Below are 72089 nucleotides of genomic sequence, written 5' to 3' on the forward strand. Positions count from 1 at the left end.
TGATAGATCAGTATGTATAGGATGACAGAAGATTCAGTGCAATTCTATATCGTACGACACAGGATTTATCTTTATATGATAAAGTATTAGGATTCGTACGATAGAGGATTGAGCTCAGATGACAAATAATCAGACTCATACAACATAGGATATGAAGTAGGACGATAAATGATCAGATTCATATGACTATTCATAGCGCAGAGACAAAATTTTGAGTTTTCAATGACTGGGTACGATGACTAATTCTGAGATGGACTGAGTTTTGATCGCTTGACTGATGATAAGTATTTTAGAGGTAGACTGATTTCTTGACAACTAAGGTATACTAGTTTATGACACGGACAGAGTTTTGACTATGATAGACTAGTTTTGGACAGAGTTTCAACTAGGATAGACTAGTTTTAGACAGAGTTTCAACTAGGATAGACCAGTTTTGGACAGAGTTCTGACTAGGATAGACTAGTTTTGGAGAGAGTTTCGACTAGGATAGACTAGTTTTGGATAGAGTTTTTGGTGCAGGAGCACCCTTCCAAGCTCTTCCTCCTTCTTTGTTTTGTTTGTGTTATGCTTCTTTTGAAGCCATTGTATATGTAATAAGAGCCATGAGCTCATTTGTTCTTGACTAGGTCCTAGTTTTACGTCCTTAGTGTTTTTTGTTGTGATTTCTTGTACAGGAGAGGTTGAGTGTGCCTTGGATGTGTGTTAGGCCTTATTGGCATGTTTTTTTCCTTAGGATAGCCCAAAATAGGCCTAGGAGTCATGAAAAGCAAAAATGGCAAAGTTGCTCAAAAGATGCAAAAGTTGCATGACAACTTTTAAAAAGTTGTCAAGCAACTTTTCCACCCAAAAGGTAAAAGACCCTTATTGAGAATGGAGAGCCCTAATTTTGGCACATCAACTGAGGTCTGGGTAGTATAAGATGTTTCAAACCCTAAAATATGAAGGGGTTAATCATTGTGGTACGGCCCAAGAAAGGAAAGCTTGACTGTGACTGTTTTGTTAGTTACCAGTCAGTTTTGAATGAAGCAACCAAGCAAGTTAATGGATTTATTGGCATACAAAACTATGTGGAGTGTCTTCTATGGTGTAAATACTTTCATTTTGAGAAATTATATTAGGTTTTGGTTTGTAAGTGTGGTGTGCTTGTAAATATTTTGTAATTTGCAATCTCTCTGTCCAGTTTTGGACTGGTTTGAATAAATGGGTTCATAACTCCATTTCCCATTGTGGAATCACCATGAAACCATGGGGAATGAGAGTATAGACCCTATACTATAGTTCCATGCAATAAGGGCCCTTGAAAATGCAAGGAGGCCATATAAGGACCCATTCCTAGGCGAGACTGGACAGTGCCCAGCTAGGAAGGGTCATGTTGCAGAGATCTTGGAGAGCAAGGTTGGTCAGAGGAGAGTGCACCCTTTGGAGGAGGTGTAGAGGAGTGGGTGAAGCACCACTAGTGTGAAGGAGGAGCCTCCATCAATCTAGACAAGGTGGCTAAAACACAAAACATTCACTATGACCCAGGCAGACCATAAAACCCTCATAAAACCCTTAAAAACTCCAAAATTCGCCCAAGGCACTGTACGGCCACTTGGAGGCCCAAAACTAGAGAAATCCTTGAGCCCTTGACAAATTAATGGTAGTCCATTTTGGGAGTTTGGGTTTTTTGTGTATCGTTTGTGAGAGGGAGCCCTAAAGGACCGGGTAGGAGGCCTAATTGGTCAAAATCCTTGTAGCCCTATTTTGTAGGCAAAAACACAAAATAGTGAAACTAGTAAGGGCTTGGAATCTTGAAACCTCTTGGGGGCACATGAATGGGTGGAAAAACCATGAAAAAGACCTATCCTAACCTTGCTAGGACCTAGGAAGTAGTAGGACAAGCCAAGCCCTTATTAGCCATAGTAAGGGGTTTTGGAGTCTCATGAGTAGGTGAGACCTTAGGAGCAGCATTGCAACTCATTGGTGGGTGGATTGGGCAAGGTCAGGGGATTCCTCAAGCAAGGGAAGTCCTAGAGACCCTAGGGTGAGAAGAGAACACCAGGTGATCCAAGGGAAGGATCCAAGAGCATAGACTAGGCTAGTTTATCCCAAACCCCATCCCATCCATTTTTGATCACTGAGTTTGGTTCTTGTTTACTTCCAGTTTCAGTATTTCAATTTTAGTTTGGGGGATGAAAACACAGAAAACACATAGTATTAATAGTAACTCCAATCACAACATGCAAACCCTAAGGAATTTGATGAGAGAAGAAAATCTTTGCTTGTAGACTCGGGTACACACCCAATAGCTAATCAGAATACGGTCATTGAGTCTCATGCAATGGATTCTCAACGTCGTATTATCCAACTCCAAATGCTAATGGGGGCATGAAATGAGAAGTATCTTGGGAGAGTTACTATCTCTCTTGCACAAAGATTATCCCCCTTTCGGAGGTGAACCGGGTAGCTTCTAATTTTCAATTGGATATAGTAAGGGGTTCGTTCGGTGCATCGAGGTATAAACTCATTTAAGAGGTCTCCCAGCCTTGAAAACCAAGGTTTAATACACCCGAAGGTATAGAGGAGAGCTATTCCTGAGCACTGTCGTTGACTTAATTTCCATCAAATCACGTTTATTTTATAGTGGGTTGGAGTACATGGCATTTAGTCATTCCCACTTGGGTCATTCCCCTCTCGCTGACCGTAATGCCTAAAGATTTATTAGCTCCTCAGGAGGGCATGCCTGCTAAAGATGTACAAATCTGAAACTTAAAGAAAATGCTTCAAGGGTCTGGATTTCTGATTGTCTATAAAGACAAGAGCATACTCTCCTACCTCTCAAAATTTACTTAAAACATAAAATACAGATTTGTTCTTTAACCAAATAGCAATTTAGGTGCCTAAAAAAAATAAATTGAAAGAATACACAATGTTTGGTTGATTCTTCTTAGGCAACCTGAAAAGACAACGAATCAGTAGTCATATTATTTTTGTGCGACAAGCATATTCTTCGACAAGCGTTCTACAAAAATTGATTAGGGTGTGAAAAATTCTAAGATAGAGAGATAAACAACCAGGATCAGTCATTAGTAATAATCAATTTGAATAGAAAATCAGAATAATGAAATTTGCTTTTTTGTCTTTTTTAACCAGGAAAAATACAGAATCGTACGACAATATTTAAGCTCATACGATATAGGATTCCAGTTCGTACGATACAAGATTCCAGTTCGTACAACACCTGTAATTTGTCATTTTGGCATGTGGGAAATGTCGCACGATTTGATGTAGAGGCTGTACGGCCGAAAATCCAAAAAGTCAAAAATCTGAAAAAATAACAAAAATAAGAAGTTAGTATTAGAGGCTGAAAAATGTAGTCTTCTGCCCCACAGTGGGTGCCAGAAATGTGTGTGTGAAAAGTGGAATAAGAATCTATATCTGCAAGACACAACACTTCAATTAAGTCATTACATGTATGGTTAGATAGATATAAGTATGAATAATAAAACCACAACAAATCGACCAATTGCCTTCTAAAAGATGCGAGTATAAGATTGCTCTCAGATTTTTTATAAGCAATACCAGTGACTAGACTACACCAAGATGAACGATTTAATCTATATGAGCATGATATTAAGCTAAATGGATGTAAGATGGATGAAAGATGGATGAATAATTCAAGCAATATGGATTCAAGCAATAATGAGTAAATTAAATATGGATGCAAATAATCTAAAAAAGCAAGCACAATATATTCAATGACTCCAGAGCAAAATCAGCATAATAATCTCCAAGCGTGTTCTCAAAAATCTCTAGGGTGTTTTGAATGAGAGCTGAAGGTTGAATTTATAGAGAATTACAAAAAAAGCTCAATTTAGGATTAATTGAAAATAATTGAGAAATCAGGTTTAGTTAACCTTGAGATAGATTCCAATTATAGTTTAATTGAAATGCATTCAAATTATAAGTTCAAGTTGCATTAGAAATAAAATTTAATTAATTCCATGCACTTGTGATAAAAATAGATAATTCTTTGATTTATTCAAGAAAAGAGTCTTTTCAATACAACTGAACTTATTTTTCTGAAAAGCTTTGAGTTCCAATTTTAGAGAATGATTAATAATTCAATTAATTGCTTTTCTGATTTCAAGTTCTCAATTTAGAAAAAGAAATAATATCTCAAGTTTGATTTCTCTCTCAATTAAATTCTTTTATTTTCAATTTAACTCTTGCTTTATAATTAATTCCTCTTTTGTAATAAATTAATTCCTTTTTTGCATGATTAATGGCAAATTTATCAATTAATTAAATATGCAAGGATATTTAATAAATTAAATAAGATAATTGATCAAAATGATATTCTTGGAATGATTCAATTAATTAAATAAATATTTAATTAATATAGAGTAATTGACTTGATTTGCCATGTAATATTTGATGATTGAAGAATTAATAATGTGCTCAAGATTGATTTAATTGCCTTCGGTTAGGACCTTGGTGATGTTGTCGAGATTAGGGGTCCATGGTTTAGATGACCAATCTTAAGGTATTACAGAAGGTTCTGCATGTCGTAGAGTAGTAACTATATGCTTGTTGAAGGTGTGCTATTCAAGTGGGATTTCAATGGATTCCTCCTGAGGTGTGTAAGTCGGGAGTAAGTTGAGAAGATCCTCCATGAGTTTCATAATCGTCGAGTAGGTAGACACTTCTCCATAAAAACTACAGCTATCAAAATCATGTGCGTTGATTACTTTTGGCTTGGTTTGTTCAACCAAGCCCACTCACTAGTCAGAGCTTGTAAAGAGTGTCAATTCTTAATGGATAAGAGAAAGAATTCAGCTATGCCCCTTAATCCCATTGTAGTTGAAAACCCCTTTGCATAATGGGGACTAGATTTTATTAGCATGACTAATCCACCCTCTAGTGCCAAGCATAAGTGGATATTAATAGTAACAAATTATTTCACCAGATGGACAGAGGTGGTTCCTTGAAAGAATGCCACCGAAGCGGAAATATTGAATTTCTTGAGAGAGCTAGTTGTAAGGTTCGGGCCCTCAAAAAATATTATCTCTAATAATGCCAATGCTTTCTTAGGCTCTAAAATCAGTCAATTTGCAATGGATAATGGGATATTTCTCAAGACATCTTCTAATTATTACCCGCAGAGTAATGACCTTGCAAAATTAGCAAACAAGAACCTAATTAGGTTAATCAAGAGGATAGGGTCTGAGCATAAGAGAGAATGGCATAAACATCTAAAAAATGCACTATGGGCTTACTAGATTACTCCTAAATAGATTTTGAAAACTTTGTCATATGAGTTAGTCTATGGGAAGGAAGTAGTGCTTCCAATTTCAATAGAGATTCCCACATTATAGTTGCTTAAATATTTGGAGATTGAATTGGTGGAGTTGCTTGAACTTAAGGAACATAGAGAAAGGCCCCAAGAAGAGGTTGATGCTCGGTAACAAGTGGTTAAAAGATGGTTTGACAAAAAGTCTTCTAACTTGGGTTTCAAATGCGGTGGCCTTGTGCTAAAATATAATGAATGTGCAGCTAAATTAGGACAACATCAGAAATTTAATTGTCTGTGGGAGGTCCATTCCTCATTATTCAATGTAAGTAAGAAAATGCATTTGAATTAGAAACATTAGAAGGAGAACCGTTGGGGATCCCAATGAATAGGATCCATCTTAATCCATTTCGTTAAGTTAGTGAATTAATTAACTTAAATAGTGTATAAAATATAAATGTATATGCATTTGTGGCATGTTAATTTTGAACTAGAAGCAAAATGAATACTCCCCATAAAGTTGACACAACACAGTATGATGCAAGCCAAAAGGGTCATATTTTCATTTATAAAGAGTGTAATATTTACATCTTACAATCCAAAATTGTCTCTTAGGCCTATGAGCGGAAGTAGTATAGTGTATACAAAAAGGAAAGAGAAAGCCCTAGTCTACTTCTTCATCTTCACTGGAGGAGGACATGACAGTAGTAGGAGGTATTGGGATGAGAGCCTGGAAGTCAACAAGAGTAGTAGTAGGAGCATGTGGAGCAATGAGATTCTGAAAGCTTGTGTACCAGTCTAAGTCAGCTCCATGCTCATGAGCCACATTAGAAAGTAGCAAGTGTTGGCAAACCTCTCCCGATGTTGCTCTACATTGGTAGTGTGAAAGCCCCCAAGGAAAGGGATCCATGAAACCACTTCACTGAGGTCATTGTAGAGCCTTACATCCATTGACGTGGGGATACCAAGGCCTATCACTACAGAATATACAAAATTCATCCAGGTTGTTGAGCGAGTGTTTTGGAAACACATCTCTGGTAAGAAGAATTATATTACCCTTGTTCTCTCCTAGATCCAGTAGAGAGACCACAAACTCGGAAGAAATATCAGTATTCACCTTATATTTATCCTCTCTGATAATGAAGTCATCAACCAGAATCCATTTAATAGTTGCAATTCCTAAGGCATGCTTCAGCTTGGTCGTGCATATAAGCCTATTGTCGATTATCTCCCCTAGGAAGGCTAGTTGTGGCTTGGAACTCACAAGACTAATTGACATGTCGAGTAGAATCTTTCCTAAGGAAATAAAAGATAATAGAACTCTTAACTAACTTGGCGTCTATGCTCATAAGATAGCCCAAGTTGGTTTCCTTGCCATAACACACAATTGATTTATAGGACAAGCCTAGGAATATAGATGGCAGCAGTACAAGGATTTTATTAAAATAAAATCCTCAAAAATCTGACTCAAATTGTAAACCCACACATGAAAGCCAAGGTGGTGAAAAGATAGTGAGTTGGTGGTGGCGTCCTTGGAAAATGCAAGTTGTCCGGACACATGCCACTTGTTCTACCATAAAGGTTAAAATATGCAAAAAATAAGGCAATTAATGACTCAATCTAGGCTCACTTGTCCAAATAAAAATGAAATTTATGTGACAAGGCCCATACTCTCCACTTGTGGGTCTTATTTTAAAAAATTGGCTTTCTGAAAAGGAAAAATAATCAAGTACTGTGATGAGGTGGTGTTCTTGCATTAGTTGCGAATTAATTTTGCACAAAAATCCAAAATATCAGCATGCTTAGGGCATGGTGCCTTACCACATAGTTAATCTGGGGTTACCCATGGGTAGAAGGAGTTTTGTTTAAAAAAAATACTAATTGTTTAGTTGTGTGTAATATTGCAAGCAAAGCCGAATAGTTGTAGGTCGCAACATGAAGTAAAATTCATCAAAAAAACCTACATGAAAGGATACCATGGCATCAGAAGGGGCTTTAGCGAGAGGAGAAGGACCTTCCACTCCTTCAACCATCGCAGATGCATTTGGGTATGTTTCTTATTCCTTAGCAGGGATGCTAGAGAAACCAAAGTACCGCATAGCAGAATGTCCTTGAAGGTAAATCACATAAACACAACCCTCGTACAAGATGATTTTGATAACATTCATGAACCAAACTTGCTTGAAAATCCAAAGACTCTATGTGATGGTGCCTTTGCAAGAATGTAGGAGAAGATAAATAAGAAAGATATAGATTCTCTGGGATATCAGTTATGGCCTTGTGTTCTTCCACAATACATGGTCCTATTTGTTCACTATTATCCTGAGTTGTTGCATGCAAGCATTCTAAATTTTCATGCGGACACAAGAGTGATTCAAGGAAAAAATCTATGGGTAGTTATCACTAATGATAACATAAATGAAATGTTATGTATCTCATCTTGGGGAGAAGGGATAGAATGGTACAGGAAGAAGAAGATGGAGGAATATTACGACTCAAGGAATGACCGTCTCAAGTTTTGCAATGGTGAATTGAAGACGGATTCAAGGTATTTGCCAAAATTCCACTTGAACACCAAAGCTTTTAATCAGGATGCACATGATGTATTTTTTATGTTGGCTTTTATGTTTGGCTTCGACATAGATCTAAATATTAAATAATTCCAAATGGCCCTGGCATTCAAGCTAAGGAAGAAAAAGACTCCTTTCTACTTTGACTTTACAAAAATTATACAAAAGAGAATTGCTCAAAGAATTCAAGAGTTATGAGTCTCAAGTCAAATTTAGGTACCTTTCTATTTTATCTCATATGTTTTTATATCATAACCTAGATTTCTTTAGTTGGTGTATGCATTTGTCTGCGATGGATGAGCAAAAGCGAAGAAAACCAATATCGGCCTGGACTCGTGTTATCTTCCACTTATGATTATTATACCTTCTATGATTTTTTTTAACCCCCATTTTGGATGACTTGAGCCATGAAAATACATATAACTGGTTCTCCCCTAAACAAGTTGAGTGGATGCCCAAGTCAAAAACCTCGTGGGATTGGTTTTTGGGGCCAAATTTTTCAATAATAAAAATGCATGGCTTCGATGATCAACCCTTTCGGCTTTCAACTTGCCCAACTGAGAGAGTCCTTGCATGATAAAATTATTCAGACAACTCTCAATTTCTAATAAGGAATATGGGTCAAGAAATCATCAAACCATTATGTATGATGTCCCTAAGGCCTTAAGCATTATTGCTCTCCTCAAGCGACATGTTAATGCCAAGCATATATTAACTAATAAGCCGGTGCATCTGGGATTGGTTTTTATTCAAGATGAATGAAATTATGATCCTGATAGCTATCTATTAGACTACAAGACTAGGGCCACCCACATTTCCCATCCTTATTGGGAAGAACATTGTAACCCACTAACGAACTCCGTGAATATTCACATAGACCCTGCTCATGTGATTCAGGAGCATCCCTGGTTCATAGCAATCTTGCATCAACCAAAAACATTTTCTTTTTGTTTGCAATTTCAGTTTTCCTTTCTGTGTGTCCCAGTTTTGGCTCACCAAATCCTATAGAGTTGGATTCTACTTGAAGACTTGATCATCTTTCTTGTTTCTAGACTGCATCGCATTTGGATCATTTTCTAGCAAGATATCACTATCGGTTTCCTTGACAGTTTCGTATTACCGGTTTCTTGGACCTATTTTGGTGATCTATCAAAACCCCTTTCCAAGCTTGTGGAGCCTTGGGAATTGATTCCAATGTTCCTTGGCATGTGGCCAACCTTTTCCCATGATCTACATTTCATCCTTTGGATTTCCAGAGGAATCTCTTGGTGGAGGCCGACCTTATTATTTTACATGTTAGGTCTTGTTCTTCGGGTTTTGATCCCTTTTGGGGCCAACTGGATTCTTTGGATCGATATATAATTATAATTGAACATTAGAATGTAATAAATCAGAGAATCAGGTAGCTAGACTGTGCGTAGAAGATAGATCTCAAGATTCAAGGTCCCGGTTGTGACCTATTTTGTATGTTCTACCAAGCCTATGAGTCGGTTATGCTGTAACCCGGTTGTTATCGGTTGGATATAATCAAATTTCATAGAATAAAACAATTTGTTCTACATTGCCTCTATCATATCTTTGTGTTTCTATTGTGTTTACTCTTGTTGACTAGTCTAGATTGATCACTTTGAGGTCCCTCCTCACCGGTGACTGCTTCAAGTGGTATCAAAGTGAAGTTTTGTTCCAGAGGTTGCAAGTCCTAAAATTTTTGTTGTAGGGTGGCAGACTGCGGATCTAATCTACAACTACAGAGGATCGATGTGAACAATGGTGCGTAGAAGAGCTAGCAATAGTGGAGCACATGGGAATGTAGACCCTGCTATGATAGAGATGTTGCAAGGTATAGAAGCCTTGTTGGAAGCCGTGGAGACAGCCCAGAGAAGAGGCCGACATATCGAAGATGTTAGTGAAGATGAAGGAGAAGAAGCCCCAGTAGAACAAGAAAATCTATCGTCGGTTGATCTGGATGAGGAAAGGTTTTTGATAGTTTTTAGTAGGGAGAATACTAAACCTCATTTTACCCCACTGAAATATGATGGGAAGTTGGATTTGGATGAATTGATGGATTGGATCTCAGAGATGAAGAAGTATTTTGATTTTGAAAACATTGCAGAAGAGAGGAAGGTGAAATATGCGTGTACTTGATTGAAAGGTCATACATCTCTTTGGTGGGAGCATTTGCAAGTTGATAGACAAAGAAGAGGTAAAGAGAAGATTAATACATGGGATCAAATGATTTCTAGGTTAAAATCAAAGTTTATGCTAGCTGATTATCAAGTGAATCTATTTCGGAAGTTGCAGAATTTGAGACACAAGGAATCTAGTGTGAAGGAGTACACCAAAGCATTTTACAAGTTGAATATAAGATCTAGACATGTTGATGATGAATTTTAACAAGTTGCAAGATATTTGAATGGATTGTGGATGTCTATACAAGATGAACTCATTTTGATCAAATTGGAGTGTTGAAGAGGCTTACCAGTATACCCTAAAGGAAGAAGAGAAGTTAAACAAAAGACATGAGTAGAGGCAGAGAGAAAGAGGTGGAAGGTTGTTACAAGCTGGATGTAATCAATTTTCATGCTGTAAAACAATCTGCTCTACATTTCCTCCATCATATCTTTGTGTTTATGTTGTGTTTACTCTTGTTGACCAGTCTGGATTGAGGTCCCTCCTCACCGATGACTACTTCATCATGTTACCATATCCCATCTTGAAAGGCCTAAGTGGTTGTCTTTTATGAGATAAAGGGACAAATTGACCCTACTAATAAAATCAATGCAGCCCTCAGAAGGAATCTGGAACAAAGGGACTGGCGAGAAAAGAAAATTGCAGATTTTCAAACTTTTCGGCAGGAGATAAAGGATCTTACTCTTGAATTTAAAGCTAACCCACTAGATGATACGTGTGATGACATTTTGAATCACAAGCATAGTGATACCAAAGGAGATGAAGACAAGAGTAGGTTCTTGAGCTACAAGAGGTTAAGGGGAAAACAATCATGGTGGAACTCGGTGTTACTCCCGGCTTTGAGGGAGAGTTCCCTAGAGTTTGTTGGTCACGCACTCTAACCCTGAAAAGGAAGTCTCAAGATACAAAAACTTCACAATAGACATCTAAAACTAGCAACCCACCACCGGAGAAGAGGCAAAAGGCAAACGATCCACAAGGAGCACCCTCAAAACAAACAAAAGAATCAAATCCGGCTCTAACCATGATTGAGACTCAAGTATGTTTTACTCCCCCTCTTCTGTCCTCTCAATCTTTAGTTAGCCCACCAGTTTTAGTCCCTCCCATCTCTCAAGTACACAATGTCCTTTTAATGCAAACCCTTGCCCCTACTCACATTCTTGGTTCTGCAGCAACCTATTCTCAAATGCCTATAGTGCCCCTTGCAACGGGCATAGCTTTTACACTCCTGAAGACTGCCCCATCTTTTGTCCTTCTAATTTCCTCTACCACCTCTGGAGATGTCAATTTTCCTATGACATCCTCCCTTGCCCCGCAATCTAGTCCAATGCTTTATGTATCCCAACAAAGCCCTGTGCCACCCTCCATATTTTTAGGACAAATGTAAAGCATCCCTCCTTTCTCTCCATTAGTACTAAATTTTCTAAGGCAAGATCAGTCTGGGTCCGTTGTTGTTCCCATTCCTTTCACTTTTCCTCCTAGATATCCCATTGCCACTTAGTATATCCCATCTCTAGTTGATTTCAGAGATCAGGCAGATGCTACTAGAATGGCCTGAGAAAAGTGCCCACAGAAGAGTAGGGATAAAGATGTTGTCAAACCAACAAAGTCGTGTATTAAGACTGTCGATGATGAAGCATGCCACTCCATCGTGTTTGTTGCTAAGATGCCCAACATAATCAAGCCATAGGGTCAAATGTGACCTAGGGATCGTATAATTCATTCCATGGGCATTATTCTGAGCCAAGATCACATCTAAGACAAAGTGGAGTTGATGGAGAAGATGCAAAAGGTAGTGATGATGGACTTTATGAAAGCTTCCCATCATCAAGAAAAGAGAGAGGTGGAGTTAAAGAATATGAAAAGCACCGTTGAGCTCTTGAGGATGAAGGAGAAACAAAAAGACGAAGATTTCCCACCTGACTAAAGAGTTGCAGGAAAAGACTCTTGATTTATCCCAGCAGAGCCAAGAAGAGAAAACCAAGTTGCAGGAGTAGCTCAATAACCTGACAAATCAGCTTTGGAACACTCGGCAAGAGAGAGAGGACTTGTCCAAAGAGCTACAAAGTAAGAATAAATAAATTGTCCATCTGAAGACAATTCTCACTAACATAAACCATGTCCAAAATGAACTCCAGTGTGTCATCGTTGAGAGAGATTTGTTCAAGCAAAATTGAGTAAACATCAGATGTTGTTGGCAGAAGACAAGGATGCCAAGAAATAATTGGACAATCAGCTACGCAACAAACTAGTTAAGCTCTCTCAAGCCCATAAAGAACATTTTGCTTCCTTCATTGTGCAGGTTCAGTTACAACAAGATTTGATGTATAAGCAGTCATAATTTGAAAAGAAGCTTCGTGACACTCAAGTTGTGTGTGAAAAAGAGTGAGAAGCCAAACTGGTGATTGAAAAGATCCTTCAGAAGAAAAATTCAGAGTTGCAACAACATAAGTTGGATTTGGAGGGATGGAATGAAAGTTTAATTATCGAAGCAAGATCGAAAGATGTTCAAATTAGCCTACTTCAAGAATCAAGTGCGACATCTTCCACTTGGGTTTATTTGATTATAATTGTCCAAAAATTGCACTTCTCATATTAGGAAAGGATTAAACTATTGTCGCATCTCTCTAGCTGGCATTTCAGTTCATTATGGATGCCCAAAAATTGAGTTCAGAGGTGGAGGCCATGGTTGAACAAATCTTGCAGGACATTGTGTCTAGTGTGTCAGAATCTGAGATATTGAAATAGAAGTTGTATAAAACATCAAATGATACTCTTACTATAGCAGGCATGGAGGATCACAGGAATGAAACTCGGAAAGCTAATGAGTTCATCAATTGCCATAGGGTGGCTAATCACACCAAAGATTGATTAGGCATATTGACAACCGCCACTTCCCAGCTTAAGAGATAATTTGAATATTTTGTGTAGATTGGTCTCCCATCCCCTTTTCTTTCAGATGATTCAACGACGACAATGGATAAAATTATGTGTTACAAGTGTGGTTATCGTTGCACCAAAATATCAACCTATTAATGCCCAATACAACCATTAGACTTATAGAATCCACAGGTGGCGGTTAAGCCATATCACAAACCCAAGCGTTTTGCTGCACAACACAAGGAGACCAAGGGAACACACCTTACAAAAATCCCCCCAGTGAAAGTGAGGGGTTTGAACCTGTGACCAAGCTCTAATACCACTTATTACAAGTGTGGTTGTCGTTGCACCAAAAGATCGACCTATTAATGCCCAATACAATCATTAGACTTATATAATCAACAGGAGACAGTTAAACCATGCCACAAACCCAAGCCTTGCATTGCACAACACAAGGAGACCAAGGGCACGCACCTTGCAACATGATGTAGATCCTAGAGCAATGTCAACAAGATCAGTTGTATCTGCAAGCACTCGAAGATGTGCCTAATGTTGTTGACATTGAAAATATTATACATCCTTTGGCGCAACTCAATTTCTCTCTCGAGAAAGCTTTCAGGTTGTTGGGATATTTACCCTTAAGAGAAATGTTTCAGCTGGATCATGCCTATGTATTTTTGCATTCTCAGGCACACCCTTCAGCTGAGGAGTGGGATCCTTACAAAATGCACTCTCTTAGCTTTGAATTGCCTTGCAGGTTTGAGAGCTGGTCTACGAAACAGAGTTCAAGGGTTCTTTAGCTATAGGTAGATCGCCCCGATGAGTCACCAAAAAACTGTGAATAATTCTATAGTTCCTCACGGGTCCATTTATTGTTTTATTGGGCCCATTATTTTGTTTGTTTGTCATTCTTCTCTCGTACCGCCACGTATCAGGTGAGCGGGGTTTTGGAGAATATTTTTCTTCTTGCTCATGTCGAGCTCTGCTACACTTCCACATACATTACATCTGTGTTTTTTGGTTTCAGCCATGGAGGGGCCCACTTATTCCAAGTTAGAACAACCGCACATCAAGCAAGAGAGATTTTCCTAAGGGAAGAAGGAAGTAGGACCGAGAGTCCTCGCCCGAGTGTCATGTGCCTCACTTGTGGGCCTTTTGAAGGGAAAAGTGAGGAGGAGGGTGAGAAGCCCTTTTTTGTTGCCACACGTACATCAGTATGAGTAGGGCCACATATTAATGAAACAAATTCTTAAAAATGGCACCAAAGGGTAAAGAAATAGGAAAAGGTCAGCCGATGACAGAGATTAATTCTGGGAGATCAAGTTCATTTACGAGGTCATTCTATTATTGAGATGGTTAGAGAGTAATCATGACATGTCATGAGGGCAGGAAGTCAAGGTAGAATATAGATCCAGTTACGTAATCTGGAGGGGAGAGGTTGTTATCTGAAGATTTGCACCCATGTCTAGAGGCTATAAAATTAGAATTTTACTGTCATTTTAGGGGATTCACACTCAAAACAGATTTTATCTCTGTGATTCATACTTTAGTATTTTTATTTTGCATTTTGACTTTTAGATGGTGCCAACTATTAGCCTTTCCATATAACTCTTTATGCTTTATGATTATGCTTTATGTCATTTGAAGGAAGGCTGGTATTTTGTATATGTTTAAGCTTTTATAATACTGGGCATAACTTCTACTGGTTGAACCATGTCTTAGACATTTTTTATTCAGTTTTAGTTATGTTTAAAATATATTATGTTGTTAGTGAATCTATGTTGAATGTTGTGACAATGGAGAATAATTTAGCCTTTAAATTATGCATTCTATGTATGGTTTATTGTTCTTCTGAGGTTTAAATTTTAAATTTTGATGTATCGCCTAGGTTAATTTTAGTTTTCAGTATTTTCCCTTTCCCTTTCCCCATGAATGAAGATCCAGCTTCTAAAATCTCAGAGTTTGTTCATTATCATGCAATAGGTCCCTGCTTAATGAACTTCCCATAAGGATGTTGTCCTAAAAGAGATTTTAGGCCTCAACACAACCCATTTCTCTATATAGGAGATATTCATCTAAACGCCCTTATGTCTTATATTCATAATGAAAACAGTTGGGGTGAGAAATCTAAGACTTATAGAGAATTAGAGAAATTTGTTTCATTACCTCTATGGGCTAAGGTAGAGGATCCAAATAGTGTCTTTTATGAATGGATTTAAAATAATAATGACCCTATCTTGAAGAATGAAATCATGGTAGTTAGAGAGAATGTCTATCGGGAATATGAACATGTAGCCAATACTTCAACAAGAACAGTTTTTGGGTACTTGGCTTAGAGATGGAACGAACTACCAGATGAATTGAAGCAAAGAGAGCCACACTCTCTACAAATCTACCATGCAACAGTAAGGAGGAAAAACAAGTATGTACACTTAGGCAAAGCACTACAAGAAAAGTGGATACCCTTGATTTTTCAGCCACCTAATTCTTTGGTGGCCAGTGCCACATTAGAAAGAATACAAGCCCTATGACCATAATGCAGAAAAGCCTAGATGGGACAAATTACCAAGGAATCAAGGTTTATACTAGAGTCCTTTTGGACAATTCTATAGGCAAAACCAGTGTGGGGGATTTCAAAACAAAGGCTTGGCATAAAAACAAATTACCTCCTTCTTGAGGAAAAGCAAAGATTAAGTTGGGGAGAATGATGAGTTCCATTTTTAGTCCTTTTTATTTAAGCTTTTATGCTGATAAGACCACTTTCCTTGTTTCCATAATAAATTATACACTATGATTTGAGTTCATTTTGAACTTTAACTTGTTTTAATCCTATGATATTCAAACCTATTAATGGATACTATATGAATATGTCAATGATTGCATGAATGACATGCATGGCATTACTTTGAGTAATGATAGGTAGACAAGAATTCTTGTCTATTAACATTTGTGGATATGGCCATTAAGAAGTAGACTAAGTCTAAGGAGATGAGTCACTTCAATACTATCAAGCATTTATGTAGCAGCCTTTGAAGCAGTCAACTCCTCAACGATGTGCCCAAATTATGGAGACTCCTATTTTTGTTGGAAGATAGTTGCTTGTTCCATATTATGCATTTTTTATGGATGTCCACTGCTAGAGTAAATAAAGGAGAAGCTTGTGTTATATTTGTTGTAATAAGAAAGAGTCCTATTAGAACTCAAGCTTTTTGTTTCCATGTTTCATGTTTTTTATAAATTTTCATCCTCCTAGTTAGTCCGAGTTGAGGGGCCAAGTAGTTAGGATCAGTTACAGTTATATTTTCTATAAATTCATGGTCCCTTATTCTCAAGGGGGGTTGAGGTTTGGATATAAGTAATCTTTTATTTTGTTGAAATACCAGTATCTAAATAAAGAATTTTTATTTGCAAATAATATCATTTGTTTGAATAAAATGGTGGATAATATGATATTTTGAGTATCTTAGTTTAGTAGAAGTCTGAGAAGACTTTTCCAAGGGGGCCCACTTGGTGAGGATTCCATTTTTTAAGTTATTAGATAGATTACATTCATATCATAGTGGTAGTTTCAGTTGTTGACCATTCCTGTAGGCACATAAATCCCATTTTGCGATTGTTCCTATAGCCAAGGCGGGATATTGTAGTTCTTATCTACTTACTAAAACTCCTTCATTGAGTAACATTTTCCAGTAAGTTTCAATCATTAGAATATGCTTAGAAGATTGTTAAGTTGTTATTTTTACATATTTTATTGAGGTAGTATAGATTAGCAAAGTCCAAGTAGCTCCTAGTGCACACATAGTGTTCAACCATTTAATTTTCACGTCCCTAGGTTGATAGATAAATGAGATTCAATAGTGAATTAGATGGCTACTTAGTAAGGATTTTTTATCCCTACGTTAAATGGTGTCATACCCAGGTATTTAGCCATTGTTGGATTCCTACATTTTTTGCATCATTGCCAAAGATGGTGTCAAACTAAGATCTTAATAGGATTATATGATTCTTACTATATTTTGTCATAATCAAGAATTTTGTTCTTATTTTAAGCTTTAGGAGTAGACCATAATCATCATAATCATCTCATTTGAGTGCAATAAATATGGCCATGAATTTGTGTGAAGGGAAATCATCATCTAAGTGCTTTAACTCCAATCACAAACTAGGAAATACCTCACCCATATTCCTTTTGGAGGTGGATTTACCCTTAAATGAGAGCGATAGATAATGACATTACATACTTTTCATACAATAAAAGATGACAATTTTTATTTTTTATATATATGCATGTAGTCATAGAGACACGTGTGCATGCGCATGCACGCAGGCACACGCACACGCCCGCCCGCACACACACACACACACACACACACACACACACACACACACACACACTCAAAAACCTAGATTCTTAAGCACCAATCTAAAAATAGTTTGAGGACGTGAGGAATAAGATTGAGTAGCTCATCACTTAATTTTGTAGGTTCTCTTGCCCTGTCATTGGTGTAAGCATTAGTGAAGAAAAGTGAAGCCCATTGTCCAATCTCGTTAGTCCCCACCAATTCTTCATTCCTGTCATTGAATAAGGAACAGATAGTGTTTCTCCTCTTATGCTTTGAAGCAGATCTGTGAAAGAAGGAGTTGTTCCTATCCCCCTCAGTTGGCCACTGGATCCTGGATCTTTGCTTCCAATAGATCTCTTCGAGGTCCATGATGTCTTTCCATTTTTGTCTCCAGCATTCCTCCTCTTTGTGGATATCCATAGAGGTGACCCCTTCAGCAATGACTCTTTGGAGTTGGTCCAGTTTAGTTTCAACCTCCTTCTTTCTCTTAAAGATATCTCCAAAAGAAGATTTATTCCAAGCTCTGACCTCCCTTTTAATTATTTCCAGCGTTTTAGGGATTCTAAACATAACAAAACTTTAATTTCTTTGTTGATTCAATCACACTTCTGAATTATGAAGCATTTTCAACAATATTCAAAATATTTTTTCTTTTCTTATCTCAGAAAGTCAGCATTATATAGGAAGAATTTTTAGACTACATGAAAAATTGAATATAAATTCTTAAAAAATGAATATAAATTGTTAAAAGTTGTTTACATTTTTTGAGTACAACATGAAAATTTAATAGAAAATGTCTTTATATCTCCCTCTCCTTTTCTCCATATCATTCTCCTTGTCCATCTCCATCTATATATTTATCATCCTCTCTACCTTTGTCCCCTATCTGTATCTCCTCACTTGTCTCTCTCACCCTTAACCCCTCTATATCTTTCAATCTATATTTTTCTCTACCTCTATCCCCCTATTACTATTTTTTTCCCTATATCTCTATATCGCCATCTATATCTCTCCCTCTCTTCATCTCTTGTTCTATATATTGATCTTCTCCCTCTTCTCTCTCTCCCTTCTATCTATATCTCTCCCTTTCTCTCCCTCCCCTTTTCTATCTCCCCTCGTTTCTCCCTCACTGACCCCTTTATATATATTAATCTCTTTATATATAACTCTCCCTATCTCTTTGTATGCATCTGTCTTTCTTGTCTCATACATCTCTTTCCCTCGCTATCTCCCTCGACTTCTCTTTCCCTCTTTAGATCACTTGATATTTATTTTTCCCTATCTTTGTATATCCCTTTATGAGCCGGCTGATCGTTATTTTTTATTTTTCCAGAGTAAAGGGCATGGTTCATATAGGTCAACAGACGTCTGAAATCTGAAAGTTGGACTAGGTCTCCATTCTTCTGAATCTTCCCGAATCCCGATGATTATGACGTGGCAATTTTCAAAAGTAAGTATTGCAAAAAATATGCCATTAATAAATAAGGATAGGAGGTGACAGACGGAGAATACCAAGTCTGACGAAGAATGTGTCGTAACGGTACTTAATCCACACGGTACTTAATCCACAGACCAGGTCAATCCTTCAGACCTTTCCAAGAGCTCTTTTAAGTTTTGCACAACAGTTGCATGGAAAAGCAAAAGCAAAACCCTTTTCTTTTCCAGCTTCACTTGTCAGATTGCACAAGCTTGCAACAAATAATCCTATGATTGATTACCTACCCATGGACGAGGTGAGAAAGAGAAAGAGTAGGAGAAATATGGGGATCAGAGGTTCGAAACCCACCCCTCTCAAGGTTTCCAAGAACACTCACAACTGTATAAAGATTCAACCTTTGATTATATACCTCCGATCCCCTGAAGTTATACACACGCAACCCAAAGATTTCATGGCGGTTGTCCAGCGACTCACAGGCTGCTCTTCCTCTTCGTCTAGTAGTCTGCCCAAGGAGGATTTGACTGCTCTTCAAACAAACCCTAAGGCTTTCTGTCATTTACAAATGCAGGATTTCTCCGCCTACGAAATTACCCCTACGCCGCCAGTATGGGCCAATGATTACCTTTCTGAAGTGATTTCTCTGCCATGGAATTCCCTTACAGAAGAATTGGAGTTGGAAATAAATTGGGATCCAGAGATACAGTTATTCTCTCCGCACGCTTCCCAACTATTTGACTTCCCCTTAGCGGAATTACAGCCCTTCAATTGCCTCTTTGATGCGGACAACCCATATATCTAGTTCACTTATTTATGACACAGTACGTACATGGTGCTCCATTAATGTATTTTCATATAAATATTACAGGGATTTCACTCTCATTTTTTATAAAGTTCAGTTTTGTCCTACATTTTCCAATTCAATGATGGCATTTTGTTTTTTATTAAAGCTTAGAGCTCTGGTTATTAGCACCAATGGTTACGTTAGGTGATGTATTATTATATTGTTTTTAATGATTAATTATTATTTTTCAATACTAATGTTTGTATTTGATTAGTATTTATATAAGTATTATTTCTTTTTCAAAGGTAAAATATTACATTTCTTTTTTATAGTTTTGAAAGAAACAATGTTAGAAGCGATTGAGTGCATGCTTCTTGATTTGATTTTGTGAAATTTTTTGATGTTGAATAGTAGAATCATATAACACTTAAATATGTGAATTGTTGATTTTTAAGTAAAAGAAAATAGGGAAAAAGAGTATGGTGGATATTTAAATATAAAATAAAATAAATATTAGATAAAGTAGTGAACGTTTGATAAGATGGTGCATATTCAACATTATCATTCTCATTCTTTATTAAAATACTTAATATAATTATATTTAACATTTATTTTATTCATATATTTTTCTAATTTATATTTCTTTAGTAAACAAATCAACAAAATGATTACTAACTCTACAAAATATTGGACAAGATTAATATGAAATAAAGTAGTTCTAATAGATAATATAATTGATAGATTTATGATGGGATTTTAGAATAATTGATCCCACAAACTTAATTCTAAAATGTAGTTCTAATGGATAGTATAATATTTTTCCACCACTATTTGGTAGGAGGACAATACATTTCATATCAAAATGTGTGAGATGGATAGATGAAAATATATTTCAACATATACTTTATTTGTACAACTTTTTTAAATATTTCTTTAGTAACCAAATCAACAAATTGACTCCTAACTCTACGAAATATTGGATATATTAATATTACATAAAGTAGTTCTAATAGATAATATAATTGATAGATTTACGATGGATTATTAGAATAATTGATCCCTAAGACTTAATTTTAAAATGTAATTCTAATAGATAGTATAATATTTTCTTACCACTATTTGATAGGAGGACAATACATTTCATATCAAAATGTGTGAGGAGATGGATGGATGAAAAATACCTTTCAAAAACAATAAATAAAATATCTAGATCTACTTTATTAATTAGTTAGTTGATAAGAGTTGTATAAAGTTATGACTAGCATTATAGATAAATTTTAGAATTGCAACTATTTTATCAATTTTATTAGGACTTTTCCAAAGTGTGGAGTCCAATTTAACATTAAGCTATATACCCTTTTCTTATAGATCAACAAATATCGAAGAAAAAGATCACCCATTTCATTTCAACGATGATTCAAATGAAATCCCTGACATTTTTCCTTATAAGATCCTTTTGCAATATTGTATATATTCACATATATATAAAATATACTTTTTATATGTAATTCAAAATAATTTCTTCAAAACATTGTTTAGAAGCTATTTTTTATAGTTGAATAATTAACTTACATATTTTTTGTCCAACAAATCTTGACAATACTTGGTCAAATATGTTTCATCATCTAATGAAATTCATGAAATTGAAAAACCTCCTCGTTTGGTGTAATGGATTAGCATTTTTTAATATAGAAACCCACACCATCCACTACATTCATTATCAAGTGCAAGCAAATTTGGCAACTCTTCAAATTTGTATATAAGAAGTTTAATATAATGATTGTTGAGTATTATAATGATATTTTTATCTACCTAATTATATTTTAGTAGACAAGTTGGAAAAAGAGTCGAGTCCCTCACATAAAGTTAGAGAGTTCAAAAATAAAGCATGAAACAAAACACAAGAGAATAGGAAAGTTACTAATAGGAAATACTTGCTTACCAAACAAAAATAGACTAGAGGAGGGCCAATGAGTGCCTTGGATTAGATCTTTCACGGGAGGAGGATTAGGATTGAGATTGAGAATGCAATGGGAGAGATGCCAGTAAGGGAGAATCTAGCTCATAACAAATAGAGGTGATGAAGGAGAGGATTCCCTTCCATCTCTAAATCACCCTCGAGTTTCTATCAATGGTAAGATCTCTAAAAGAAGGGGAATTGTTGTAATGTGCCAATTTATATAATCATTTACGATTATTTTAAAACATCACTTGTGCAAAAAATATGAATCATGATTTTCATATTCAAATCCTCATGAAAATTTATTTCCAAAATAAATTGAAACATCCATAAAGAATTAGCAATTATCTCATCAAATTATGAACCCGATTTGACACAACTTGCACACAAACTTTAAAACTTATTAATTTATAAGTATGAATAATTACATGAAAATAAGTTTACACACACACACACACACACCATTGCCTCTTCGAGCTCTGTCCCTATGAAATCTAATTCCCTTGTTGAAGATGACAGTGTCTTCTATGAGGTTATCCCAGTTGAACCAATGATTGACAATAACAAGCCTAATTGCCCTTTTGAGTTAGGTTTTTATGAGAATGATACCCCTGAGGAAGCCTCCTAAGTAGGCATTCATGAGTCTGAGATTGAGGCTAAGTTGAGATCCAGCTTTTCGGTCACTAGTGGTGAAGGGATTAGGGACAAAGGTAATCCAGATGAGGAGATTTCTAAGGTTGAAGCCATCACTAGAAGGAAGAGAGGCAGGCCCCTAGGCTCTAAGAATAAGCACTCTCCGCTGCATAAAAAGTTCAACCAAAAGTCTAGCTTCCCCAAGTGTTTTAGCAGCTTTAAAGCTGACAAGAATGATAATTAATTGATTGGTTACCATGAAGTGCTTATCTTGGAATATTTGGGGGTTGGAGTCCCCCGATAGGAAATATGTGGTGAGAAGGATGTTTAACCAACACAAGGATTTGGACTTTTCCTTGTTGCAAGAAGTTAAAGCCATTAGCTTCTCATTGGAGATCAATCTTAATTTTATGTGGAGAGATGCTCTCAGATTTTGCACTAAGCATGAGAAAGGCAAAGGGGGGGTTTCTATTCTTATCAACCCCAAGTGGAGCAATTCTATACTTTGCTCAGGGATCTCCCCCTACAATAGGGTTGTATGGGTCACCTTTAGGGATGGTGATTCCACCTTTGGGCTTTGCACTGCGTACGCTCCCAATGACTATAGGGATAGATCCAACCTCTGGAAATGGCTTGCATCCCTACCAGATATCCCGTGGATCTTGGGGGGAGATTTTAACATGGTTGAACACAAGGATGAAAAGCTAGGGGGAGCCAATATTGAATTGAGAGGGGGAGAGAAGCTACATTGGGAAATATTGAAAGATATGAAGAGACTTTTTGACCCCTTGGATGGCTTAAAACAATCTTACAAAGGAATTTCATTTACCTGGTACAATTACCAAAAAGGTGGGAGCAGGATTTTCTCTAGATTGGACATATTCTACACCAATAAGGATGCCTTCTGCTTTGTCCCAGATCAGCAAGGGTGCCCGGTGGTTGTGAGGTAATCTTCCCTATCTGACCACCACCCCATTTATGCCAATATTGTCTTTAGGAGCTCTATCAAGGTTGGAAGCAAAGGTGGTGGTAAATTCATTCTTAATACTAAATTACTGCAAGATCAAGATGTTTTGGCTGCTATCCATATTGTGAGATTGTTCAATAACTGGAATTCTCAAGCTATTTCTAATATTGCTAGGTGGAACACCTCGGTGTCTAGTTGGCAGAAGGTTCTTAGTACCATTGGCAAGAAGAAGGCCAAGGATTCTAGACAAGTGGAGCTTATCCTCTCTTCTAATCTGCATAAGGCAAAGGAGGACATTCAAAATGATCCCAGCAATTCACATCTTACTCACTTGGTGGCAATGGCTAGAGATAAGCTTAGAAGAATGCAACATGTAAGAGCCATTGGAGCCAGGACTAGGGTTGTCTCAAGGAGATAAAGGGTCTAAGTTCTTCTTCAACCTGCTGAAGCAGAAGCAGATCAGAGAGAAGATAGACAAGCTGTGGGTGGATGGCAAGGAAGTCTTTTAAGAAGAAGATATCATGGAAGAATTCCTTAGCTTCTACAAGCTACTTTTCTCCTCAGAAGATTCTCCTTCATCCATTCTTGCTAGAGACAAGTGTCAGTCTCTTGTCCCCAATATTCTGTCACTTGAAGAAGGCCAGACTCTTAGTAGACCATATTTGGTTGAGGAAATCAAAAGAGCCATCAACTCTCTGCATAATGATAAGGCCCCTGGGCCGGATGGGCTTACCATTGAACTCTATAAGGCTAACATTAGTTGGATTGCAGATGACTTGCTTGAGGTGTACAAGGAAGCTACTATGATAGGGTCACTGGGTGTTGACATTAACAGAGGCCTTATCAAACTTATCTCTAAAGAAGGGGACAAAGCTCTTATCAAGAATTGGCGTCCTATTACACTACTTAATGTATTCTATAAGATTCTTGCGAAGATGCTTTCTATTAGACTGGAAAATATCCCACCTAGGTTTATTTGTGCCACACAAACTGGTTTTATTAAAGGGAGATACATCCTGGAGAACCTCATTACTAGCTAGGAGGCTATGGAGTGGGCTAAAATTTTGGATCAAAAGGTGGCCATGTTTCTACTGGACTTTGAGAAGGTGTATGACAGGATTGAATGGAACATTATTTACATGATGCTTAAAGCTTTTGGTTTCCCTGAGGTTTTTTGCCAATATGTTCAGGTTCTCCTTAAGGATGCACATGCCCAGATTGAAGTTAATGGTTCTATCTATTAGCCCTTCAGTCTTAGTAGGTCTATTAGGCAAGGGTTCCCTCTTTCCCATTCCCTCTTTGTGATAGCCTCAGATGCTCTGTATTACCTACTTAGGGATAACTCTCTCTCCCCTAAATTTAGAGGGATCTCCCTTCTGGATAAATCTAAATTGCTTAACATTCAGTTTGCAGATGACACTGCACTATTCCTTGAGCTATCCAATGAAAACATGAGTTCTTTATCTGCCAAGCTCACCTTGTTCTGTGACGCTTCAGGAGAAATAATTTCCCAAGCCAAATCTACTTTTCTCAGTTGGTCTAAGCGGCCACCAGACTGGCTTTCCACCTATGGGTTTCAATGGGAGGACCTAACACAATTGTTAGATACCTAGGGATTCCTTTCGCAATCTCTCCTTGTCTTAAAGATATGTGGTTTTGGATTAAGGGCAAGATTGAAGCCAAGCTTACCAAGTGGAATAAACACTACCTCTCACTTGCTGGGAAAGTATAAGTTTGTCAAAAGATTATGTCATCCTACAATATCTACTACGCCTCTGTGTGGATGTTTAGTAATTATCAAATCAATGAGTTGCAGAAGATCATCAGGGAATTCTTGTGGTCGGATGGTAGAGGACACAAAAAAGCACACTCAGTCAAATGGGAGTGGTGTTGTATGGATAAGGCTATTGGAGAACTAGGCCTTAAGGATCTTAAAGTGCAAAGGATTGCACTTGCTGCTAAATGGATCTTCAATGCACTGGAAGGAAACGAACCTTGGAAAGTGCTCATTCAGAACAACATCAGACTGGGTTGTTCCCAAGAAGGATAAATCTTGGAGATCCCTTCCTATTAGTGACCTTATAGCTGGTAATTTCTCAGTCTCTCCCATAGGCTCTATTGTCTTCAAATTTATTTAGAAGGCGTGGGAGAGTGTTAGGATTAATATTGATAATAATTGGATTAGCCGGGATAACCAAGTTTGTGGGGAAAGATCAATTTGGTGGAACTTAACCCACAATGGAAAACCCCTCGCACTCACTCAAGGGTGTTCGACCAAGAAATGGGCCAGCAAAGGTATATGTTGTTTTAAAGATATTATTATAAATGGTGCTCTCATTTCATGGGATGATCTTTCCAGTAAGTATCAACTTCCCTTGTCTAATAGAAAAACATATAACATCATGTGCAATGCATGTGGTATCTAGCTGCTTCCTAAAGGATGCAATGTGAATGATGACAGATTACTTTGTAATGTGAAATCAATCTCTATTTATAAAACTCTAATATATAATGTTAATATTTTTAATTGTGTTAATGCTAATTGGTATTCAGATCTATCCCCTGCTCAATGGGGCAAAATGTTTAAGGTTCTTTGGAGCTCTCCTTTGGCCCCTAAAAAGAAAACTTTTAGACATGGTTGTTAATGCTTGATAAACTGCCTATCAGATTTGACTATAATAAAGATGATCTATGTAATATTTGTAAAGTGAAGGCCTCCATCAGGTATATTTTCTTTGATTGTATTATTGCTAAGGAAGTTTGGCTTATTTTTGGGCTGATTTTATCGATGCATATTAACATACTTGATGTTGTTACTTGATTTATTAGAGGCATTAATAAAGACACTAATCTTTTTTGGAATTTGTTATCTTGTGAAATACTTTGGTATCTATGGAGAATTAGAAATATAGAAAGATTTCAAGGGGAAGTAAGGGCCCTTACTGAGTCTTTTTGTAGACTCACCTTTCATTTTATCTTCTCGTAGGTTACTATGGTTATCATCTTGAACAAGGAGAAATTTAGCAGATTCCTTACCGACGACCATGCAAGACTATTTATCTTTGAGCTCTCTCATGGTTATACCTCGGGGAGAATGAATGCAGAAAGGGCTCCCTTTGTCAACGCCCTGGATGCTCTTATGGAGGAAATCAGAGGAAATGGAGAGTTGTCTCGCCATCAAATGGTGCACTCTGCCAGAATGGTGGATGATTGGAGGCTGGTTTGGATGGAAGGCCCCCTAGGTTGGGTTGCCTGGATCTAGTTCGAGGTTGTCTCATGGTGGATGTTTTGTATAGCTGGATGGTTTTTTGTATATGCCTATTTAGATGTATAGGACTGTAGTACTGGATTGGTATTTTGTATAAACCTATGTATTAATGGTCCGATCTATACATACTTACTGATGTGTATACCTAGATAGAAGGATGACATGAATTGTTGGCTGTAGTTCTAACTGTTTTGTAAATTGGTTTATTCTCTATAATCAATACAAAAAAGAGAGTGTCTTTTTGAAGTAAGAGTTTATCATGTAAATCAACCAATGAGTGCACTTAATTTTAGTTATTTAATTTAATTTCATTGACACTCAGACACATGTCAAATAAATGTTTTTAGTTTTTATTAACATGCATTTTGACATCCATATACAAAATAAACTGTTTAAAAATAAAATAAACTTAGAACCAATAAACTTTAGATTTAAATGAATTTATAAACAAAATAAAACAAAAAATATCAATACAATATATATTCAAAAATAAAAATAAAATATGGGTGATAGATATTATTAGTAAGATCAAACAAGTAGGGGAGAGAGGCAAATAGTTTGGTAGGGTCTAATTGTTGGTATAGTACTTTTGGTTATAAAATCTAGTCTTGCAACATATTTATACTATATGTCATCAATAATTAGTTCACATATAAATAAAAAATAAACCAAATATTATTTATTTATTTATAATTGAAGGAATGAAAATTACATAGAGGAGATTGCAATTAAAATTAATCAAATGTTGGTCAAAATGAATCAATATTTGAACACATTGATGTATGAATATTATTATTCTCCAAACTCATTTAAATCAATTGATCAATTCTTATATTTAATGTTGATAAAACTTTCAAAATTGTATCAGTAAGAAGAATTGTGTAAAGAAATACTCAAAAATAGTAAATACTGCTTATGTGTTCTTTTTTTTTTTTTTGATGGAGGTTCAGATGACAAGCATGTCAACTTAGTAGGGGCATGAAGCCCATGATCACACCAGTCTAGCAAGAGCCTTCGGAAACTCGTTTTTAGGAGGAGCCAACCTCATCCCTTATGATGTTAGAGCCTTGCACTCAACAAGAATTGATCTCTGATGGCCTTATTTGGAGCCATCATCAACATACCAATGACCCATTAACAACTTATGTGATTTTTATAAGATATAACAAATAAATAAAAATAAAAGATATTTTTTTAACATTTCAAATGAAAGGAAAATAAATCTTTTTATTTTAATAAAAATAGTAGAAAATAGAATGAAATGATTATCACCTTTATGCTAAAAATAGTTGTTTGAAATTATCTTGAATTAAATTAAAAGTGTATGTGTGTTGCTTCTCGATTTGATTATGTGAGTGTGATTGTATTAAATTACACATGTACCAATAGCCACTCATTGTTTAGCTTTTTTGAGCCATAATTGGTCCATTTGTGCATTTTTATTGGTACCCATGGCACACAACTACTGGGGCATTATGTATAAGTATTGGTGATTTTAAGTGCACGACTATTGGGGCATCTTTAAATAGGTATCAGCCGACACTTTGAAAAGTGTACTTATTTACCCTTGCCTGCATAACAGATCCCACAGTGTGCATCGTTACTACCCAGAAGCCAAATCAGTAGCTATAAGCAATAAAGTCGCATGTGGAGACAACAAAAAAAAATTCATCAAAATCCGATATACCATTTAAAATCTGTGGGTGTGCGAAGTTAGCTATAATGGCTACTGGTACGCATCCCCTAATTTTTTAGATAAAATTGAATTAAAATAATAATTTTAAGTAAAAAATAATAATTTAAATTTAATCAATGCAAGTAGATTTTACAATCTATGAGGTTGTATGTGTGTTGCTTTTTGATTATTTGAGTGTGATTGTATGATGCAAAAACACTCACACAATCAAAAAGCAACACACATACAACCTCATAGATTGTAAAATCTACTTGCATTGATTAAATTTAAATTATTATTTTTTACTTAAAATTATTATTTTAATTCAATTTTATCTAAAAAACTAGGGGATGCGTACCAGTAGCCATTATAGCTAACTTCGCACACCCACAGATTTTAAATGGTATATCGGATTTTGATGAATTTTTTTTTGTTGTCTCCACATGCGACTTTATTGCTTATAGCTACTGATTTGGCTTCTGGGTAGTAACGATGCACACTGTGGGATCTGTTATGCAGGCAAGGGTAAATAAGTACACTTTTCAAAGTGTCGGCTGATACCTATTTAAAGATGCCCCAATAGTCGTGCACTTAAAATCACCAATACTTATACATAATGCCCCAGTAGTTGTGTGCCATGGGTACCAATAAAAATGCACAAATGGACCAATTATGGCTCAAAAAAGCTAAACAATGAGTGGCTATTGGTACATGTGTAATTTATTAATGAGCTTTTAATTATTTGTTTTTTGATTTTTTTAAAGCTAATAATTGAAGAGTTGAATGTGCAAAGAATGTACAAAGAGTGAACGGTTATTAGAACATGAACAGTAACTGGTGCTCTTCCCCTATTTATGACTTATCTTAGAAATATTTATCTATTTATTATTGTATTGCGATGCATCCCAATTCATATAGGTCAGCAGAAGTCGGGAGTCTAGAAGGATCTGGACTACGTCTCTACTCGTTTGCATCTCATCGGCAGTTCGAGAGGACGAATTTTCTCGAATCCCGATGGTTGTGACGTTACAATTTTGAAAAGTATTTTATTAAAGGAGTAGAAAAATATGCATTTAATTAATAAGGAGAGGTGACAGACGAACACTCATTTTTGACGGTGCCGCCGTATAACACAACTATTGAAACAGGAACTAGTCTCACCAAGAATGTGTCTGCGCCTCTACTTAATCCACAGACCAGGTCAATCCTCACCCCCTTTAAGTTCTCCACACCTCCTCAACGGAAAAACAAAAGATTTACTCTTCAGCTTGCACAAAAGCTTATAATTACTTACTCATGGACAAATTGAGAAACAGAAAGAGTAGGAGCAGAACGGGGATCAGAGGTTCGAAACCCACCCCTCTCAAGGTTTCCAAGAACTCTCACAACTGTATAAAGATTCAACCTGTGATTATATACCTCCGATCTCCCGAAGTTATACACACGCAACCCAAAGATTTCATGGCGGTTGTGCAGCGACTCACAGGCTGCTCTTTGTCTTGTACTCAGACCAGGGAGGATTTGACTGCTCTTCAAACAAACCCTAAGGCTTTCTGCCCTCTAGAAAAGCAGGATTTCTCCGCCTACGAAACCGCCCCTGCGCCGCCAGTATGGCCCAATGATTACCTTTCTGAAGTGATTTCGCCGCCATGGAATTTCCTTCCAGAAGAATTGGAGTTTGACATGGGTTGGGATAAAGAGCTACACTTATTCTCTCCGCCCTTTTTCCAACAATATGAGTTAACGGAATTACAGCACTTATTCTCTCCGCCCTTTTTCCAACAATATGAGTTAACGGAATTACAGCCCTTCAATTGCCTCTATGATGCGGACCACCCATATATGTAGTTCAGATATTTATGACACAGTACGTGCGTGGTGCTCCATTAATGTATTTTTGTTGTTGAATAATACAGTGATTCCACTCTCATTTTTTATAATGTCCAGTTTTGTCCTACCCTTTCCAATTCAATGCTGGTCTTTAGTTTTTTCCTTAAAGCTTATCATTAGCATCTATGATTAGATTAGCTTATATTGTTTTAATTCAAAACTTTCCTAGATTGTGGGACATATAGATGTTATTTTGGAAAGTTCTCTTACTTCTTTTTAGATAATTAATTATTATTTTTCAATAACAATGTTTGTATTTGATTGGTATTTGTATAAGCATTATTTTCTCTCACAAATGTTTGTTTGTTTGTTTGTTTTGAAAGAAACAATGTTAGAATCATATAATACTTAAATATATGAATGGTTGATTTTAAAGTAAAATACATTTAGGAAAAAAAGAGTATGGTATACTTTTAAATATAGAATAAAATGAATATTAGATAAAGTAGTGAATATTTGATAAAATGATGCATACTTTTAGTAGAGGAGAATTAAGATTGGGATTGCGGATGTAAGGGGAGAGTTTCTTGTAAGGGAGAATCTAGAGCTCATAACAAATAGAGGTGATGGAGGAGAGGATGTCCTTCCATCTCTAAATTGCCCTAAATCGTCATCAATGGTAACATCTCTAAAAGAAGGGGAGTTGTTGTAATGTGTCAATTTATATTATCATTTCAAATTATTTAAATCAACAAGAGCAAAAAATCTGACTCATGATTTTCATATTCAAATTCTCATAAAAATTTATTTCCAAAATGAATTAAAATATTCATAAAGATTAGCAATTATTTCACCAAATTATTCACCCTATTTGACCCAACTTGCACACAAACTTTAAAATTTCTTAATTTATAAATATGAATAATTACATGAAAACAAGTCTATATTATAATAAAAAAAAATCCATCATGAATAGTAGAGATAGCATTTGAAAATTATTCAAATAAAATATATATTTTTGATAGCACAATTTGCACAATATCATGAACACTAAAAGGATCCAAAATTGAAGGATGGTTTTTTTCACATTGGGGCCAACCAAAGCACACTTCTATAGTATAAATACAAACTCCTATAGTGAAAACATACACTTCTATACAAAAATCCAAACTCCAAGGAAATCCACTCCAAAATGGAAACAAAACCAATCACACATTGCAGCAACAAAGCTCTTCAAATATGCCTACAAACTTGCAAACAAACAAAACAAAAATATTGAACAATTTATAGTCTTTTAATCTCCAATAAAAATTAGAAGTAAAATTTTTCTCAAGAACCTAAGGCATTCTAGCAACCTATGGGTTTTCATCCACCAACTAGGAATATCCTATGGGTTTTTATCCACAAAAGAGGCTTGAACACAAAGTTTCTAGAAAGATAAAAGGACATGACAAGAATGAATTGCAAAAGTTAAAAAATTACAATATATATCTTCCAAAATTTCCACATCTCACTTAGGAGGGAAAATAAAATTGAAAATGCCAATTCAAACCACACAAAGATTGCCAACCAAATATAGTGGGTTCGTTGTTATCGACGATGCTCCATAAATAGGTGTTAGATGCTTTAAAAAATTTCTAATGCCCCTAATAGATGGAAATATTAAATTTAATATTTAATTATCTAGTGGGATATAAATAATTAAGATAAAAGTAAATATTAAATAAATGATTTCCCTATGATCTTTTCCTATTAACCATAGAAAAAAGATGGTTAATGAACAATCATAAATTTTTATTTTTGAAAAGGGGACATGACAAGTCCTCAAAATTTTCATGTCCTAAACAAATGAAATTTGAATGCTCAAGAATCTCATGTTCTTTACAAGTGGCATCCTCGACTATATAGTTTTTCCACTTTATCATATACTTTGTGATACTCTTACCTTTAAACCTCTTTCCCCTACTGTCCAAAAATTTCAATAGAATGAAAATTAATTTTTTTTGTGCACATCATCCAAAGGTAATAAATTTGTTGTAGGAAGGATTTTCTATCTAAGAACCCATTTTAAACTTGAGACATAAAATATTATGAATTTGGTCAACCCAAGGAAGCTCTAATTCATAGGATACTTCACCTACCTTAAAATTTCTCTATGTTCTCTTTATCAATAAATACTTTTTTGTTGATGTTGTGCATGTTGTGAATTGTCTTTAAGTGATCTCAATTTTTCTTGAGTTTGATTGATATGATCATTGGTTTCTAGTAGTCTGCTATCTAAAAATAATAAATCAATGAAATAAAGTGCATCATATCCATAAATATCTCATAAAGGATTCATACCAATAGACATGTAGTGAGAGATTGTAACAGTACTCTCCATGATGCAACAATTTTACCCTATAATTTTACTAATTTGAGACAATTTCTCAATTATCTCTCTGCCTACTCATTTACTGTCTCTATTTGACCATCTATTTATGGATGGTATTTGGTATTTGATGTGAGATTTGTACTTGTCAGGTAAAAAATATCCTTCTAAAAAGAGCTTAGGAATCTACTACCTTTTTCAATAACAACGCTTCAAGGAAATCCATGCAATTTAAAAAATTCTTTGGAAAATATCTTTACTACTTGGAGTCTCTTAAATTTAGAAGTGATAGGAAAGAATTGTGAAAACTTGGTTGACCTGCCGACCACAACATAAATAAAATAATTACCTTGAACATTGGGTAACCCTACGATGAAGTCTATAGACATTCTCTCCCACTTCTGCTTTGGAATCGATAATGGTTGGAGTAGGCCTATAGGAAAAATTTGTTCATTTTTTTTCTATTGGCATGTCATACATTCTTTGCTCATCTTTTTTCTGTTGGAGTAGGCCTATAAGAAAAAAATGTTCATCTTTTTTCTATTGGCACGTCACACATTCTTTGATATTTTTTAGCACATCCTCTTTTAGCCCCTTCCGTTTAAATCTCTCATAGATATTCTTGTATTCCTTATAATACCCTTGATGACTAGCTAGAGTAGTGTCATGAAAAGCCCTTAGTATCTTCTCCTTAACCTTTTATTTTGCCACCAAAAAGATCATATTCAAGTATAGTATATCTTGATCCATCAATCATTAAATGTACCTATCATATTCCATAAACTCAACTGAAACAATTAAAAATAAAGGATACCTTCCAAAGGCATCAAACCTGTGGAATATTCACATGGATACGACTTTGCTAAGCTATACTAAGGTTTGATTCATTGTTTGAGACAATACTTTTGGGAAATCAATTGTGGTTTTAGGGATCTTCTTGGTCTATATATATCTTGTTGAAGGTTAATACATTGAGTGTGCTCTTTTGTTGGTGATATTTTCCCCTTAATCAATTTTCTTAGGTATATCTTATGTCCCTAGCTATTTCTTTGGTAAACTTGGTGGAGATATAGTTTTACTTGCATTATTTCTCTCATAGGATAAGTGTGTATTTAGTCTAAATTATTTTCACCCAAAATACTTATTTTAGTTCTAGATAAGATATTGCTCATGATTCAAACCTAGCATACTTACGTGTAGGTGGCAATATTTTTGGCATCTAATTCTTTTCTCATTAGTACTTATGTATGCACATATATTAAAATGCATGGTGTTGAAAACACCTGCAGAGACTATTAATGTGTAGAGGAAAAGTATTAAATTTTCTTGATGACTAGTGTGTGTGAAAAAAGTGAAAAGAGGTTGATAGCTGCAGGCACAACACTTCAATTAAGTCATTACATGTGTGGTTAGTAAATCAATAATCAATAAATAATAAACCATAACAAAGTGACTAATTTCCTTCTAAAAGATGCGAGTATAAGATTGCTCTCAGGTTTTTATAAGCAATACCGGTGACTAGACTACACCAAGATGAAGGATTTAATCTATATGATATTAAACTATATGGATGCAAAATGGATGAATAATTCAAGCAATAATGGATTCAAACAATAATGAAATAAACTAAATATGCAATAATCTCAAAAAGAAAGCACAAGATCTTCAATGACACTAGAGCAAAATCAACATAATAATAATCTCCAAGGTGTTTCTCAAATATCTCTGGGGTGATTTGAATGAGAGCTGAAGGCTGAATTTATAGAAATTCACAGGAGAGATCAAGAAAAAACACAATTTAGAATTAATTGAAATAATTGAGAAATCAGGTTCAATTAACCTTGAGATAGATTCCAATTATAGTTTAATTGAAATACATTTAAATAAGAAGTTCAAGTTGCATTAGAAATAAGAATTAATTAATTCCATGCATTTGTGATAAAAATAGATAATTATTTGATTTATTCAAGAAAAGAGTCTTTTCAATGCAACTGAACTTCTTTTTCTCAAAAGCTGTGAGTTCCAATTTTAGAGAAAGCAATTAATAATTCCTTTTAATTGTTTTTCTGATTTCAAGTTCTCAATTTAGAAGAAAGAAATAATATCTCGAGTTTGATTTCTTTCTCAATTTAATTCTTTTATTTTATTTTCAATTTAACTCTTGCTTTGTGATTAATTCCTCTTTTGTAATAAATGAATTCCTTTTTTGCATGATTAAATGTCAAATTTATTAATTAATTAAATATGCTAGGATATTTAATATTTTAAATAGGATAATTGATCAAAATGATATTCTTGGAATGATTCAATTAATTAAATAAATATTTAATTAATATTGAGTAATTCACTTGCCATGTGACATTTGATGATTAAAGAATTAATTAATGTGCTCAAGATTGATTTAATTGCCTTTGGTTAGGACCTTGGTGATGCTATCGAGATTAGGGGCCCATGGTTTAAATGACCAATTTTAGGGTATTACACTAGTCAATCTATCCCTATTAACATGAACAAAGATCAATAATGCAGCAATGCTAAACAAAAATATAAGATTTTTTAGATGATGAATCGATAGTGTAGTATCTATCTATGCAAGTGTTGATGTAAATTTATTAGTTTCAATGTGATCTTAAGACAAACTAATAAATAAATGATTTATAATGATTTGAAGCTTATAGCAAAATATTTAAAAGGATTGACTTGAAAAGGGGGAAATAATCTTTGAAATAAGATGACAAGACTACTAGAGCAATTTTATTTCTATAAATAGGATGTATTTATATATGAAAAAAATCCTCCGCGAAATCTACCTTCCAGATTTAATAAAGAAATGCTAACTCTAACGGTCAGTATAATAAGACAAAACTGTGAAAAAAATATACAAGATGTAATAAGAAACTATTTGAGATTCATGATGAGTGATAATTTTCTTTAAATTATATTCATGTTTAAAATTTGGTATCTCTCGAGAAATATTCTACGTAGATTTACTATAATAGAAGTATAGTAGTTTGTTTAAGTCAGCAGAAGTCTGAAGTCTATATAGAACAAATTTCAATCCGTGTAAACCCAGTCTTACACAATTAATACGTTGCAACTAAAATGGCCGCGTGAGAGAATTAATTCTCCCTAGTTCTAGCGGCTTTGACAAGGCAATTTTGAAGAGTATTTAATTAAATCAATGGAAAAATATGCATTTAATAAATGAGAAGGGTGACAGACGAAATCTATTTTAATATTTGGAGTACAGTAGGTACATATTGAAATAAATAGTAACCTACTTATTCACAATGTATCTGCTACATTTTTTTTTATGACAAAGTAAATAAATAAATAGTAACCTACTTATGCCATCCTTTGACTAATAAAGCCTACACACTCATTTTTTCCAAGGTTCGTTGTTTTAGACCTTTTTTTTATATGTATATATAAAATTTGTTTTAAAATATCAAAATTATTTAATCTATTACTATATTAGTTTCATAATTGATTGTATTCATGAAGTAATCTTTTGTACTTGACAATTGCAAAAGTTAATGGTGGAGTTTTCATTGTATTCATTGTCTTATTTTATAATGATAACTTTTTATTTATTTAAAAGGTTATGAATCAATTTTATGAAATGTAGTTTTTTGTTTATTATATCACAGTCAATTAAATTCGAATGAAATAGATTTAAAAATATATATATATATATTAGAGTTGAATTTCTAATTATATATTTGAAAAAAATTGTTTAAGATAAAAATAGAGCACCTATTTTAAAAAAAATTCTTATTGTATTAGAGGCAATTTATATCCATTACTTTTTAAAAACAAAAGAATGAGGTGCAAAATATTTTAAAAATTAACAATAAGAAAAGTAATATTTATTAAATAACAATGAATAATTTATTTATTTATTTTATATAGGTTACTCAAGAAATGCTATATTTGTGAAAATTCTAGCATATCTCATCCATTTAAAGTTAAATAAATTCATGTTTAAATGTAATAATTATATTGTATCATATTTAATGATTTAATTCGTATTTGACATTGTCTCTCTTTGATTAAAATCTACAACATAGTTCTAGAACTTTTGTTGAGTTAGACTATTTCATTTTACATTTAAAAATTATTTAGAAGTAGAATTTTGAAAGAAATTCAATAATTTCATCTCTAATATACAAGTGATTTCATAAAATTTCATCTTAGATCAATTAGGAAGCCATTTCATCTCTAATAAATCCAATAATTGCATCTCTAATATGCAAGTGATTTAATAAAATTTAATCTTAGATCAATTAGGAAGCCATTTCATCTCTAATTTTGAACCAATATACCAAAAAATATACTCTTTTAAAATATAGTTATTATTATTATAATATTCTTTTATAAAGTAATATTAGGAAGCCATAGCCATTCAACCTTATCCTATTTTTTGAATCCAATGTCAGCTATTTATTAACATTCATATAAGGTTAAACTAGTCACATGTGCTATATTTATTATTTATTTATTGATTACATACTTTTGGACTTGACATCACCATGTAATTAGGAAGTAGAGGACCACCAGTCGTAGAATGAACATGCTAACCTTGAAGTTTCACTATAAGATCATTCTAGTAATTTAACTTTAATCTTACATTTCAAAATAAAAATTTATTTATAGAATTTGAACTTGTTGAAATTTACTTGACTATTAATGCCAAACGTTTCATTCATCACTTTTACTTGTCATGGCAATCTAATTAACCATATATGCACCCTATCCACGTGCATCATAATCATCCTCATGATAAAAGTACAAAGATACCCATAATTTTGGTAGAATTCAAGTGGATCCCAATGCCCATAAGACTCATTCACATCACCTTTTACTAGATGCTTAGTTTTTCCATATAAGAGTTCAAGTCTTCACCTCAACGTCCTCCTTCACAACAAAAGGGATAGTGACATGTTCAAACTCTATTCTATTTGGGGGTCCTAGTGCCTAATTTTGGGATAATTGTGCCCCCAATATATGCTTTGCATAGCCCCCACCTCTACCCTAGAACTCTTGTGTATCAAAGTAATTAGGGATCTCATTAAGGAAAAGAACACAATATATTCTCCTCAAAAGTATTGTGGTACCCCATTGTTATTATATAGAGGATGGTAAAAAAACATCCACCACCTATCACAAATACTATTCCATATCCATTGGTGGTGGAAATAAAGGACATGAAACCTCTTGAAAGTGTTGTGTATGGGTGCATTGGTTCATAGGTTGGTGAATAGTGTACACAAGTCCAATTTTTTAAATTTTTTAATTTTTAACTTGCTCATAAGATAGTTTGCCTACATAAAATTGTCTTAGTTCTTCCCTCTTATTGGACCAACTATTGATTTCCCCACTCACTAACACTATGTTAGAGGTAATTGATTGTAGTGATTCAAAAAGGGTGGACCTATGGGAGTTTTATTGCTAGATATTTTAACCTTAAAATTTCTACTTTAAGTTTTATTTTTTTGTTTTTAATTTTACCTAGTTTATATTCTTTTATATCATTCCTTAAGTGTGTTGAGGCATTGAAGGAGGGGTTTTTTGTCATTATTATTCATATAGGTTTTGATAAGGAGGTGAATCAGGGTTTTGATCATTTCGGGGTGGACTATCAACTTCCAAAAATTAAAGAAATTGCATAAAATCTAATTGAATCCATCTATTTAATCTAAAATTTATACCAAAATTATAAACACTTGTTGCCTTGACCTTGGCGATGTGGTGCCAACATTTTGGTGATGATGGTGAAGGAATAAGAAAAAATAGGGTCTCCAAAAATGTGAGTGTGCTTCAAAGAACTTTCAGGATGCATGTTTTCCAAGGAGTAAAACAAAAATGCAAGTTTGAGGATATTTTTTACTTTATTTTAAAATAATGATAGGAGTGCACTATAATGCACCCACATTATGGTCAAGAGTGGATAATCCTAAGGATCGATCACTCAAAACCATAACATGAAAGCATAATTAGAGGCTCTAGTTATGGTCTCTTAGGGACCAAAAAGTGAGGTGGCTACTTTTGGTCCCTCATCTTTCTGTAGATGCATTAAGAATTTAATTTTTTTGGCCTTTTATTAAAGGATGAAAGCTAATAATATACCGAAATCCAAAGATATGTTGTGGGGGTTGATTTCCACAAGGTGAGAAGGATTGGATGAATATCTATGTAGAAGAAAATTTTAATTCATGATTGGCAAGATTTTTTGGAGTTATATTTTGGGGACCATTATTTTAAAGGTTAGGATTTGGTGGCTTTTTAATTTTATGAGGTGGTTTTTATCATATTGTTAGATACAAAAATAGAGTCATGGATCAAGCCACTAATATGGGTGTTGCTTTGAATGAAGAGGAGGGAAGGTTGTCAAAGAAATGGTAGAATGGGTTTCCAATAAAAGGTTATTAAACTCCTACATGAATATATCAATGTTTAGCCTCTCAAAATTGGGTAGATATAGTAACAAATAATGTAGGAGTTAATCATTGTAATTTAAGTTTGGCTTGGGAATACATGGTCTAATATGGTTTGAGCTTTAATTTTGAAGGTGGAAATGATTAGAATGTTTAATTATTATATGATTGTTGGAGGGATTGTGTGATGTTGGGGGTACATAGTATGCAATAGAAAACTTATTTTGTGTTGGGATAATGTGCGAATATGTGTTTGGATTGGTTGAGTGATGTGTTGTCATTGATGTCAACATATTCCTCTGTGTGTTCTAGTGTTGCAGTCAGATTAAGTGAGTTAGTTTGTCAGTGTGTTGCAGATGAGTTGTTACAGATTAAAGGGTTTTGAGATAAGTATCTCTAGTTGATTCAACTTAGATTTTAGTGGTTCGCATGGAGATTTGGTCAAGCTATGTGATCTGGTATTGCGGTTGGTTTTTTAGTTGTTTGGTGTGATTAGTGTTCTAGATTTTGCTTTGCATTTCTCCATGTTGCAATATCTTGTTTTTTGGATTTGACAGAGTGTTTGGGATATTCTAGTGTGTCCTCAATTTAGATGGTTCATGATTTGAAGGTCCACAAGTGAATCTTTTAGTTTGTCAGTCAATTCAATTAGTGTTCTTAAAGTTTGGTATACTGATGATGAAGATTCTAGTAAGTGGTGTTGGTCCAGTTGTTTCTATGGCAATTCATGATGCTTGTGGTTGTTTCTAGATCATGCCCTATTTGTGTTGGTGCTCTGCATTGATCGTTGAGTGTGTTATTAATGATTTTTCTTGAGTTGGTGGTTCTCTTCAATGCTTCATGTTCTTGGCCGACATGATGATTGTAGCATGTTGCGGATGTTTGAGGAATAATTCTTGGAGGTGTTTCATGTTCAAGGTGTTGATTTAGGTCCATAGTATTTCTTAGCCGATATGTTTTGGTTTGCATGTAATATTGTAGTGTGTATGGTTATATCTTTGTAATTTGTGATGTGTGTTGAGTCGACCTTGAAAGATAGGTTGATGATATGTATAAATAAATGTAATAATCATGTGAGAGAGGTATCTGTGTGTGCGAATAATGATTTGATCTTTTGGAAGCAGTGAAGTAGTGCAAAGAAATTTGAAGAAGTGCGAAGGAGCAAAATGTGTGTTATGTGCTTAACCAGAAGCGTGACCAGGCATGAGGACATGCTATTATATTAGTTCATGATCTTCTGGATGTAATTCGAATGTGTTTATGTGCATTCCCCATTGTAATATTTCATATACTTCTATAGGGTATCATCATATCAAGTGGGTAGGCTCACACCATGGTTTTTCCCTTGTCTGGGTTTTCTACGTCAAAAATCTTGGTGTTATGTGTGTTATTGATGTGGTGTTGATTTATGCTTTCACTATTAATTATCAGATCCAAAATTATAAGGTTGGAAGGAGAAAATTCCATAAGGGAAATAGAGGAATAGATTGTGTAATGGGAGGAAATGGTGGTTGATTTCAAGGAATTCATGAAAAAGATTTAAAGATGATAGCTTTGTGATTGGCTATTTTAGCATTATAATTGTTGGAGTTGGTTGTCTATTACTGCTGCTAGGATATGTTGTTGTCATTGATGTCAACATATTCCTGTGATTTATTTTGGTGAGTTTAGGAAGATCTTCTGATCTGGTTTTGTAGTTTGGTTTTGCTGATCACTGTTTTGTAGAATTTGATATTTTCTCTGGTATATTTCGGTGCGATCAGATCTTGTGCTGAGGTTTTGGGATATTTTTTGGGATGATCTTGTGTATATTTTTTTTAGATGGTTCATAATTTGGTTCTCCGCAAGTTATCTTTCTTCATGGCAAGTGCTGATTGGCTGTGTTTTTGAGCTTTCTAATGTTGATCGATGAAGATTTGATAAGTGGTGTTGGTGTAGATGTTGGTGATGATTCTAACGAGCTTCTTGGTGTTTCCTAGTCATGTCCTATTTGTTTTGGCAATCTGCATTGATCATTGTGCAATTTTTTGGTGGTTTTCATCAACCAGTGTTGATTTGCGTGTTATGCGATATTTCTGATGGTGTAGTGTGTTGCAGTTGATATTGGCGTGATTTTTGGTGGTTGTGATTATTTGGAAATTTGAATTAGGTCCATGCTATGTAATTTAAATCATTATATTGGTCTGATGGTTGATATTTGTATCGTGCAATTTAATTTTGTGAGTTGAGGGTTGAGGTTTTAGCCGACCTTGTTATCAAGGTTGATGAATTGTATATATAGGTGATTTATTCACTTAGTTTTGGTGTCAGTATTGTGTCTGCATTATCAGAGAGAGGTGAATGTGCGAACAAGAAATTTATCATTTAGTGAAGTGTTGAGGTGAGATTGGTGGTCCAGGGTAGACAATTATGCTTAAACAGAACTGTCATCAGGAATTTGTAGATGCTATCATTGCAGTTCATTTCTTTCAGATTGTAGTCCAATTCATATTGTAAGTCAGTGAGACTTCCTTGAGGGTTGTAGCCTTCCGGGCAAATATCTTTTGAGTAGTGTGCTCTAGGAAGTGTGCATTCCCCATTGTAATATTTTCACATACTTCTGCAGAGTATCATCTTACTATGGGTAGGTTCCCACTATGGTTAATCCCTTAAATGCATTTTCTATGTCAAAAATCTTGGTGTTGTATGTTGTGCTGTTAATATGTTTGTTTGTCTATTGTTGCAGTTTATCAGTTTGTGTTTTGGGGTTTAATTTTTCTAGATCTGGTGAAGACTGATTCACCCCCCCTCTCAGTCTTCCTTCTTGATTGGTGCTAACAATTGGTATCCGAGATAGATCCTCCGATAGAAACTTAATCGCTTGATTAGATCCTGGATGGCAGCTCAAGGTATTATTTTCAAGAAGGAAAGTCTGAGGTTTGATGGAAGTAACTATACTGTATGGAAGAGTCGGATGGAGGTGCACTTGAAGTGTCTTGGAGATGATTACTAGAAGATTACTAAGAATGTCTATGTTGTTCCTCAAAATGGACCATCTACTCGTGATGAGGTTAAGGAACAAGAATATAACAATAAAGTGAAGGAAGCATTTCTTAGTGCCCTAAATGATCATAAAATAACAAATGTTATGGCACTTCAGACGGCCCATGAGATTTGGGAGAAGCTTGAGATCTTGTAGGAAGGTGATAATTAAGTAAAAGTTGTAGAGTTTGAAAGGAAAACATGAGACATTGAAGATGAGAGATGATGAGAACATACATTCATACATGGCTAAGGTGAATGAACTTGTCCTTGGTATCCGATATGCCGATGGAAATATTGAGGAAGATGAGATTGTTGGCAAGGTGTTGAGATCTTTGCCTCTTGCTTATAAACATAAGGTTGTTGCTATTGATGAGATTTGGAGTGTAACTACAGTAACAAGAGATATGTTGGTTGGAAAAATTTCCGCATTTGAGCATAGTGAATTTGGAGAATCTCATGTAAATTCTGAGATTGCATTTAGAGAATCAACATCTGTATCCGGTAAGAAAAAATGTGATCTTGATGAGTGCAAGACATATAGATATGAAAGAGAAAGGAGATAAATTGTAGAGAAAGAAAGAGAGCTTGATGAGCTTGAAGCATTGATTTCTCAGAGATTGCCTAAAGGTGCCGGTAAATATGATGGAAAGTTGCCCTTGAAATGTTTTTCTTGTAATAAGATAGGACATTTTTCTTCTAGATGCTTGGAGAGAATGGCCAAGTATGACAAATATGATAAGTTTGATAAGCATGATAGGAATGATAGATATGAGAAGCATGAAAAGTATGATAAGCCTTATAAGTCCAATCGGAAGTTTAGAAACCAAAAGAACCGTTACTATGCTGGAGATGAAGGTGTTACAAATGATGAGTCAGAAGGAGATGAATTTGTGTTTATTGCCATTAAAGAAGATAGACCTATACCTATTGATTCCACTAGCTGTTCTATTGAGGAGAAAGCTTTGGCTGCAAAGGTAGAAGAAAAAGGTGAATGGGTGATTGACAATGGTTGTTCACATAATATGAGGTCTGTGATAAAAGAAAATTTGTAAGCATGGAAAGGTATGATGGTGGAATAGTTAGATTTGGAGATGACAAAGCTTGTGTAATCCGTGGGAGAGGTTCTATTTATTTTGATGGTAAGCATAACATTGATGATATCTTTTATGTAGAAGGCTTGAAGCATAATATTTTGAGTGTTTGACAGACGGTTGATAAGGGTTATGATCTACAATTCAAGTATTGCTGCTGCTAGTAATTGCACTCAGATAGTTTGGATGAAGCAAATATTGAAAGATATGAGAGTTATTCATGATGAGCCTACTGTTATATACTGTGATAATTTCAGTGATATAAACATGTCAAAGAATCCGGTGCAACATTCAACGACTAAGCAGTGATATAATTAGTTGAGAGAGCAAGTCAGTGAAGACAAGGTGAAGCTGGAGTATGTATCTACAAAGGAACAAATTGCTGATATTTTCACTAAGTCTTTACCTACAGATACATTTATTTACTTGAGAGACAAGTTAGGGGTATCCACCCCTCCTGACGAGAACTAGATGCATTGAGTTACATCGATCCAGTGGATTTCAGAGCCTTATTCTTTTATCTGGATTGATGAGTGGTGTTGCTCCTCTGCTAGACTAGTCTGTTGATTCTTGGTTGTGTGTCCTAGGGGGAGAGAGATTCATGTTTCTGTTTTGAGAGAGAGTTTGGCTTTCTATTTTGGAGATATTTGGCATTGTTGTCAAAGGGGGAGAGAGATCATGTGAAAAAATGCATTATCTATCTTGATCTTAGGGGGAGTTTTTGGTGATATCTTCTTTCTTTGCATTGACTGTTTTTCACATTCATATGTTGCCATCAATGCCAAAGGGGGAGATTGCTGGAGTTGTTGGATATGGTTGTTCATTACTGCTACTAGGATATGTTTTTGTCATTGATGTCAACATATTCCTGTGATTTATTCTGGTGAGTTTGGGAAGATCTTTTGATCCAGTTTTGTAGTTTGGTTTTGCTGATCATTGTTTTGCAGAATCCGGTATTTCCTTTGGTATATTCCGGTGTGATTAGATCTTGTGCTAAGGTTTTGGGATATTGTTTGGGATGGTCTTGTGTATCTTCGTTTCACATGGTTCATGATTTGGTGCCCCACAAGTTATCTTTCTTCATGATAGTTACTGATTGGTTGTGTTTTTGAGCTTTTTGATGTTGATCGATGAAGACTTGATAAGTGGTGTTGATGCAGCTATTGGTGATGATTATAACATGCTTGCTGGTGTTTCCTAGTCGTGTCCTATTTTTTTTGGTGATCTGCATTGATTGTTGTGCAAGTTTTTGGTGGTTTTCATCAGCCAATGTTGATTTGCGTGTTATGCGGTATTTCTGATGGTGTAGCGTGTTGCGGTTAATATTGGCATGATTTTTGGTGGATGTGATCATTTGGAAATTTGAATTAGGTTCATGCTATGCAATTGAAATCATTATATTGTTCCAGTGGTTGATCTTTGTATCGTGCAATGTAATTCTGTGAGTTGAGGGTTGAGATTTTTAGCTGACCTTGTTATCATGGTTGATGAATTGTATATATAGGTGAATTATTCACTTAGTTTTAGTTTTGGTATTGTATCTACATTATCAAAGAGAGGTGAATGTGCGAACAAGAAATTTATCATTCAATGAAGTGTTGAGGTGAGATTGGTGGTGCAGGGTAGACAATTGTGCTTAACCATAATTGTCATCAGGCATTTGTAGATGTTATCATTGCAATTCATTTCTTCTAGATTGTAGTCCAATTCATATTGTAATTCAGTGATACTTCCTTGAGGGTTGTAGCCTTTTGGGCAAATATATTTTGAGCAGTGAGCTCTAGCCAGTGTGCCTGCATGCATGTGCATTCCCCATTGTAATATTTTCACATATACTACTGCAAAGTATCATCTTACTATGGGTAGGTTCCCACCGTAGTTTTTCCCTTAACCAAGTTTTCCACGTCAAAAATCTTGGTGTTGCGTGTTGTGCTGTTAATTTGCTTATTTGTCTATTGTTGCACTTTATCAGTTTGTGTTTTGGGGTTTAATTTTTCTAGATTTGATGAAGACTGATAAACCCCCCCTCTCAGTCTTCCTTCTTGATTTCTACTAACAATAATCTCACCAAGGATTTAGATGGTGTGCCATGTGTGGAAACTAATTTTATGACAGTGAATATTTTGCTTGATCTTAGGCACATGTAGGGTAGGTGAAACAATTTTCACAAAATATATTTGTCATGTTCTTATTTTTTTCTCTCCATAATTGATTCATAATAATATTAAAGAATTGTTCCATCAATTTGTGGTTTATTTTATTTACTTCTTAATCATCTTCATGCAAATAAATCAACTATACCTTCAACATTGTATAGAGGAGATGGAAAAAGCTTTAGGAGGTGGCTTTTCCTTTGGACATGATTCTGGCATTCTTCATGCATTGTGATAGTGAAGAGCTTAAAGATGTTGTAATAATAACTTCACCTAAATAGTCAACTCAGGCCATCAATACAATGTTAACTTTGTGGTGTGTTTGAGGTGTGCATAATTTTCCCCAAACCCTTGATTTATATTAATAGACTCTATGTTTATTATGTGGTGGGTCATGGTAAGGCTATGTTTAATTATTATTTGATTTATTCTATGTGATACTTTTGGGATATGACAAGCATGATTCAGTCCTTTTCTATTCTATGTTGGTTGCTTAGATTAGGTAGAGAGGGGTAGGTCCCCAACCCATTTACATAACAACCAAAAAGGGAAAAAATAGTGATCTCATAAGTGGTGAGACTAATAGCAACCAAAAAAGATCAAACATACCAAAAGAATTCTAGAAAATAACAACAAAATTAAGGGATCTGGATAAGAATAGACAAATTGAAAAAACCAGCTATTGGTTACCCAGAAGATTGAGATACTTGATAGCATGCTGTGAATGCTAAATGGTAAACATAGAACCGAATTTGATATTTTATTGATTCAAACGAGATTTCTTTAAATAGGTAATACAAAAATAAAACAATTTGAAAACTAAATAATTCACACTAAAACTGCCGCAAAAACTAATTAGTTGTTTATGCAATGTAATACACCAACATTCTCCCCCTTATTATATTAATCTAAACAAAAGTGGAACATTGCAAGGGTTTTCAACCCAACCTTCTGGAGACTTTGATGAAGCGCCTTCACCAATCCTCCTTGCTCACCCAACAAACACCAAATTGACTGCTTTAGTGGATCTCTTGGCTGTAGAACTTGCAACCATTTACACAACATGAGAAAACATAAAAGTGTTCACACCCTCCATGCACAATGAGACACATTTCCTCCAAAATTCCACATCTCCTCTGAGTGTGTCTAATGCCTCCTCTAGTGCACATGAGACACCTTTTCTCTGAAATTCCACATCTTCTTTGAGTATGTCTAATGCCTTCTCAAGTGTTGTGGAAACAATCCGTCCTCTACTGCATAAATCACCAACCAAATGTCTGCACATGAGATACCTTTCCTTTGAATGTCAACATCTCCTCCGAGTGTGTCTAATGTCTCCTCAAGTGCTCGACGAATCATCAAACTTTTACCCCCCCTTGCTTCTTGAAGGGACACATAAAAGCCAATCCCCTTCTTTTCATCAAGGACACAAATGTGAAAGGTACTTCCTATGTAATAAATCACCCCTAAGTCAGAAGCTAGCTTGGGATGATAGGTGTCCTCCTACCTCTTAGCTTGGGATGATAGGTGTCCTCCTACCTCTATTGCCTCAAACCTCTGATATGGCCCTATTACACTTTATCCATTTGATATTACATCAATCTCTTTGATAACACAAACATGTGAATCTTTGAAAACTTCTTTAAACAAGGCATGAATGATTCTAAAAGTATAGAAGAAAATTTGAAATCTTTGTATGCCATTGATAGTGCAATACTAAATATTATAACTAGAACCAAAATACCCGTTGCTTATAGTGATTAATACCTCTTATAAATGTAATCCTTCTTCTCACAAAGTATCCAAATGGTGGAAACAATAGATGGTAGCTACTAACTAGCAACAAAGGGAAACACAAATATAGAAATACTAGCCACTATATAGAGTGACAGAATAAACCCCCAGATCAGAACTAATACGTGCCCTTTTAATTGCGCAAGAACATCAACCAACTTCTCGAGATTGCAAACTGATTTAATACCAAGTTTACTTGCAAAGTAAACTTATTGTTTCTAAACCAACAGGAATTCGTACCTTATATATTTCCTTTATGCACCTGCGCTTATAGCACTTGTTCAAACTCCGTGCTAGCTCTCCTTGTATAGTGCACATGGAATGTAGATTCTCAGCAGACTTAGCATGAATTCTCAGCCCATGTGAAAATTATGCTAGTCTCTCAAATTTCATCGCCTTGTCTTATTTCATCAGTATCTTCTAATGGACAAGCTCTTTCCTTTCATCCCGTTTGTAATATTTCAGCGTTTCAAACTACTCCATTTCCATTCATTAATCTAACTCTCTATTGCGTTGCTAGTTTTATCAAATATGCTGATTTCAACTTAGCTTTGTGCAGACTAGAACATGTTGCCAACTATGACAAACCGCAACAAACTTTTGCAGATGAAGGGAGAATAGTTGATGAATGACACACACAACTCTTTGCAGTGTTGACTGGTCTCTATCTAGATTTACGCTTCACACTTGAGATTCCAATCAAAAAGTTTGTAATTTCATACCTCTGAACGCCCTTACCAACAAGGGTGAACAGTCGTCTCTATTCAAGAAACTTCAACGCCAGGCAGATGAATCACTCAACACCGAGAAGATCTCCATGACCGTGCCGCTCTGATACCATATGTGAACGCTTAATGGAAAACATAGAACTAAAGTTGATATTTTATTGATTCAAACGACATGCCTTTAAAAAAGCAATACAAAAACAAAACAGTTCGAAAACTGAATAACTCACACCAAAACTGCCACAGCAACTAATTAGTTGTTTATGCAATGTAATACGCCAACACATGCCATTCCTTATTTAGGATTTACAGCTTTTTTAAGAAGGGCAGCTCCTTGTTAGAGGTCACCTCATTGGAGAGAATGACATCAAGAGAAGCTTGCTCTTTCCCTATTTAGAATACCTGACCAGTAGGAAAACCCACTGGAGCAACAACCATCTCAACCCTTCACTTATTTTACTTTGGGTCCTGTTACAAGACCTATATTGAGACAACCATGCTTTCCACCACATCCTTACTATACACCACAATGTCCAACATGTTTTCACCATTTTGTCCTACTTTTCTTGGATAATACTAATATTTTCCTCCAAATTCCAATTTTTTTGGTCAATTGAAAAAGCGGTAGCCTTAATGGATTCAACTTCTTGCTCTAGAGAAGCAAACTTATCAATTTTTTTAAGCCAACATTTTAAAACAAGCCCAAACAACCTCGTCAATAGAATTCATAGGCCAATCCATTGCCTTAGTCAAGGATAAAGCCTCTAGTTTTGTGACTTTTACTTTAGCCATATGGAGTTGGGTTAGCTGCCATTTTATAATTTGATTTTGGAGACTGTAAGCATGACACACTTCATTCACTTTAAAATTAAGATTGTTGTAGAGATTGCAAGAAGGGGTGAACAAGGGTGAACAAGGGGCTAGGATGGAACACCTAAATTCATTGGAAAATCCTCCGAGGAGAGAGGAAAGAAGTGTTATCAAAGGTAATTATAGTGGGAGGAGGCACATTAGAGGATCCTTCAGAGGAAGGCGACGAGGTAGAGCTAGAGTCATCATCAGAAATCACCTTTGGGGGTTCAAAGACTACTTTCTTTTTTATCATGAGTATCAAAGGGAATGACCTCCTTAGCCAAAGTTTTAGCTATGCATGCCACGCACAAAATAAATAGCTAAATATGAAAGAAATAATAGACATTATGAATATATAAAATATGATAATATGTGTAAATATAATTAAAATATATGAATATGAATAAAATGATTAATATAAAAAATACAAAATATATTCAATTACACACAAAATTATATTATTTATCAATATATTATAATATTAAAATATTATCTCATAATAAATCTAAATCTAAAATTAACTAAAACATAGAAATTTCACTAATAAACATGGAGAAAAGAAGAAAGTTTCTTTCTCTAGAAATAGGTAATTTGAAAATAGTTGAAAGGGATACATAACTACTAGGGTCGAACAAGTAACTTTCCAAACTCGTCTTAGTCTGAAGTCAGTAAAGTGTTAAAAGTCTAGATAAGGACTGTATCCGTGTAAACCAAGTATTAAACAACACAATAGTTTACTTTGGCGGTATCTCAAATGATGAATTTTCTGCAATCCCAACGGCTCTGCAATACCAACCAGGAAAAGTATTGAATCAGATTAGTTAAAAAGTACAAATTTAGTAAATGACGAGAGGTGACACACGAATGTCATTTTGCTGGCGCACTATACAAATGAAATAATAAGAACTGGTCTCCTCAAGAATGTGTCTTTAGCATCTTCCGCGTAGTTAATTTTGAGACCAAGTCTAACCTAAAACCAGTTGCCTATAAATTTTCTACACCAGTTGTAGTATCCTTCAGGGAAATCTTTCTTTCAAAGCTTTAGAATTGTATGATTAGGCCGCCATGGAGCAGGCGAAAAAGACAAGGAGTGGAAACAAAACGGGGATCACAGGTTCGAGACCCACCCCTCTCAAGGTTTCCAAGGACTCTCACAACTGTACAAAGATTAAACCTGTGATTATATACCTTCGATCTCCTGAAGTTATACACACGCAGCCTAAAGATTTCAAGGCGCTTGTGCAGCGACTCACAGGCTCCTCCTCCTCTTGTACTCAACACAGGGAGGATTTCAGTGCTCTTCAAACAAATACTTCGGTTTTCTGTTCTTTGGAAAATAAAGAGACGACCCACCAACTCCAAGCCACCCCTCCGCCGCCAGACGTATGGCCTATTAATGATTGCCTTTCTCAACTGATTTCTCCGCCATGGAATTCCTTTGCAGAAGACTTGGATTTGGACATGCTTTGGGATTCATAGCTACGTTTTTTCTCAGCTATTTTACTTCCCGTTACAGCGAATTACAGCTTTTCAATTACCTCTGTGATGTGGGCAATAGTCAGTACGTTTCCCTCTAACGCTCCTGTGTTACTGGTCAATGCACAAATTTCTGCTTCATTTTTTCGTAGACAAAGTATATGGTGACCCATTAATGTCATCTTTTGAATAATCAAGCCTGTACATTGGCATTTTCTACAAGGCTCTTTTTTCCCTCAACTTACTTAATTCAGTGACTGTCCTTTTTCATACTTTTAAAATGTATTATATATACTAACAGAAAAGTATTTTATGATATAAAATTATAATTTTTATTTTAAATTTGATAATTATTTACATGTCAATATTTGATAATTAGTATAAAAAATGAATACAGAAAAAATAAATAATGTAGCACTAAAATCTATTGTTATGATATTAAATTTAACATTAATTATGTTATTTACACTAACAATAATTTACTAGCAATCGCATCTTGGTGTGCAATGGGTACGCCGAAGAGGTGTAGAAAGTCAGTTATGAAAATTTTGAGTTTACGTTTTGTATACATTTGTGCACTGTATGAGTTCAATCAATAGGCCATTTAGTAAATGATGTTGTTTGTGCAATATAGATCTTAATGGAGAAGTGTTAATTATGCATCCACTTAGAAGTGTCTAAACATGACTAAAAAAACCTTTGAATGGGAAATATAATCAAGATCCATTAGCTATAGGCTCATGTTATGTTTGCAATAGGGAGAAAGGAAAATAAAGAGATAGAAAGAGGGAGAGACAAAGGATAAGGAGATAGAGGTAAATAAGAAGATAGAGAATATATAGAGATGGATATGGAGAAGGGGAAGGATATGGAGAGAAAGAGAGATGTGAGAGATAGATATATTAAGAATGAGAGAGAGGGAGAGAGATAGAAATGTAAAGATATAGATATGAAGTGATATAGAGTGAGAGGTTAAGAGGGAGATATATAGAGGTAGAAGTAGAGAGAGAGCTGAAAGAAGAAATATAGAGAGATAGAGATAACGAGAAAAGAGATATAAATATAGAGTTATATGAAGACGGATAAGGAGAGAGATTGATGGATAGAGAAAGGGGTAAATATCTAGCGACAGAGGGGAGAGAGGAAGATAGAGTGAGGTAGAGATAGGTTAAGGGAGATATAAAGATAGAGAGAGCTGACTAGATAGATAGGGAGAGATAGAGAAATATAGAGGGAGAGAGAGGGAGAGATAGAAAGAGATATAGATGATGAGATAGTGTGGTAGTGATATAGAGATATAAGGACATATAGAGAGAGGGGGAGAGGTAGAGAAAAATAGAGAGAAATATATATAGACAAATACATATGGAGAGAGGAAAAGGGAGAGATAGAGATGAAGAGATAAATACATGAAAAGAGAAATATATTAAGATAGAGATATATGATAAGGGAAAGGGAAGGAGTGGTAGAGATAGAGAGATAGATAGGGAGATAGAAAGGGAGCTAGAGTGGGAGAGTTAGAGAGAGATGGAGGGAGAGATGGAGGGAGAGAAAGAGATAGAGATATGTAGAAGATAGGTTTATAAATAGAGAGATAGCTCAATATATATATAGAGAGAGGGAGAGGTATAGATAGAGTACATGATATAAGGAGATAGATAGGGATAGGGAAATAGATAGAGAGATAGAGAGATAGAGGTAGAAATAGAAAGATATATATAGAGGATGATACAAGGAGATAGTGAGGGACAGGGAAAGAAATAGAGAAATAAGGAGAGAGATAAAGAGATAGGAAGAGAGAGGTAAAGAAAGATATGGATAGATAGAGAGAGATAGAAAGGAGAGATAATGAGATAGACATAACTTGGAAAAGATAGAGGGGGAGATAGGGATCAATTGATCAAGTTTAATTGATGAAAAAAAGAGCATGTGCTCAAAATGGGCAAAGACTTTATGAATTTTGAGGGTTTAAAAATCTAAGCACCAACAAATCCTATGAAGACTAAATATTTTTTACTAGAAGACTAAAAATATCATTTATCTAAAAAACTATTAAATAAAACATTAATTTTTTTTGCAATGTTTGCATAGACTAAAAACTAACTTGTAAATCAACATTTATTCAAATATTTATAGTCATAATACAAATTTAAATATTAAAACTAGCCCTAATCAGTGTTCTGCTTTGAAATTACTTTAAAAATATTTTTATTTCATTTATATTAATTAAACTAACTATTTATTATATTATTATATTTTGTAAAAAAAATAATAATTATAAAACCTAAAAATTATGAAGAAAATAAAAATAGTTCTTTAATAAACAATGTAAATAAAATAAAATCATTTTTTTTTATCATAAAATTGTAAAATTAAAAAAACATAGTGGCTAGTACTTGTTGTTAGTTTTCTAGATTATTGTAATTGTAATCTTAATATTAGATGTAATTAAAATAATAATTTTAATAAATTAATTATAATTATAAGGTTTTTTAATAAACTAATTGTTAGAGTTATCTTGTATTTGCTAATAATTATTTATTTAATTATTAGTCTATTATAGTCTACGCTTAAGTTAAACTTAGGCATTTAATAATATGGTACACTTTATCCCTTTAGGGTTGCACATCTTTAGGGTTTCATATTCTCCTTTCATACGGATTGTATTGTAATTTTCTATTCTATTCCCTCTCTAAATGATAATCTTTTTCTTCAGAGCCATTATTGTTTTTCTGTCTCCAATCTTCTCTCGTGACAGGTATTTTGCTTGCAGGTGCTCTTGGGATCTCATAAGTTATATTTTCTCAACCTCTTCATGGTATCAAAGCCTACATCTACTGCTTCTTGTTCCTAATTTTGTTCAGAATAATTTCTTTGGAGGCAAGGGTTTTAGTTTTTTTTCAGAGTTTTTATTTATTTTGAATCTGGGGTACTTCTTTGTTTCTGGGCACTTTGAGATCAAACGGACCTCACCATTGAGCTCAGAACACCCAAACCCCCTCCCCCCCCCCCACCATTTTCATATAAAATTTGTCCAATTTGGACAACTTCGGCTCTGGGAAATTTAATTTTTATTTTGGCCCTTCCACGACATGTTTTTCGAGAAAAAATAAATAAAAAATAAAGTAAAAAATTATTTTGGTAGTTTTACGGCTTGCCTAGGTCGAGCCATTATCGCGACAGTCATTGGAGCCGTAGGCGGTCTCCACACCTCCCAACAGCTGCGGTCTCCCCAAACTGTCCGACCGCTCACCGCAAACGGTTAGATCACCACTTGGCCGCCCGTCGCAAACTGTTTCCTCGCCGCCCAACCGTCACCTAGAATCCGCCCGCCACCTAGAATCTGCCCACCACCCGAAGCTTCGCCACCACCCAGCCAGAGAGCCACCTCTGCCCAGTCACCTCCTCTTGCTCTACTTTGAAAGCTTTTTGATAGGGGGAGGTTTTTTTATCATAACTTGGGCAAACAGAGTCAGATTTTCAAAAATGAATAGGAGTCAGAAATATCCTTTCGATCTCTATTTAGATCTGGAGGTTATATTTACTGATTTTTTCATTTAGTACCTATTTTTTCCGTCAAAGTCAGAGCTCTTTTCTGCACTCCGGGAGCCATAACTTGGGCAAACAAACTCCATTTTCAAGAAACAAATAGGCAATGGAAAGGTCTTGGAGAGCCCTATTCAAATTTTAGGTTAATGTTTTCTAGAAAAATCACCAGGTACATAAGATATTGTCTGACACATTTTTTAGCTCTTGTCTTCTTTTTTGGCTTTCAAATTGTACTGGATTTTTGGTTTTACATCTTATGGGGGGTGTTATTTTACTACTTTCTGTAATTTACTTCAAAAAATCAAAAAACCTAAAACTAAAAAAAAACCCCTTTTGCATCCTCTGTCTAGTCTGAAAGATCACTTAATTTAAAAAATCAAGAGCAGGTACAGGTACAGGTACACATGGAAGATTCTTCAGTTGAGCTTCTTACATCCTAGAACTATCACCTCTGGAAAGATCATATGATGAGGCTTCTCAGATCACAAGGGTTGTGGTCCTGTTTGGATGCAAATCAGCCTCAATTGCAGCGTCTTTTTGAGAATCTTCAACACATGAATAAGATGGATGAGGCTATGAGTGCCATCTCCTTACATGTTTAAGACAACTTTCTCTTTCATCTTGATGGTTTTCTCACTTCTCGGGATATGTGGTCCAAATTTGATACTCTCTTTGATACTATCAATGAGTTCAGAGCATTATAGATTGAGGTAGAGATCTCTTCCTTGTTACCTGAGTCCTTTCCTCATATTGAGGACTTTCTAAACAAGTTTAAAACCACCATATCTATCCTACAGAGTTGTGGTAAAAATAAGATAGACACATAGTGTATCTACCTAATTCTCTCTAAGATTCGAGGTCCCTATCAGCTATTTGCTTCCACATTTTATTCTACAATGGATGCATTGGGTACTCGCTTCACCATGCCTACTTTTGATGTGTTCTGTGATCGCTTGACTCATCAGCAGGATCACCTATCTTAGTTGGACACTCTCACAGGATCAAATCACAAAGCATCGGTTGCTCAGATATCTAAAGAGAACAAGAAGCAGAAACTGAAGCCTAAGAAGGATTTAGCTGGCAGTGAAGGTTCCTCCAAGCCACCACCTAAGTCTAATTATAAACCAAAGTCCTATCCCAAACAAGAGCAATCTTCTAAGTCTAGTGAGTCTTCCTCCAAGACTAAGAAGAAATCAGATGAACTTTGCAGTTTTTGTGGCAAGGAAGGTCATCCTGTTTCTCGATGTTGAAAACGATTAGAGGCTTTGGAGGAAGCCATGCACCAGCGTCATATTTCTTCTCCTCAACCTCCATCTTCCTCTTCTACATGGAAAGGACAAGCTCTTTTTGCACGAGTTATTCCTTCTACATCTAGTTGGATTATTGATTCAGGGGCTTCTCACCACATGACACACTCACAAAAGCTTGTTACCTCACTTGCTCACTGTAATACTTTATAGATTGTAGTTGGTGACTCAGCACAACTTTCAGTTTCAGGTTTAGGTTTTGTTCCATTGACAAGTGGTTTTTTTAAGGATGTTCTTTTGGTTCCTGATGTTTCGACGAACTTCCTCTCTATTTATCAAATTTGTCATTCTGGCTCTAGTAAAACATTTGAGTTCTCACCACATGATGTGGTTATTAGAGAGCTCCATGATCCTGACTTGGTTGTGGCTACTGGCAGTGTTGATCCTGATTCTCAGCTATACTAGTTTGATGGCTTTGAGAGTCCAGATGGTTCAGGTGTTTCTCTTGTAGAACATGCAGATTCAGTGAGCAGACTTTGGCATGAACGTTTTGGCCATGTCAATTACAGATACTTACAACAGATGAGCACATGGGCACTTGTGATTGGACTCCCTCAGACATTCTATACTGATGGTGTATGTCGAGCTTGTACACTTGGAAAGCATTACCGTGATCCATTTCCTACAGGAAGAGCCACATGTGCTAAGGCACCCTTGGATTTGATACACATTGATCTTATGTCATTTCTGACTCCATTTTTTCAGGGTCCAAGTATATGCTCACATTCATTGATGACTTCTCCAGACGTACATCGGTGTACTTTCTTAAGTACAAGTCTGATGTCTTTTATTTATTTCAAGTCTTTAAGAAATTTGTAGAGAAGTAGCCCGGTCTTTCTATAAGGAGGATACACACAAATAATGGGAGAGAATATGTGAATCAAACTTTTACAGATTTCCGCGCAGAGCATGGTTTGCAGCATCAATTGTTAGTTCCTCACACTCCTCAGCAGAATGGTGTTGCTGAGAGAAAGAACAAAACACTATGAGAGATGGCCAATTGTATGCTTCAGTCATGTTCTATGCAACCTACTTTTTGGGCTAAGGCAGTTAATTGTGACACTTATATTCAGAATCAGATGCCTCATAAGGCATTGCGTTAGAGGACTCCCGAGGAGGCTTGGTCCCATGTCAAGCCTGATGTTTCATCTTTCTGAGTTTTTGGTAGTGAGGCTTGGACATTTATTCCAGATGCTCAGAGGAAAGACATGGAGAGGAAGAGCTGACCACTCATTTTTGTTGGCTACTGTGAGGATGTTAAGGTATATAGGTTGTTTGATCCTGATTCCCGAGAGGTCCTGTTTAGGCGGGATGTCCAGTTTGATGAGTGCCTTCCTCAGATAGATTCTCCATCACCTGCTTCTCCCTCACTACCTCCTCCTCCCTCTTCATCTTTTGAGGATTCCTTATTCTTTGAGGATGATGCAGATGATGGTCCACCATCCCCACCACCACCACCTGCAGCTCAGCCTTTGCACAAGTGGGCCTGGTTTACAGTTGATGTTGCTGGTTCTATGGTAGGTGATCCTTCTGATACTCATTGTACTCATGCACATACATCTGGTTCTAGTCTTCTGAGTCATGCCATTTTAGATGATCCTCATAAATTTTCAAAGGCGATAGGTCACCCAGAGCGGGATAGGGCCATGGATGAGGAGTATTCCTCTTTGATGAAGAATCATACTTGGGATCTTTGTACTCTTTCGAAAGGAAAAGAGTTGGTTCGGTGCAAGTGGGTGTACCGTACCAAGTATGCTGAAGATGGTTCTATTAATAAGTATAAGGCTCATCTTGTTACGAAGGGGTTTTCTCAGGTGGAGGGTATTGATTACTCCGAGACCTTTGCTCCTGTCGCCAAGATGAATTATATTCGCTTTGTACTTTCTCGTGTAGCTTCACAGGGATGGACAGTTTTTTAGATGGATGTGAAGAGTGCCTTCTTGCATGGAGACCTTCATGAGGAGATCTATATGGAGCAACCTCGGGGATTTGTGCAGGATTCCTCTTTGGTTTGCAGACTTTGACATTCTTTATATGGTCTCAAACTGGCTCCTCGGGCCTGGTATGAGAAGATGGACTCTTTCTTTCTCTCCACACTCTTCACACATTGTCATTCCAATCCCACAATATATATTTAGCATTAGGGAGATGATATAGTTATCCTTGTGCTCTATGTTGATGATCTTATCATTACCGGTAGCTCGTCCTCCTTGATTCAGGATATTCAGAGAGCCTTGATGGAGTAGTTTGAGATGACAGATCTTGGCCTTGTGCACTATTTTTTGGGCCTATAGGTTATTCAGTCTTCTGATGGGATTTCCATAATTTAGCAGAAGTATGCTCTTGATATGCTTCACAGATTTGACATGCTTACTTGCAAGCCTGCACCCACACTTTTTCAGTCAGGTGTTGTCTTTTTTTCCACTTGTTCTACACCTTTTGTGGATCCTACCTTATACAGGTAGTTAGTTGGAAGTTTGTTGTACCTAACACATACGTGCTTGGATCTTTGTTTTGCAATTGGCCTTGTCTCTCGGTTCTCCCATGATCCTCACGAGAGCCATTGACAAGCAACTAAACGTATTTTGAGGTACATTTGGGGCACTACATAGTTTGGCATTCACTATACTTCAGGATCCCCTCACATTGTTGGCTTCACTAACTCAGATTGGGTTGGTGATGCTCATGATCGGAAGTCTACTTCTGGCTTTGTTTTTTTGTCTTGGTTTTGGCCCCATCACATGGTCTTGCAAGAAGTAGTCTGCTATTGCATTATCATCTACAGAGGCTGAGTACCGAGCAACGGTGTTAGCTAGTCAGGAGGTTTTATGGCTTTGACAGTTGATGACTGAGTTTGGGTTCCCTCCTAATAGTGCCACTATTCTTTGTTGTGACAATCAAAGTGTCATTCACATTTCTTGCAACCCAGTGGAGAACTAGAGGACTAAACACATTGAGCTCCACATGCACTTCATTAGACAGTTGATTCAGGATGGCTTTTTCATCTTGGAGTACATTCCTATAGAGGAGCAGGTTGCTGACATCTTCATTAAACCTTTTGTATCTTCCCACTACCTTTAGTTGCATTCTATGCTTGGGATGAAGGAAGTTGTCCTTGGGGGGTTTCTTTGAGGCCTTCCTTCCTTTATGTTTTTTTAAGCATGCTTTTCCCATCTCTTTTTGGAGTAGAGTTTTTTCCCATGTGGTTTTCTCTCTTTCTCCGGTTCATAGAGATTTGGTTGTGATTGGGTACCTCATCAGGCCTTGTTGTCGGGACCCAAATTTGCCTTCTTCATGTAGTTGCTTTTTGTTTTCCTGCATTTAGTTTTTTTAGCTGCTCCCTAAGTTCATCTTAAAGGGGGGTGTTAGAGTTATCTTGTATTTGATAATAATTAAATTCACTTAATTATTAGTCTATTATACTCTATGCTTAAGCTAAACTTAGGCATTTAATAATATAGTAGGTATTTAATAATTATTCTAATTATCAAATACACTTTATCCCTTTAGGGTTTCTTTAGGGTTGCACATCTTTAGGGTTTCATATTCTCCTTTCATAAGGATTGTATTGTAATTTTCTATTCTATTCTCTCTCTGAATGATAATCTTTTTCTTTAGAGCCATTATTGTTTTTCTATCTCCAATCTTCTCTTGTTTGTAGGTATTTTTCTTGCTGGTGCTCTTGTGATATCAGAAGTTGTATTTTCTCAACTTCTTCACTAATTGTTAAAAGTAATTATTATCATTATTTTATTTTTACAATATATTAAGTTTATAATATATTAAAAATTTACAATAAATTTGTTGTAAATGTAATATATCAAAACATATATTTTGTAAACTAGATATATTTATTGATAATATATTAATTTACAATATATCAAGTTTACAAAAGATTTAATGTTGACTTTTAATATATTTAAAATTTAATAGATTCATTGAGATTGTAAACTTGGTAAATTAAAATAAAATAATAATTGCTTTTAATGATTAATGTATTATAAATATTTATTAATCTTCAAATTCAATTTATGAATAACCACTTTTCATATATATAATTTTCATCATTAAAAATTCATAATAGAAATCTAAGTTGTATTAACATATTGTAAATTTAATAGATTTATTTTTAGTTGCTAATTACTTTATTGCTATTTTATATATTTTGTAAAAATAAAAAAATTATGAACAATTTATTATTCATAGATATATATTTTTTATTTCCAAAAAGAATATTGGGAAAATTCACTTTGCAACTTGGACTATTGGCTCTAGTGGTGTTGCCCTTCAGACAATTCTTCTCTCAGAGTGCTATGGTGCCTTATGTTACCCCATTTGGCTTGGGGGATTTGGAAAGAAAGAAATAACTGGATCTTCAGGAACAAAGAGTCCTCTGCTCTCTTTTTTGCTTGGAGAATCCAGAACGCCATTACGAAGAACATTGTTTCTTCTTGCCCTTCTTGCAAGCTTGATCTCCCTATTCCTACTTCATCTCAGGACTGGGATATTATCAATAGATGGCACATATTAGCTGGGATATTTCTAAACCTATTGTCAAGTTAAAGAAGATGAGAAATAATTTTGTTTGGGTTCCTCCCCCAAGTGGGTGGATCAAAATCATTGTTGACGGGGTGGCTAAAGGTAATCCTGGGCTGATTGGCTATCGAGGAGTTCTTGTGACCATAATGGGAGGCTTTTTTTGGTGGTGGCACTCCCACTAGGCACCTAGACAAAATACTATGCTGAAAATAAAGCCACTTACATTGGGTTACACATGGCGATCAAAGAACAGTTCAAAAAAGTCTGGCTCAAGAGTGATTCTGTAAATATCATTAGATGCGTGAGTAAGCTAACTGAGCCTAGCTGGACCATTAAGAATTTAATTTAGGAGTGCCATATCATGATTATTAATTTGGACGATTTCAAAATCTCCCACGTATATCGTGAAGGTAATGGGCCAGCAGACCACTTGGAAAACGTGGGTGTGGATTATGTGGACATACGTGTTGGAGTCCAAGAACATTGAGAGGGGGGGTGAATCAATGTTCTACTAGTAAATGAATTTTTGAACTTATCACTGATCAACTGGATGACAAAATATGAAATTAAAGTGCATAAACAAATCAACACACAAAGCAATACCATAATACCAATATTTTTATGTGAAAAACCCTGTAAAGGGAAAAACCATGATGGGGTTGACACCCACAATATCTATATACTTGATCAAGGTGTACAAATATTACATAAGGGGGTATGCAGATGCATTCACTGCTCAAATGGAAGTCTCACTGACTTACACAAAATTACATGCTGATTTTAAACATAAATGAACTTAAATAGTACATCTAACATGCTGGATAAGTTTCAGTTTAAGCTCTGAGAACCTTCACTAAACCGATGTTATTGATACTCTATTCTGCTATCAGTTAGGACTGTGCACATGTAACTGTGCACAAATGCTAATACTTGCACACCAATTTGCATACTATCAATCTCTGCATTATTCGCATCTCAAATCTCATCACCATGATAATGAAATTCATCACTAAATGATGTCCCTTATGTACCATTATAGCTTGTTCATCATGACGACCTGATAAAGAAAATATACCCGTCGGCTTCCTCCCAGATCACGAAGTGTATTATGCATTATCCCGATAATCATATTTGATGTTGGCCAATAGGCTACCTCCAATTCCACAAATGACTTTACTGGGTCCCAGAATATCTTAACTAGGTCCTAAATATAAGTTACCGGTACCAAGACTAACTGGTTAACAATATTAAACAATAGGCTATGTACCGGTTGGCCCAATCAAGAGAAAATGATAAAGCATTGATTTTGGATGAGAAATACGAACACCTGAAGATGAGCTACCATCAATAACAACCCAAAATACAATTTACCTCAGATGGTGATTACCAGATGAGTGTCAATTGCCAACAATATTCCCCTTTGGCATTGATGACAACACTCATGTGAAAAATGATATACCTCTGAGTGCTCCCCCTATCCTATACATCCATGCAACTATATACATTTTTACTCTCCCCCTGTGATATACATTCATTTTTCGTTGTACTCCTACCCCTTTGACATCAATGACAAAGCTGGGTGCCCACCAAAATTGTTGTACACATATATATAGATATCAGTTCCTATATATGTTTCAAAATATCTGCATACAAAGTCTTCAAAAATAAAAAATAAGTATCTTATACCTGCTTAAGAGAATCTAGAATGGAGTTGAACCCATTCAAGAAACTGGCATAGTACTCAATGGCTTGGGATTCAGTCGGATCTTCCTACTGTATATTAGCTATACACTCATTTTATGGCATAGTAGGTTATTTAACCAAGGACTTATAAAGTTTTGGAGCTTTGTAGCTCTCCTTATTATACTATCCCTTTCCTTTTCCAACCTTAAAATCTGATCCATAACTACCAAACTAGACCTTCTAAAGAATTGGTTAAATTTGCTACCGAATTATAAGAATTTGAAATCTGTAGCAACTGGCCTTTGCATTCCAAAATATGCTTGTCTATGGGTGCAGTAAGCTTGGAAAAATATAGACAAGTCCTATACACTTTACCTCCTTCAGCTAATGTTGCATCAATAGACTGTAAACAAGTTTGAAGTTTATCCTTTTTTGATGCAATCATTTGCAAAAATGTCTTCTTCCTAGCCTCAACAAATTTATCTTTAGCTTCAAGTTCTAAAAGCTTCACCAAAGAATCATACTGCTTAGGAATGTAATCAATGATTTCTTGTAGTTTACCAAATGAGCTTGAGCTCTCCTTAGCCTGAAATTCTGGTATAGGCCAGTTCAAAACATCAAAAGAAATTTGTATCAACTCTTTGTCCTTAGATTTTTCCTTTGCTAATTCCTGAGTTGCTTGTGCCTGAAGTGCTACTGTAGCCATAACTTTCTCTACCGATGACATCAAATGATAAGGCTTGTCAAAGCTGATTGAAATTTGCAGTAATTTCCCTTTAGCTTTTGATAATGAAGTGTCAAATGCCAAACTAGAAGGGAAATCTTTCTCTGTCTTTTTGTCTTTGTGTTCCGGTTCCCTATCCTTTGAAGTCTTTACCTCATGTGCACCGGTGGCTTCGCCACTTGGTGTGTCACTCTCTTTTGGTGCCTTTTTAGAAAATTTATCATCTAAACCTTTAACTTTCTCAACCTCAGTCTCAACATCCTCTACATTTGATTCTGGAGGATTCTAAGTCTCCTCAACTTCAAAATTGGACTCATTAACCGACGCAGTACTAAGCGGTGGATTAGTATCCACTTTCTCTTCATCTTTCTTTATCTGTGCCTTATCAGCTGGCAATTGAATGTTCTAAGATTGTACAAAACTCGGCCTAAGCTCATAACCAAGACTCAAAATAATTCTTACCCATATGTCAATAGTCTCCTTCCGAATCTCTTTATATTTTTCAAGCATTAAATTATTTATCCGTTGTTTGGGTTTGAATTTAGTCAAGCCTGTCTTATTTATCAGATCAACAACCTCTACCAGAGTTATTGATGGACAAAGATTAACTAATTCTGAGTCTTTCATCTACCGCTCCAAATTTTGTCCATGTAATTTTCTAACCTCTAATTTATCATACAATTCCTTAGGCAAAATCTTCTCCAATTCAATCAATATCCTACTAAAAGAATAAATATATAAAAAAATTGCTTGTTCTAACTGATTCTTATCCTTATCATCAAAATCATCAGAAAATGCAGAAGTATTATCCAGATTACCATGATTAATAATCTGATCAATGATGTCCTGAGCATCTAAATTTTTCTTCTTACTGGTTCTCCTTTTGGCTTCCGGTTTAGACTTCTCATCTACCTTAGGATTTATCTTATGTACAATTATGATTTTAGGAGTTTTCCTAGGTGGCTCCTTTATCGGTTCCTTCTTCGGATCATCCTTCTTATCTCTAACAACCTTAGCAAATACACCTTTCTTCTTCAGAGCTTGCCGGATTTCCTCTTCTGATTCCATCTCTTCTAAAGAAAATGTCATATACTACCTAGTCGGATTCTATTTTCTCTTCACTATTTCTTTCAACTTACGACTTGCAGGCTCACTGGATTTTCCTTCTAGTTGTTTGGATGAATCTGTAGTAACTAGGACCACATTGGGAGTGGCCTAAGTTGCCTTCTTAGCCTCTCTCTCCTCTTTCCTCTTCTGTTTTTGTTCTTCCTTCCTCCAGGCTTCAAATATTTTGACCTTCTATTCTAATTGAGCCATGTCATGTCCTTCACTGATTAATTGCTCTGCTACAACCCTTGTCATTATCTTTTTGATGGCGGGTGCAACTTGTTCCTAACGAACTTTCAGACCCTTTTTCTTGAGTTGTACCAAATCTCTCTTCCTTCTCATCAACTGGAGCTTTCAGTAGATGTTGTGCATATGCATACATCATGGCCTCATATACTTCATATCCTGTAGGGATAATCCAGACTTTTCTAGGTTGGATTTCCTCCATCATGCATTGATCTTTATTGACCATAAAACAAATAGTATCCTTGTATTTTTCAACAATTTCTTTTGGAATTCTTACTCTATTTTTCATTTCTTCTTGAAAAGTTTTGAAAAAGGCCCACAGATTAGCCTTTTGTTGTTTATCTCCTTGTCAATCTAAAATTTGAGCAATTTGTGTTGCAACTGGTCTGTCAAATGCCCATTGAATCTTCCCATAACTGGGTACCATGTTCAGAAAATAAAAGGTCAAACTTATAATGAAAGAACCATACTGGAAAGTATTCTTCTTTCCTTACTTAATATTTCAGAGATTTGTCATCAACTTCTTCAGCATAACACTGCATAAATCATAATGCACATCTTCTTTCACCATCTGATATGCAATGTGAATGGTAGTTCCAAAAATTGAGTTCAACTGGTTTGATTGATAAACCTTATAGCACATCACCATCACTGCAAATTTCACATCAATATCCCTAATATCATCAACTCTCATAGATCTATCATCATATGTGGCATCAGTGAGTTTGTATAGATATGTGTTTGATATTGACCAAAGCCCTAACAAACCTCTGACCTTGTGAAGGCATGTGATGTTCTTGGTCACTTCTTCTATAATTTTGTACAACCGGTCCAACCATAAGAATTCCCCATGAATAAGGCCGAGGATGTACCATACCCATTCATCTTTGTCAAAAGTTAGAAAATCCATGAACTGGGTAAAACCCTTCCTCCTCAGATGTTCATATCTCGATTTCAGTTGATTATCAGTGATAAGATGATCAGTGAACACGCAAGACATCTCATAATTCTCAATCTCCTCAATATCACAATGAATATAATCCCTAATGTCTTCTGTGTGAAGAACACCATGACAAACACTAAAAAATGCTCCCAAAGGATCATCCAAAAGTGATTTGAAAGGATGTTTCTTGAATTCTGGACAATGGTGGTCCTTGATTTCTACTACCAAAGGAGTATCAACATTCGATGACGATGCCATGATAAATTTCTAGGGTTCCAACAAATGGTAAATACCTTGATAACTTGCCGGATGATGAAATGCTCTTCGGATGCTCGCACAAATAATCTTAGGACTCTTGAATACCTTAGAAATTTCTCTTCATAATACTTGATCACTGTGTGAAGAAATGATTTAACTTTTCCCCTTTTTATCACCATTAACCCTAATTTTCCACTGTCATAAATGCTACCAGAGAATCTAATCAGATCACATAATCTGCATATAGGTTTCGGTAAATAGTTGAATTCACTTGAGTATCCATCTGCAATCAAAATTCTCTAACCACAAACCTAATACAAGATGTTTGCATGATCTTCAATGATTTTCCTACCCCTAAGGTAAAGTGCCTCAGTTACTGGTTGAAGTTCCTGCTTCTGGTGTAGGACCCGATTGATCTACTGATTGATCTATTGGTTGTGTCTCCGATTTTGAGACCATCTCCTCTCATTTTATTTTTTGATATCTTCAACTTTTGCCTTTCCTTTCTCATCTAAATTTCCATCAGCTACTGGTGGATTCTTACTCTTGCAATACTTAGCAATATGCCCAATCTTGTTGCATGCATAACAGACAACATTTTTCTTCTGAATCACTTTGTTATACCCTTGATTTCCTTGATTTATTTTGGTTCTGCATTGGTTAGCCATATGTCCAAATCTACTGCAAGCATGATATCTGATATTTCCAAGACCAGTGAATGGTGCATTGATCTGATTATTCCTATTTCTGCACTGACTTGTTAAATGACCATATTTATTACAAACAAATCATGTACCATTAAATTTGTGAGCATTAGGCTATCTTACCAGTGATTTCTGGTTCTGGTTGTTGGCATGATTCTACTTCTAATAGGATGATTGATCTTGTTGCGTAGTACTGGAGCTTTCTCCTACTTCATATCCAAGACCTCTCTTGTCATTAACATCTCTTTGGCTTTTCAACAATTCATCAAGTCTTGTAGAGATGGATTTGAACTTGTCTTTGTATTCATTTGCAATGGCCAAATCATCTCTCAGGATTATTATCTGTCTTTCAAGTTCCTGTTCATTATTTTGGGACTAAATCAATTCAAGTCTCAGCATATCATTCTCATGTGTCAGTCTGTTGCATTCATCTAATTTGTCCTTCAATGCTTGAGCTAATTTTTCTTCATTCTTCTTTTTGTCTTCAATCTCCTTGCACATTCTCATAGTTACGGCTTGCATTTCATTCTTCAAGGAAGTATTCTCCTGAGTGAGTTTCTGACATTAATCTTTCAAAGAATCTTCTTCATCACTACTCTGATTTTGTAGTTGATCGCAGAGTTCCTTCCTCTTAGATTGAGAAGTTGATACCTTTCCATGTAATGAAATGATGTATTCTTTGGCTTGCCTTGGTTCATTCTTCAGTTTGTTTCTTTTCTCCTTTTCATCATCAAGATCCTCAAGAGAAAGTTGAAGTTGTTGCTGCAAACCGGTTTCCATTGATTCCAAGTTCCAGATCTTCCTCAAGTTTTTAAACTTCTTCTGAGGAACTAGGCTCTGATACCAATTATTCGAATCCAAGAACACTCAGAGGGGGGGGGGGGGGGGGGAGGGTGAATCAATGTTATACCAGTAAATGAATTTTTGAACTTATTATTGATCAAACAGATGGCAAAATATGAAATTAAAGTGCACAAACAAATCAACACACAAAGAAATACCATAACGCTAATATTTTTACATGGAAAACCCTGTAAAGGGAAAAACCATGGTGGGGCTGATACCTGCAATATCTATATACTTGATCAAGGTACAAAAATATTTTATAAGGGGGTATACATATGCATTCACTGCTCAAATGGAAGTCTCACTGACTTACACAACATTACATGATGATTTCAAACATAAATGAACTTAAATAGTGTATCTGACCATGCTGGATAAGTTCTGGTTTAAGCTCTGAGAACCTTCACTCGACCAACATTGTTAATACTCTATTCTACTATTGATTAGGATTGCGGATGTGTAAGTCATGATTTCCTTCTCATCTTACAAGACAAGAAAGTTAGGGAGGATTGTGAAGCTGTGGAGGTGGCAAGGTGGACTGGGAATGTCTCCTAGCCCTGAAATATGGTGCAAATACTTCATTCTGTTTTGATTCTTGAATTTTGGATTGTGGGTTATGGGTGATCATTGGAAATGCTACCGAGAATGTATTTTTAGCTACAAGCCAAATACTGTTGTATCTTTTATTTAAATCTTAATTTAATGGGTGCTGGCCCTACCTAGCTATTCACTTATAAAAAAAAATTGTTCAAATGATTTATTTTGGTGGATCTTTCATTATTTTGGGGGAACCATAATATATTATAATGGGTGTTGCAACTATTTACTATTAGGGTTTATCAGATTGTCACTTTTCTGGACCTACCACTAGGTAATATGATATTTTATTGGTTTAAAGATTCAAAAAAGCTTACAAAAATATTGGAGTCATCAAATAACCTCCATCCGATCCATCTATCTATACCCACCAACACCAAAGCCAACTTTGAAACAAACCCTAATAGCCACCTCCCATCCTCTTCTTGCGAGCTCTCTATATCTCATCTTCAACTCATCCTCTTTCTAGTGAACAAAGGGTAGTGGGTCTGCAGGCTCCACTGACCCTTCATAAATGATGAAATCCATTCCTAGAACAACCCACTCCCAAATTGAATCCATCCCTCCTAGGCATTCTGCAACAATTAAAGTTTGCAAGGCCCTCTTCACCTTGTCTACATCCTCTTCAAATTCTAATCCCCATGCTCGTCCATCAATGCATTGTTTGAGCTTTGTTCTACAATCAATCCACATGATTTGTCATTAATTCCACCTCTATAAGTGTGAATGAGGCACTTTTTGATTTTAAATTTATTCATTACTTGGATTTAAATACTAGATTAATTTATTATCTTGTAGTATTAAACTATATTAAATTTTATCTTTAATTTTCTTTCGGTTACCCATACAATGAGCTGCAAGTGCTAGTTAACTATAAGTCTGTAATTAATTAATCAGTTAACTTAATGATCGTTGGATGATCACAGATCAATGAAATAAGCTCTATTTTGGCCTTAAGTTCTGAAGGAAAATGGTTTCCTCAAAAGGTCCCTGGAATAGAGATAGGTTTGAGCATTGTCTAATTAAATATTATAAATTGTATACTTAATTAACGAGGAGGATAGATTGGGCCAACCCTTTCCAATGTGTCCTTTGACCTCCAACATGCATAATCTTATTGGTCCACTTAAGAAGAGCCAAACGTCAGCAGGGCCCATGTGCCATGTGGGCAGTGGGGCCGCAGAGTTAAGGTGAAAGAGCATCTTGATATAAATGTACAGTCGCGCAGAGATCTGGACCGTTGATATCAAAGGAAGTGCACGGTGGGGTAAAATACGAAATTCATTAATTTTAATTTTTATTATATTTATATTGTGAGTGTGATTCTCACCAAGGTTTTTCCCACATTGGGTTTTCTAGGTAAAATTTATGGTTTTCATGTGTTTGGTGTTTTTTTGTTTCATCTTGCATTGATGTTTAATTTGTTAATGCTAATTAATAAGTACTTATGATTAAAGAAGTTTAGGATTTGGTTTAGACTAATTCACCCCCCCTCTTAATCTTGTGGTGTTTTCAACATAAAGGCTAGGTCATAATCCATAGCATCATATTCATAAGAACATGGATTAAAATTATTACATATAGGCATCATAAATACATCCATAATTGTCTATAACATCATAGTATATATATATAATAGGTACATACATCTATGTATGCCAAATATTGACCCGTTTGTAAACCCTAAAGATCCAACCATTAACCCTAGATCTAAAAACTAATTCAACAATTAACCAATAGAGAACTAAAAATACATACAAATAAAATGAAATAAACAAAGTATAAATTTATTCATTACTTAGATGGATGATCGCAGATCAATGCCATAAGCTCTATTTCAGCCCAAAGCTTTGAAGGACAAAGGTTTCTTCAAAAAGTCACTGAAATAGAAACAGGTCTAAGCATTGTCTAATAATTAATTAACTATTATAAATTGTATACTTAATTAACTCTAAGTCTCTACTTAATTAATTTTAATTGATGACATAAGCTCTATTCCAGGTCGAAGTTGTGAAGGACATAGGTTTCTTCAAAAAGTCCTCAGAATAGACTTAGAGACACATGTCAGCACTATTAGGAATGAAAGGTTTCAATAAATGAATATTTTTAATAAAAGAAAGAAATAAAAAGAAACAAATTTTAACCACGGTTTTTCCCTTTTAGGAAGCTATTGAAATCAAGGGAGATAGGTGCCGTGGAGGGTGGAGATTCATCTCCCCTTCCAAGACAGGGGATTGGCTAGCATCAACCATCCATAGTTGTTTTCCCCGGAGGATATGCTCTGGTTCAAACTTGAGATATCATGTGGAAATTGGAGGATTGTTCAGAGAATAGGATTGGTGGAAGTTGGACAAAGATGATCAAGCATACATAGGAGTTGGACATAGGATTTAGTCAGATAAGGAATATTAGTACCATTATGGCCTTTTTTGGTTTTTATAGTTGTATCACATAATTGATTATGGGCAATTTGGAAAGGATGAATCCAGATTAGGGGGTGCAAGAAAGTCATTTCAAATTCAAATTTTTGGGTAAGTTCCTGAGAGAAATATAGAATGAACTCAACAAAAGCAAACATATAGAGATGAATTCAGAATAGTATTATAACACTTCAAAAATATGATCAGTTACCTTTAGGTCGCTAGCAATTGCCAATGTAGTAAATAGAAATGGTTTTTCCTGGTTTGAAATATCGCTAGTGATCCGAATCGAGAGCTCAGAACTGACCAAATTGTGTAGAGATAAATCTGATCTTTGAGTGTATTTATACCAGTCCTTATTTGGTGATTTTCACGGGAATTTTATATAGAATACAAATATTTGGCGAATCACACTTAACTATAACACATCTTATGTAATTTTCGAGGTGATTATGGGTCATCCAATTAATTGGCAGTTATAATAGAGTTAGCAAAAAATGGGGTGAATTGAGACACGCTTCCGCAAAATTCCAGGCGAATTGGATCCTCCTGGCTAATAAATCTTTATATAGCTATTGGAGAATTATTTCCATCTATTAAGACAACCTTAGAAAGTGTAGGCAAAAATATTGAATTTAGTGTGTGGAAAACGTAGATTCTATGAGAGAAATCTTGATAGAGATACAATTAATTACATAAAACAATGAGCGATTGGGTCGAGCATTTGATGGATATTTATAAAGTCCGGGCGACATGGCCACCCCTGATTGAAACAATATATTCACACTAATACATTTGGCCTAAAATTCTGACGGAGGTTTCCGACGGAGAAGGTATATTGTGATCAAATTTGATTTTTTTTTGAAAAAATGACCGATTTCATTGGAATTCCGATGTTAATGCAACATTTGGTTTCAATGGAGAAGGAATTGGCAATGACATTTGGGTTTTTTAAGAAAAAGTGCCCACGGTCATTGGAATTTACTTAAAAAAAAAAGAAAAGAACAAGTCATTTCATAAATCCCGCCTCTTTACAAAATCCTGCCTCTCATTCATCCCGCCTCTGCAACGAACCTATGGGTTTAATCATGGCGGGGAAGATCATTGGTGTGAAGCTAGTCGGTTCTGTAGCTCAGGTTGGAAGTAGAGGGAGTATCAGTTCTATGATTCGGTTCTGCAGCTCAGGCTGGAAGTGGTGAGGGAGTACGATTTGGTGGAAGTGGAGGTGGACACTCACTATCGAATCTCCATGCATCTTCATTGGCTTCAACCACAACTATTCGCATAAGCGTCTCTTCCCAGTCGAGCAAACGAGTGCCTACCTAAAGGCCCTCCCAAGGTATGTTAGTTCGCGCTGTCTCGGGGCATATTAGGGGATCAGAATGGAGACCGCAATAGGGAACATGCAGGTAGGGGCCATCCCTCAATGAAAACAAAGGAGGGAGGTGGACATAGTTCCCTATTGGTTTAATCGCTGCAGGATGTAGGAATGGTTTAATCACTGCAGGAAAAAGGTAGGGTTTAATCAGCAAATTCATTGTTATACATATTCAAATATTAGAGAGATGACCAACAAATTCATTGTTATAATCAGAAAATTCATTGTTATACATATTCAAATACTAGAGAGATGACCAACAAATTCATTGTTATAATCAGCAAATTCATTTTTTATAATCAGCAAATTCATTGTTATACATATTCAAATATTAGAGAGATACAATATAGTTAGCTTGAAACATATTATCACTACTTTCCATATTTAAAATATATCCTAATTAAGGGGAGGGATGACCTAAACCTGCATGATCGAGTGCCATTATGTAAAATATATCCTAATTATGGATGCTGGTATATATGGTAGTGACAGAAAATCCCTACTGTAGAACCGTGAGAGCAATGTGTAGTGATCGAGTGCTATTTTTTGTCGGTGTTTTGGAGGGGAGCATAAGTGTACCATTAGGAAGGTGGTATAAAATGGAAGCTGAGAGGTATAAGGTTATGAGGTGTGGGTTAGGATAAGATAGGGAGGTAAGTGATGAAGGATGTAATGGTGAAAGAGTAAGTTAGGATATGTTAGGGGTTTGGAAGGTAGGAAAGTGAATGGGGGGAGATAAAAGGATGTGAAGGATGGAATGGGGTTAGGTAGGTGAAGTAAAAGTAAGTGTGTATGAGGTTAAGGTGTAGGATAGGATGTAGGAAAGTGGAGGAGGTTAAGATAGGGGATATGAAAGGGAGATGGAAGGTAATAATGATAGGAAGTGAGGTAAAGGTTATGAGGTGTAGGTTAGAAAATAGGGTGTAGGAAATGGAAGGAAGGGTCATATCACTTTGAGAGTTTTCACCAAGATGAGTAGCCCGAGTATGGACCTCAAATCTTACAAGCCATGAGGATCCACTTGTAGTAGAGGAGCATATACTTGCATCTTGGGAGCTTATTAGGAGTTCGCCTTGAATTTGGGAAATACATATAGAGGAGATAGAATATTGATCAATACACATTACCTAGCCTCATCATGCATAAATACAAGAGGCATAGACTATAGAAAGCACATATCATGAGCCAAAGGATCATATTCAAGAGTTGCTTCATCTCCAATCCTCTACATTTTTAAGATACACAAATGGGGTTGAGGATAAGTCTTGTTTACTAATTAGCTTGGACTTATGCTTTGGGTTACATCTATATGTGAGAAACATAAAGGCATAATTTTCAATGCAATTTTTTAGAGGACTTTCTTCCACCTTGTGGTACTAGGAGGATAAAATGCACCAACTCACATTGGAGTGCTTCAAAGTGTGATCTATTTCAAAATATTTTTGACAGAGATGCATAGATGAGTTTCACAGTTTACATAATAAGGTTTCATAGTGGCTCAACATGAGAGTTAGTTTTTGGAGTTCTTGTAGTTTGTAGATTACATTCAAGACAAGTTACTTGTCAATTATTTCATTAGGGGTGGAAAGCCCAAAATTTTAGTTTTCCTACACATGGCCAATCCAAATGATTTTAGGGTTGCTATGGAAAAGTCTCTTATGGAAAAGGAGGTACATGGGAGGACACAAGAGGCATGAGAGAAATTTTTAACCTTGATGAAGGGACTAAAGTGTCCATAGGCCTCCCCATCCTTCAAAGGATAATTTAGACTTACTATATGATTTACAAAGAAAAACCCAATAGTATCAATATTAGGGACAAAGGTCTACTATAGCATAGTAGGGGCCATAGGGTAGTCACATTTGACCATCATTGACACAAGGATATTTTAGGTATGAGAGACTATAGGGCTATCAAGCTAGGCCTTCTATGACTCAACAAACTTTTAGGGGAGAATCTAGTGTTTTTAGTAATTAGGATCTTCTAATTATGGTGGGGCCTAGCCAACATAGGGTTATATGAGAGGCATATGTTATGTATATGTTAGTATCAGACAGA

General features: G+C 35.5%; 2 protein-coding genes across 2 annotated transcripts; both read left to right on the top strand.

The window, feature by feature from the left end:
* Positions 1-29180: 29180 nt before the first annotated feature.
* LOC131860424 (uncharacterized) lies at positions 29181-29852 on the top strand. The gene has a single exon (XM_059214839.1). It carries the CDS (start codon positions 29274-29276, stop codon positions 29823-29825), a length of 552 nt encoding a protein of 183 aa, XP_059070822.1. The 5' UTR covers positions 29181-29273; the 3' UTR covers positions 29826-29852.
* A 19467-nt stretch (positions 29853-49319) lies between these two features.
* LOC131073595 (uncharacterized) lies at positions 49320-49733 on the top strand. Its single transcript, XM_058010056.2, has one exon. The coding sequence runs from the start codon at positions 49320-49322 to the stop codon at positions 49731-49733; it is 414 nt and encodes a 137-aa protein (XP_057866039.2).
* Positions 49734-72089: the final 22356 nt, after the last annotated feature.

This window comes from Cryptomeria japonica, chromosome 11, assembly GCF_030272615.1.
Source record: "Cryptomeria japonica chromosome 11, Sugi_1.0, whole genome shotgun sequence".
Taxonomy (NCBI): Eukaryota; Viridiplantae; Streptophyta; class Pinopsida; order Cupressales; family Cupressaceae; genus Cryptomeria; species Cryptomeria japonica.

Bases quoted from the DNA above. Each gene is read 5' to 3' on its own strand.
- LOC131073595 (XM_058010056.2), top strand. From the start codon at position 49,320: ATGGAGCAGGCGAAAAAGACAAGGAGTGGAAACAAAACGGGGATCACA.
- LOC131860424 (XM_059214839.1), top strand. From the start codon at position 29,274: ATGGACAAATTGAGAAACAGAAAGAGTAGGAGCAGAACGGGGATCAGA.